This window comes from Mus caroli, unplaced genomic scaffold, assembly GCF_978045245.1.
Source record: "Mus caroli unplaced genomic scaffold, Mus_caroli_1 scaffold_6, whole genome shotgun sequence".
NCBI classification, from domain to species: Eukaryota; Metazoa; Chordata; class Mammalia; order Rodentia; family Muridae; genus Mus; species Mus caroli.
This window is the reverse complement of record NW_028227261.1, coordinates 103,431,030-103,503,118: the sequence shown is the minus strand read 5'-3', so window position 1 is coordinate 103,503,118 and position 72,089 is coordinate 103,431,030. Positions and strand designations below refer to the sequence as shown.

At 35.0% G+C, this 72,089-nt stretch overlaps 1 protein-coding gene and 1 non-coding gene across 2 annotated transcripts; both read left to right on the top strand.

Annotated features, from left to right (window-relative positions):
• The first annotated feature begins 21,682 nt into the window (after positions 1-21,682).
• Cylc2 (cylicin 2) lies at positions 21,683-49,074 on the top strand. Its single transcript, XM_085838455.1, has 7 exons — positions 21,683-21,724; positions 27,362-27,402; positions 30,141-30,262; positions 31,458-34,124; positions 35,764-35,847; positions 41,146-41,336; positions 48,933-49,074. Exons 1-4 carry the CDS (start codon positions 21,708-21,710, stop codon positions 33,411-33,413), a joined length of 2,136 nt encoding a protein of 711 aa, XP_085694581.1. The 5' UTR covers positions 21,683-21,707; the 3' UTR covers positions 33,414-34,124; positions 35,764-35,847; positions 41,146-41,336; positions 48,933-49,074.
• An 18,357-nt stretch (positions 49,075-67,431) lies between these two features.
• Positions 67,432-67,538, top strand: LOC115031067 (U6 spliceosomal RNA). The gene has a single exon (XR_003836632.1). It is a non-coding gene; the product is annotated as a U6 spliceosomal RNA (small nuclear RNA).
• The last annotated feature ends 4,551 nt before the right edge of the window (positions 67,539-72,089 follow it).

The window sequence follows — 72,089 nt, the reverse complement described above, 5'->3', positions numbered from 1 at the left end:
TGTCTGGATGGAAAGAACATTGCAACCAAGCAGTTTTATTCTACTGGGTTTTATTCTATTCAGAATTTTCCAAACTGCTTTACATTTTTTTGGAACCGCAAACATACCTATTTACTTTCTTATCCATTTACAAGAATTTGTTCAGCATCAATATTTAACATTCTGTGAGTGGCTATGACACTTTTATAAAAATATACCTTATGGATATTTAGAGCAGGTCTGGAACTGCCACACTCTCTGTTCAGAACATATGATGTTGAGACATTTACAATTCCCATTATCAGGAAGGAATTTTATGCCTATTTATAGCCACTGAAATTTTATACAAAATAAATTAGTTCTTGAGATGTATGCATGGTAGCAATATAACTTCTGTCAGAGGCAAGTGTATGTTTGGCTCCATGTATGAAATCTTTTTCTTTATAATCTCTTGTTTTCCTTTTGCTTACAAGGGTATCCTGGAATAATTGAAGAATGATTTGAATTAATATAAATGTGGGGTAGTTATAGGATTGATTAAATATGGCTTATACTTTTTTGTACCATTTGGAGGAGGTTAATAAATAAAATATTAAGACTCTGACAGTAAGAGGAACACTGAGGGATCTATGGACACAATCAAAGCTGAAGTCTGCTAAATTAAGTATTTGGCATGATGTAGATCTTGATTTTTCACAAAAATCAACATAAATGCTTGATCCTCAGCTTGGTGTTACTGCAAGATGCTATAACAGTAGTGCTTAATTGTGGGGTGTAGCTCCTTTTGGTGTCACATATCAGATATCTTGCATATTTGATATTTACAATATGATTCATAACAGTAGCAAAATCATAGTTATGAAGTATAAACAATATAATTTTATGGCTGAGATCACCACAATGTGGGGAACTGTATAAAAGGGTGGCAGCATTAGACAGTCTAAAGAACAATGTTCTAGAACCCATAAGAGGCAGGGCCCAGTGAGAGTTCTGCAGGCCACTATGATAACTTCTGCAAATACTGGAATTACTGGATAACATATTCCCATCTTTTCTCTCCCTTATATCCCCCTACTCCTCTCTCCTCTACCTCTCCTCTTTCTTTCCTACCCTCCAATCCTCCTACTATTTTCTTCTTTCTCCTCTCCCTCATTCTTCTTATTTCTCTCTCTTTGCATTACTCAGCTAAGCCCTTGCTATAGACCAGAATATGATAGATCAAAGGGCTTGTGATGCCTAAAGTACTAATACAAAGCAATTTGGAGCCATCATGTAGAAGGAATGGTCTATATGCTAGCATATGGAGTGCTGTATGGATTGGACATTTCCCACAGCATGCTGACACATACTATTAGCTTATATGCTTCTTTCATTTTTCTTTTCTTAAACAAATTAAACTATATTAATGAAAAGTATCAGAATCATGCCTCATTATGACTAGAAAGAAAACCATATTATTTAACCACATTTTGAATATTTATATTATATATTCATTGAGTGAATTGGCTCCTGGTCCAGTAGTAAATCTATTCAGAAGTTACTTTACTAGTCTTCTTGAGCTTCCACAGCCAACATATATTCTATAGAGGCATTTGGAATCTCTTGGGACATTATGGTAGTAGAAAGTTAGGAAAAATTTTATAAGTAGATAAAACAAAATTAATTGTTCCCAAATATACACAAACATGTAACTTGGCAATGGCAGTTAGAAGAAGCTAATTCATGAGCTCAGGTAAGGAAGGGATGTGAGCTTACATGTCTTTCAAATCAGACAAACCAGACATAGTAGGACCCAACTTTTTTTCTGACATAGTTTCACTTTGTACCCTAGGTGGGCTTTGAGCTCCCATTTTCCTGCCTAAATGGCCTTTACCCAAGTGTCTGGGGAGCCTAACTCTTCTTCTAAATGCATATGTGGTGTTTGTTAGTCAATGGTGAGAGATGAGAAGTCTGTCTTTGTCCTCTTATCCTGAGATTCATCGTATTCTGTACTCTGAGTTCTCAAAGCCTTTGTAACTTCAAGGAAGGTCTAGATCCCAGTAATGATCTTTCTTTACTTTCTAAAATCTTTCTTAAAATATAACTGACAAAACTGTGTAAAAATGAAGGAAAATCTAGTATTTGCCAGAAAAATGAAAAAGATTGGGCTCAACATGGTGAGGGGCAAGTCTCAGAGGTGCGAATTGTAATGGATAACCATACTGTTAAATTAGCCAGATTTGGAATTGCAAAAAGATTGAGACATACATCTGTGTATGGAGAGAGGACATTCCCAAAGAGCCAATAGAAAAATAGCCACACGGAATGTGAGCCATGCGATTCTGTGGACTGGGTACTCCATGAGAATAAAAGCAGGGAAAGAAGAACAAAAGAGCTGTGCCCCAGAATTTTTTTTACATTTTTCCTAGCTTACTATGATGTGAATTGGTTTGATTTCTAACTCAATCCATGCCTGCCATAACTCACTTAACCCTATGTCACTTTGAGTCAATTATAAATCTTCCCCCCTTTATGTTATCTGTGTTGAGTAATTTGATCACAGTGATGGCAAGGTACCTAGCACATGTGTCAGGGAAGAAATTATTATGCTTTAAAATGCCTACTCTACTATTGTCTAGGGAGATGTATAACCAATGGGCCCATGTCACACTTTTTAATACAAAACTCCACACAGACGATAGTAATATCCACTTTAGTTCTCCATGTAGACGTACTCATAGAGTAAGCATTGGTTTCTTTAACAGATAATACATTTGTAAACATCCTTAGGATAGTTCCCAGGTTTGTTCTCACTTATCTTTGAATTCAGGTTTATTTTATGCAGCTCTAGTGACATAGAATTCAAATAAAATGATGTTAAATTTGTTCAATTAAATAGGAAAAGAGAAAAGTTTGTACTGATACATGAAACATGAAGAACAAATAAACAAGACAGAAATTTTTAGTCAGTAATACCTGTTAACACTTGAACTTCAGATTTTCTCTCTGGGAACTCTCTAAGGCGGGCCCACTCAGGTGAGCACAGGCTGCAGAACCTGCAGAGCAGCTGGGACAAGGTCCTATGGAACTACATATGCAGCCAGTAGGTAGAGCTGTCCTGCAACCCTTTGTACACTGGTCTTGCATGGAGAGAACTGGTCTCCCAGAAGTGCTAACAAAGGCTTACAGACTCACAGGAGGAATAAGCTCCAGCCAGAGACAGCAAGAACATCTAACACCAGAGATTACCAGATGGCGAAAGACAAATGCAAGAATGTTACAAACAGAAACCAAGACTACTTGCCATTATCAGAAAACAGTACTCCCACCACAGTGAGTACTTGATAGCCCCAACACACCAGAAAAGCAAGATTCAGATTTAAAATCATACCCCATGGTTCTGGTAGGGGATTTTAAGAAGGAAAATCCCTTAAGAAAATAGAGGAGAACACAGATAAACAGATAGAAGCCTTTAAAGAAGAAACACAAAAACCCCTTAAAGAATTACAGGTAAACACTACCAAACAGGTGAAGGACTTGAACAAAACCATCTAGGATCTAAAAATAGAAGTAGATACAATAAAGAAATCAGAAAGAGAGAAAACTCTGGGGAAATCCTAGGAACAGAATCAGGAGCCATAGATTCAAGCATGACCAACAGAATACAAGAGATGGAAGAGAGATTTTCAGTTGCAGAAGAGTCCATAGAAAACATAGACACAATAATCAAAGAAAATATGAAATGCAGAAAGACATGAACTCAATACATCCAGGAAATCCAGGACACAATGAAAAGACCAAACCTAAGGATAATAGGTATAGTTGAGAATGAAGATTTCCAGCTTAAAGTGTCAGTAAATATCATCAAAAAAATTACAGAAGAAAACGTCCCTAACCTAAACAAAGTGATGCCCATAAACACACAGGAAACCTACAGAACTTCAAATACATCAGAACAGGAAAGATCTTCCTCCTGACACATAATAATCAAAACACCAAATGCACTAAAATGATAGATATTAAAAGCAATAATGGAAAAAGGTCAAGTAACATAAAAAGGCAGACCTATACGAATTACACTAGACTTCTCACAAGAAACTATGAAAGCCAGAAGATCCTGGACAGATATCATACAGACCCTAAGAAAACACAAATGATAGCCAGGCTTGGTGGCGCACGCCTTTAATCCCAGAACTCGGGAGGCAGAGGCAGGTGAAATCTCTGAGTTCGAGGCCAGCCTGGTCTACAGAGTGAGTTCCAGGACAGCCAGGGCTACATAGAGAAACCCTATCTTGTAAAGCAAAACAAAAACAAAACAAAACAAAGCAAAACAAACAAACAAACAAACAAACAAAAAAAAACCCACAAATGCCAGTGCAGGCTACTCTACTCAGCAAAACACTCAATTACCATAAAGGGATAAAACAAAGTATTTCATGACAAAAGCAAATTAGCACAGTATTTTTTCACAAATACACCCCTTCAAAGGATAATAAAGGAAAACTCCAAAACAAAGAGGGAAATTACACCTTAGAAAAAGCAAGCACACAATCCTTCAACAAATCTAAAGGAAGATAGCCACATGAACAGAATCCCAATTCTAACAACAAAAATAACATGAAGCAACAATTACTTTTCCTTAATAGCTCTTAATATCAATGGACTCAATTCCCCAATAAAAATACATACACTAACAGACTGAATACTTAAACAGGACCCAACATTTTGAAACTAACAAATTTATGAAACAAATGGGTTTGACAGGTATCTACAGAATAGTTTATCCTAAAACAAAAGAGTATACCTTCTTCTCAGTACCTCATGATACCTTCTCCAAAATTGACACTATAATCAGTTACAATACAGGGCACAACAGATACAAAAATATTGAAATAATCCTATGCATCCTATCAGATCACCACGGACTAAGCCTGTTCTTTAATAACAACATAAATAATAGAAAGTCCACATACATGTGGAAGCTAGACAACACTCTACTCAATGATAACTTAGTCAAGGAAGAAATAAAGAAAGAAATTAAAGGCTTTTTAGAGTTTAATGAAAATGAAGCCACAACATACCCAAACTTATGGGACACAATGAAAGTATTCCTAAGAGGAAAACGCATAGCTCTGAGTGCTGCCAAAGAGAAACTACAGAGAGCATACACTAGCAGCTTGACAGCACACCTAAAAGTTCTAGAACAAAAGGAATTAAATTCACCCAACAGGAGTAGGCTGCAGGAAATAATCAAACTCGGGGCTGAAATCAACCAAGTGGAAACAAGAACTATACAAAGAATCAACTAAACCAGAAGCTGGTTCTTTGAAAAAAAATCAACAAAATAGATAAACCCCAAGATAGACTAACTAGAGAGCACCGGGACAGTGTCCTAATTCACAAAATCAGAAATGAAAAGAAAGACATAAAAACAGAATCAGAGGAGATCCAAAAAATCATCAGTTTCTGCTATTAAAGACTATTCTCAACAAAACTGGAAAACGTGGATGAAATGGACAATTTTCTAGAAAGATACCAGGTACCAAAGTTAAATCAGGATCAGATTAATGATCTAAACAGTCCCATATTCCATAAAGAAAGAGAAACAATAAATTATAGTCTCCAAACCAAAAAACCTGAGGACAAGATAGGTTTATTCTATCAGACCTTCAAAGAAGACCTAATTGCAATACTCCTCAAACTATTCCACAACATAGAAACAGAAGGTACTCTATCCAATTCATTTTATGAAGCCACAATTACTCTGATCTGTAAACTACACAAAGACCCAACAGAGAAAGAGTACTTCTGACCATTTCACTTATAAATATCAATGCAAAAAAATCAATAAAATTCTCACAAAACTAATTCATTAACACATCAAAATGATCATCCATCATAATAAAGTTGACTTCATCACAGGGATGGTTTAATATACAGAAATCCATCAACATAATCCACTATATAAACAAACTCAAGGACAAAAACCCCATGATCATCTCAATAGTTGATGAGAAAGCATTTGAGAAAATCCAACACCAGTTAATGATAAAAATTTTGGAAAGATCAGGAATTCAAGGTCCACACCTAATTATAGTAAAAACAATATACAGCAAACCAGTAGCCAACATCAACCTAAATGGAGAGAAAGTTGAAGCACTCCCACTAAAATAAGGAACTAGACAAGGTACCCACTTTCTCCCTACCTATTCAATATAGTACTTGAAGTCCTAGCCAGAGCAATTTGACAACAAACAGATCAAAGGGATACAATTTGGAAAGGTAGAAGTAAAAATATCACTATTTGCAGATCATATGAGAGTATGCATAGTGTCCCCAAAATTCCATCAGAGAACTCTTAAACATGATAAACAACTTCAGTGAAGTAGCTGGATATAAAATTAACTCAAACAAATCAGTGGCCTTTCTCTACTCAAAGGAATAACAGGCTGAGAAAGAAATTAGGGAAACAACACCCTTCTCAATTGTCACAAGTAATATAAAATCCCTTGGTGTAACTCTAACTCTGCAAGTGAAAGATCTTGTATGATAAGATCTTCAAGTCTCTCAAGAAAGAAATCAAAAATCTCAGAAGATGGAAGGATCCCCATGCTCATGGATTGGCAGAATAAATATTGTAAAAGTGGCCATCTTATGGAAAGCGATTTCCTGATTCAAAGCAATCCCCTTCAAAATTCCAAACCAATTCTTCAGATGTAGAAAGAGCAATTTGCAAATTCATCTGGAATAACAAAAAACTTAGGAGAGCAAAAACTATTTTCAACAATAAAAGAACCTCTGGTGGAATCACTACCCTGACCTCAAGCTTTATTACAGTGCAATTGTGATGAAAATTGCATGGTACTGGTATAGTGACATTCAGGTAGATCAATGGAGTAGAATTGAAGACCCAGAGATGAATCCACACAGCTATGGTCACTTGATCTTTGACAAAGGAGCTAAAACCAACCAGTGGAAAAAAGAAAGCATTTTCCATAAATGTCCTGGTTCAACTGGCAGTTATCATGTAGAAGAATGGGAATTAATCCAATCTTATCTCCTTGTACAAAGCACAAGTCTAAGGGGATCAAGGACCTCCACATTGGACAGGCAAACTTTATATGCCTCAGTACAGGGGAACGCCATGGCCAAAAAATGGGAATAGGTGGGTAGGGGAGTGGGGGGGTGGGTATGGGGGACGTTTGGGATAGCATTGGAAATGTAATTGAGGAAAATACGTAATAAAAATATTTAAAAATATATAAAATAAAATAAAAAACAGAGACACTGAAACTTAAAGAGGAAAATGTGGGTAGAGCCTCAAACACCTGGGCACAGGGGAAAAATTCCTGGACAGAACACCAATGTCTTGTGCTGTAAGATTAAGAACTAACAAATGAGACCTCATAAAGTAGCAAAGCTTCTGTAAGGCAAAGGACACTGTTAATAAGATAAAAAGGCAGCCAACAGATTGGGGAAAGATCCTTACCAATCCTAAATCCAATAGGGGGCAAATATCCAATATATACAAAGAAGTCAAGAAGTTAGAATCCAGAAAAACAAATAGCCCTATTAAAAATGGGATACAGTGGTAAACAAAGAATTCACTACTGAAGAATACTGAATGGCTGAGAAGCACATAAAATAATGTTCAACATCCGTAGTCATCAGGGAAATGCAAATCAAAATAACCCTGAGATTCCACCTCATACAAGTCACAATAACTAAAATCAAAAAACTCCAGTGACAGCATATGCTGGCAAGGATGTGGAGAAAGAGCAACACTTCTCCATTGCTGTTGAGATTGCAAGCCGTTACAACAACTCTAGAAATCAGTTTGGCAGTTCCTCATAAAATTGGACATAGTACTACTGAAAGATTCAGCAATATCACCCTTGGGCTTATACCCAGAAGATCTTCTAACATGTAATAAGTACACATGTTACTCTATATTCATAGCAGCCATATTTATAATTGCCAGAAGCTGGAAAGAACCACGGTGTCCCTCAACAGAGGAATGAATACAGAAAATGTGGTACATTTAAACAATTGAGTACTACTCAGCTATTAAAAACAATAACTTTATGATATTCTTAGGCAAATGGATGGAACTAGAAAATATCATCCTGAGTGAGGTAACCCAATCACAAAAGAACACACATGATATGCACTCACTGATAAGTGGATATTACAGAATCCCCAAGATACAATTTGCAAAACATATGAAACTTAAGAAGTAGGAAGGCCAAAGTGTGGCTACTTAGATCCTTATTAGAAGGGGGGAAAATACCAATGGGAGGAGACACAGAAATAATGTTCGGTGCAGAAACTGAAGGAATGGCCATCCAAAGAGTGGCCCATCTGGGGATCTATTCCATAAACAACAACCAAAACCAGACACTATTGTGGATGCCAACATTAGTTTGATGATAAGAACCTGATATAGTTGTCTCCTGAGAGGCTCTGCCAGTGCCTGACAAATACAGAAGTACATGCTCACAGTCATCCATTAGACAGAGCACAGGTCCCCAATGAAGGAGCTCGAGAAAGTACCCAAGGAGCTGAAGGGTTTGCAGCCCCATAGGAGAAACAACATTATGAACTAACAAGTATCCCAGAGCTCCTAGGGACTGAACCACCAGTCAAAGAAATCACATGGTGGGACTCATGGCTTTAGCTGCATATGTAGCAGAGAATGGCCTAGTTGGTCATCAATGGGAGGAGAGGCCCTTGGTCCTGTGAATGTTCTATGCCCCAGTATCAGGGAATGCCAGGGCCAGGAAGCTTGAGTGGGAGGGTTGGTGAGCAGGAGGAGGTGGGAGGGGATTTTCAGAGGGAAAACTAGAAAAGGGGATAACATTTGAAATGTAAATAAAGAAAATATCTAATAAAATAAAAAATCTTGAACAACTAAAAAGTATGATAAAATTTAGTGGTTCTTAATACACAGAGCTTTGTAGAATAAGAACAACATCTAATCTTTAAAAAATCACTATTTAGTACAAATTATCAAACCGCAAGTGCCCTGGTCCTCTGAGTACAGGGATATGCCCCCTTCAGACTACCCAATACTAAGTATTCATTCCTAAACACTCATATATATGAACACTGAACAGATTTGGCAAATTTTGTGTTTGTGTGCTATGTAAAACAAAAGACAAAAGAGTAAAAAAATTTGGGAGAACATGAAAGAGTCTAGATGGAGGAGGTACATGGAAATGATGCAAATAAAGTAGTCATGCAAAAATTCTCAAAAAATAGTTAAAATCTTTTATCCTCTTTTCTTCCAATTGCTGAGTTTGCATGCTATCACTTTAATTTTTTCTATTCTACACACTGCCTGTGTTTAGACTCGTCCATCTTTGTGAATTTTTTCTATTTATCATCTAATTTCAGGACTGATTGATTTAACTTGCACTGTGTTTCAAATTGAATTTGAATAATTTCATAAACTATCATCCCTATTATCAAATCATGAATTTTGAAAATAACATATCTTTCCATCTATTTCTAGACCTGGGATTAAGAGAAGAAGGAACAAGTGCGGGAAGAGAATGAATTGTCTATCATAGTGTTGAAAGGATGACCTGATCTAGAGCTGCATAATATAAAATATTGCACAAACATTATGCCAGATTGTTATCTGGTGTGCTGAATGAAGAAAATATTACTCAATCAGAGAAGGCAGGCTGTTTTCCTGAATATTTGTCACATAACTTTTCAACTGAAGAGTATCATGAATAACACAATTAGTTAAACCATTCACATGAGAAACTTATAACTTCCTCTAAACAAATATTAGAGAGCTGGAAAAGTGCAACGAAACCATACACATATTAAAAAAAAACCCAAAAAACAAAAACAAACAATAAAGCCACTGGCAACAGAATTAGAAGGGCCATTGAGACATCTTTGTTGGTGCAAGCCTAACTACCTGAGCCCAGTTCAAAAGAGAGAACTGACTCTGCATTGAGGTCTACACAGAAACCTGATCTACACAGAAACCTGGAACAAAACCCCACCCATACACACGATGTACATATGCACCTGTTAATAATGAGAAAAATTTAAAAAATAAATTAAAATGAACAATTTACCTTGGTATTTAGGAAGACGCCATAAATGTTTACTGAAAAACCACAACTGAATAAATAGTCAAAAATATATCCTTTAGATTTGATGGATTTTTTTCCTCTAAACTGTTAACCCTTAATACCTGTTGAAAAGATTTGGGATAATTTAATTATTGTGCTCAATAGTCTCTAAGATTATAAGATTAAATAGTTCAACTTAAAAACATTGAAATAGTCACTAATCAGTGACCTATGATACTTGTAGAATTTCAGGAAACTTCCTAGAGGTAATCTTCCCAATTACTATATTTGGTATATAGTTTGGCACCAAGCATATTTATCAAGTGAACATATGCAATATATATATGTATATATATATATATATATATATATATATGCACACATACACACATATATATGTATATATATATACATACACACATATATGTGTATATATATATATATACATACATACACACACACACACACACACACACACACACACACACATATATATATATATATATATATATATATATATATATATATATATATGTTGGATAAAGTTTGAATGTTTGGCTTTTAGCACATCAGTATTCAGAGAATCCAAAGCCTTGACAAGCTGTTTTGCAGAATACAGAGACTATAATAAAGAGATGAACTCTTATTTACTCAACTTTTATTTCCTGCTGGTACCTGAAATGAATGACCAGGTGGAATCTTGTAAATTGAAGCAATTTCTAAGGTTCTAACACTAATATTTTTTAAAAAGAAATACAACTTCTAAAATGAATTTGAACTGGAATATTCTGTAAATGTTTTGTCTACAATACTTTAAAAATAATACTTCGAGATATACAGTGATAGCTATATGCTAACCAAACCAATGAGATAACACATTTCCAGTATGCTATTCAATATAATACCAGTCACCAAATGGTTTATTGACTGCTTATTTTTATATTAGTACTCAGAGAGCAAGTCGTGCAGAAGTTAGAGGAAAACACCTTTTCCCTTATCCTATGGAATTGTTTTATTCAACATATAATATATCTATTTGGAAAAATGTTTTTGCAATATTTTATGTTGTGTTGTTATGGGCAAGGACATTGTTTGTTTGTTTGTTTTAATCTTTATTTCTACTGTTTCCCACTGTTTCTTTTAGTAACCTCAAATCTATAAATAGATAGACTGCTATCCGTTATTTTCACAAGGCTTGTTGATATCAGGGGTTGTATTTGAATACAGTTATTCGAACTGTAGCTTGAAGCACAGTACAGAGTTGAAGAAAATCAACTTTGAAGATATTTGTTGAGTTTAGTTTTTAGTCTGTTTACATGGGTTTAAGTGTTATTGTATAAATATGATAAATTTACTATAAGTGAAAATCTCATGGTTTATGCCTACACTTTACATCTTAGGTATAACCAGAATAGAAGTATGAATAAACACCATGAACTGTTCATATGAAAGGATGTTTTCCATCTCTTTCAATTTCATCCGGCATTCCTTGAACATGGGAACTAATGTCCCTTGTCAGCAGTTGTTGCCAGAAAATGAAGCTGATTCCTTAGCACTGGTGGAAGAATAAGAAATGGTCATTTTTAATTTTGAGAAAAGAAACTCTGCATCATGTTTTAAGTAAACAAAGTGTTTCCAGGACCAGACTATTTTGATCACTGTAGCTTGTAATCAGGACAAGTGAAATTACCAGTTGTGCTTTCTTCTCAAAACGTCTGGACTTTTGAGTCCTTTGACAATCCATATGCTTTAATTAAATTTAAATAAACATTATAGTTGATAGTGCAGGAAGACACATCTTCCACTTTTTTACAACACTGTGGCTACTAAACATCCTAAGGAGATCAAAACTGCTTCAAAACTATAATGCACTGGTGAGAAATATACTTCAGTTGGTGGCATGCTTGCCAGGTATGTGCTGGGTCAATCTCTTCTGCAGAGAAACTTTGCATCCAGCTGAGACTGGAGATTCCATCTTATGAAAAGCCCCAATCCCGTTCCCACAAAAGAATCACAATGCTACTGATATGTGGTCAGCTTCACATAAGAATCTAGCTATAGATTTGATTATCATTTTTTACAGTTTACTTCATAGAAAGAGACATTTGATGCATAACATTTAGAACTCACAATTTTGACTACTACGTACACATTTTTAAACAAGTATTCCCAACTCCCTTTAAAGATACAGTGACAATAGTATATAAGTAGGCTGAGTGCTGGCTGTCCTTATTTAATATTAAAATAAAATGTGAATTGTCCTCTAGCTTTGATATGCTCTTGATATAAATCAATTACATCTCTAACAAAATCTTAACTGCTTGGTTGGAGTCCACTGTATAGCTATGTAAAAGCTAGGAAACACCTCTGCCCTTCAACTCAGCTTGCACTGAAAATTTCCAAACAAAAAATGGTGCCTGAAGCCCAGTTCTGATCTTTTGTCAGCTCATACTACCCAGCATCCCACCCAAGAGTGTCGGCCTGCCCCAGGCCTGGGCCCAGGAGCTCAGTCTTTGACCATATGTGGGCAAAACCATTGCTCCTCTTAGGTCATAATTCCTTACCCATCTAAGAGCTCTAAAACTGCTTTGCTTTTGTCCTGGCAGGTAGCTTACCTGAGGTCACAGAACCTCACTGATTAGGACCAATGCCTAATAAACCTGCATTTGCTTATGTTTAATCAGGTATAGCTTTATCACCAAGAGAGAAAATACTTAATATCAACCACCTTGGGCTTTTTGTTACTTTTTTAAAGAATACACTTATTCTTAAAACAATATAAGCATATAAAAAGAAACAGAAATATACAAACACGTATCTTATACTTGGAACTAACTAATGTGTCTTTGTAGTACATTTTTTTAACGTAAGATTCCTTTGCAAAATAAAACATAGTCAAAATTCTTCCTTTCAGAAGCAAACCTTTACTATTTTATATAGCTGTCACTATCCTACTGTAAAAAATGTGTATTTTAATAATTTTTACTTCAGATGAATATACATATATAGAATAATCACAGGCAAATACATGTAAATGCTATGTTTACCCCATGATGTTGTTACATGGCATTTAGTTTCCTAAGAAGACAATTTAGATTGTCTTATCTCTTCAGTGTTGAAATCAATTGCACAATTTTAAAAATATTTGTCTTAAAGTTATGTTTTCAAAATCTGACCACACTGAACTATGTAAAAAACTAAAAAAATATTAAAAGTAGAAATTATTGGCAGGCATCAATATTTAGCAGTGTAACCTTTAACTATGGCTGGTAAATAGCAACAGTGCATTTTATAATTTACAATGGATAAACAGGTAGGGACCTGTTGTGAATCAGGAGTAACATTATGGTCCTCTTTCTCTGAAATTAGAGTGGAGTTAAGGAGAATGTGCAGTGTTTATTTGTTGTTGTTTTGTTATTGTTTTTTGTTTTTTTTTTCTGAGTTTTTTTTTTTGCTTCTTTTCCTTGTTGCTATGAAACTTTTATGTTCAAGAAGATGTTGTCTAACTCATTGGTATGATACAATACTACAGCCTATGGTGTCAATGCAATCCACGCTAACCTCACTTATAACAGAGAGATATACCCTGTGTTTGGAAGTGTGAAAGGCAGCCAAGGACTAGGTCAGCTAATGAGCACATAATGTTAGACAAGGCCTGCGGACAGGTACCTAATGATCCATTTGATCCTGGGGAAACTGACAGTGGTTTTGTCACTGGGAAACACTGTGAATTTCTCCAGCTTTATTTATTGTGCCATTTAAGTTCAGGGCACTAAGGCCTATCATTGTTTCTATACATTGAGTTTGAAGTTTCATTGAATTTTCCACGGTGCTATTCTATTAATCACACCTATCTAAAGCATAAAAGAAGCATATGTATGTTTTCCATATTTCAGCACTTTTGTGCTTTTGACCTTTGCAGAGTGACCAGTGTTGATTGTTACTTCATTTTGTATATAATATCTTTACATAATTTTAGCGATACTTGATTCTTCTCCAACCCTCCTATAGTTTGTCTACTGGGTGTTTTATAACACTGATAATATGTAATCTTAACTAGTATCCCATGGACTCTTATTGAATTTGAAGAAGTTTTTAAATATTCTGTACTTGTTTTATCAAAACAAACTAAGCACAAATTTGTAGTGTAAAACCACATGTATAAAAATATATAAAAACTTTATTTTATAATTTTTTATATTTTATACAATAGAATTAAACTTATAAGCTCCCCTTACACACACACACTTGTACAAAGTATTTATAATACAAAACAAATCACTCAAATTTTAAGATTCTTCTCCTTACACCTCATTCAGCACCTTTCTAATCAAAGGGATTATCACTTCCCTGTCCTTCTTCCTGTCCAATAGAAAGAAAAGAGGAAGACGGGAGTCAGCAGTCTATACAGGAAGCCTTCTAAGACACCAGTTCTTCTCATCCAACCCTGAGACTCTTCCTTGAGTCAGCCAACAGAACTGGATGATATGAAGTAAATTGAACTTTTTCTTTCCATAGTTTTTATTGCTAAGCAAGTACTGCAGATAAATGCTCTGGCATGTGGCAGTGCTTAAATGTACTGCCTATAAACCTTCACCTTGGTTCATGCATTCTAGTGTCCCTCTTTCCAAAAGGATTTCCTATAACTGCCTAATTACATGACATGGGTTGGTATTTTGCATTATTCTTTTCTCATAGTGAATAATAGAGAATGTTTCTGACCATTACAATCCACTGTAACCAGATGATACTGAGACAAAATAAGATAACTTTTAATTCTAATTCTTTATTTTCATTCTGATAGATATATATTTTTAACTTGAGTAAAATTATTAGATCTGTTTAAATCTACACAGGCAAGTTATCATTCAATGATCACTCGGCACTGTGGTTAAGGAATAGAACTGATCAATAGATCAATAACATTAATCAAAGTAGGATTTTTTTCTTTTAATAACTGCTAAGGAAAATGAAAAATAAAGGATTTCTAGACATATAAAATTATTTTTCTATGTTCTTGTTTTTCTATCATATATTCTACATTTCCTATATTTGGAATTTAGTATAATAGCTCATTTCATTTTAAGTTCTTCAATAGTTTTGTGTCTCATATAATCCAAACAATGATTCTCTGTCCTCCCAGGGAATAGAAATCACTGCACATTTTATATTTAGGTAATAAATTGGTTTTGCCAGTATATATCTAAATCAGCAAAATTTTCTCTCCCTTGTTTGCAGGAAGCATGTTATAGTGGCTTCACAAAGCTGGTTCACAGCAGGACTAAACAACTTCCATTGTTATGAGGAAGACCCACAGTGACTCTGATAATATTATCCATTCATTGAACAATTCTCTCACACAATCAGACATCTTCTATTGATTATAACTATTTACATTGAACTTTTCATTGCTGTGCATCTTTACATGAGAGATAATATATCAAAATGACTGGCTTGGGGTATCTGCAACGTCTACAGGAAAAAGATGGATCCTCACCTTGTATTCTGAGAAATATAGATTATCAGATAAACCCGAGATATCCCAAAGCCTGGGAAAGGACATTTGTAATAGGTTTGTTGTTGTTGTTGTTGTTTTGTTTTGTTTTTCAAGTTAACACTTAGCGGTAAAACCCCATATGTAAATAAGGAATAAAATATTTTTACATGCACAAAGCATTCATAAGGTGTAAGATGTGTATATCTCTGTTCCTTCTCTATTCTCTTTGGAATTAATGAGATCAGCACTGGGCCTTCGTCTGCAAAGTATATGTGCAGTACCATGTTCTCTCCTGAATGTTCAGATATTGATTTGATCCATCAACCTATGTCCAGAATGCTGTCTTTTTTCCCCTTATATATTGTTACAAAATGTTATGTGAAACTTCGTATTTTGTTCTTGGGTAATTTTTATCATTTTATTCTATGTGTACATTGATTCCAGGTTTTTCTTACCTTTTTTTCATCTTTCCACTAATTTTGTCTGTTCTGGAAATCATGGAAGTGTAATTTTATCTTTACAAACTATTATTTTACTTCAAAGTGCTAGAAAAATAGAGTGAAATAAATAAATAACTCTGGACCATTTGTTGCAAACCAAGTATTACTAACTGGGTATCTTTTTATATAAATTTTATTGATTCACAACGTTCATATGTAATGGAGATAATTATACTTCTTCAAGTGTTCTGCTATTTATCAGTCATATTCAAAAGAAATATTTAAGTTATGATTGTCATAAATAGCATGTAGGTAAATTCTCAGTTATGAGCCAATTTCAAACACAGTTCTTGCTTAAAATACTTTCACACATCTATAAGCAGAGATACAGGTTCTACTGTAGACATAAGTATTTAGGTTCTAATTATGAATTTTATTCCCCCCAGGAATTAACTACTACTCAAAATACCAACTATGGGGATTTTCATTGGTATGTACCCTACCATAAATCTGGATTTAATTAATAAATGAGATTAAGTATTTCACATTTTAAAATTTCTACACAAAAGAAAAAAATCCTTTTCTTAGGCAAGTGGTAGGAAAATTTTTAAAAAAGTGATTATGTGTTAATGTGGAAGAAATAATTTAACACTAGCAAATTATACATTTTGTATATTTGGGAAAAGTTAAATAGCTTATTTCTGTCTTTCAGAAACTGTGTGGGTGTTTTTAAAAGTGCTAGGCTCTGCTATGAGTTTTACATCTTTCCAAAGTTTATTTGACTTATAGTTTTACTAACTGCAAGGTCCAAACAGTATGAAATCAATGTCCTGTGGAGGGAATTTATTGTTGTGTTACAATATGGCAAAGAAACATGCATAAAAACAGCCACCTACAGAAAGGACCAAACAGTATTTCTCTCAAGAGAACGAATTTGTTATCATAAAACACAACACACACTATGATTCAAGCTTTAATTGATTTACAATGTTGGAGCCCCAGGTCCTAATTACTTTCCACAGGGCATATCTCTTTAAGGCTTCATCAAAACAAACCCACTGGGATCAACATGTCTGTATGTGAAACTTTGAGAGGTAAATTACACCCAGACCACAGAAAATGCTAAAAATTTATTCTGCATATACTTCAGGCTTTCTGACTTTCATGGGAAAAAAGTATTTTTATATAATTACAAGGCCCTTTACACACATCTTTGCAAATGGAAAAATATAAGCCACTTACATCGAACGTAAGATAGGCAATTTTGGATTTAAAGTGTCTGGGTAAAATTACTTGATCTGAATTTAGGAATTGATCTTCCTTCACAACTTAGGTTAAAAACATAGAATAAAGGAGGAACTATATCATGTTGTGAATTATATAAATTATCTTAATTTTTTTCATCTGACTGAATTTGACTCCATATTCCCATAGATTAATATATTCAATAGAAATTTAATTAAAATTTTGCATATAACACATCATAAAACAAAAAAGAAAATTTCTTGTATAGGTGAGAATATTAACTGAACATCTGAGTTCTAAAAACTAATGATCTAGTTTAAAGGGGGCTCCTGCAAAATCGTAGATTCAAAAATGCATTATTTTGTCATTCTCATTACAACTTTATTTTTAATTTGACACTTTTATGTACTCCTAGAATAATCTTCAAACATATAAAGCACATGTATATTAATGTCAGATTTAAAAAGATTAGTTGGAAATTAATCTTGGGCACTTGTTAAATAAATTTTCCTAAAAGCAAAGTATTTTATTCTTGCATTGTCATTTCTAGCATAGCTTCCCTCTACATGGCACAGTGGGTACTGTGCATGTGCCATCCTCTCATATTCACTCTTGCAGTTACTTCAAGGGCAAATTTTATGTAATTTAAGAAAAAAATGTCGTAAGAGAAAGGGAACATTCGAATCAAATAAATCTGCTGCTAAGTGCAATGCAAAGGAAACAACAGTTCATGTACCTGATTGAGATTATCACCTTAACTAAATCATGCAATATAGTATGTAATATATAAACATGTGCAATTAATAATTAATCATCTACTTAATAACATTTACAACTTGTAGTCTGTAATAGAAGTGTAGCAAAATTGTTAAGTGAATTAAGAAACATTTTTAAAACTTTATGCTATATTCTACTAGACTGTGTCTTAGAATATGTAACCTTTATTGTGCTACAGAATAAGAAAGATTTATTCATTGTTTTCTAATATTAAGGTCTGTATCTAATATATTTTTTTCTTCTATGGTTTGTGTAAATGTTTCTTGAAAACTAAATTTGTTTTACTAAACCCCAGAGTGGTGTTATTGGTAGATGCTGTATTTTAGGAAGCTATTATTCAATTAAGATTTGTTACTGAAGTAACTTTATGACTTCTCTCTTCTCTTCTCTTCTCTTCTCTTCTCTTCTCTTCTCTTCTCTTCTCTTCTCTTCTCTTCTCTTCTCTTCTCTTCTCTTCTCTTCTCTTCTTTTCTCATCTCTTTTCGCTTCCCTTTTCTTTCCCTTCCTTCCCCTCCCGTTACCTCCACCATTACCAAAAGTAACTTATGAAACTGTATTTGGCTTATGGTTCCAAAGATAGAATATGAATACATCTTCAATTGCACTGGTCACATTTCAGTGAACACAAGAAGCAGAGGGTGTGAGCTGCAAGTGGGAAAAGGCCACAGTCTCTCAACTATCCCCTCCCTGGGGACATATATCCTCCAACAAGGCTCAAACTCCTGAAGGTTTTATACACTTCCCAAACGGCACCATCAACTGAGACAAAATGTTCAAATACCTGAGGGCCAGTCACCACATGCCACTCCCTAGCCTCCAGAGTCATAGCCGTATCATAATGCAAAATTCATTCATCTCAATTTCAAAAGTACTCAGAACCTTTAACAGAAATAACACTGTTTGAAAGTCTGAAGACAGTTTTAAGAATCAAGGCGATTGATCTTTTAGTTTTAAATCCCATTAAAGTGTAAAAGCAAACTCCATGCATGATACACACAATAAGACACAGTATATATTCAATTGTTCTGCTGTTGGTCCCCTATCTGGATGATTACATGTTTGTTTGTGTATCAATTGTTATACTGTTACATAACAAATGTATTTTTGTGCACATAAAGGAAGCAGATCAAATTAACTAGAAGAGGCATGAGGCTAAACACTGTTACCCCCACCCCCACCCACCTGACACACACACGAGTCATATATTGTCTCCAGCTAGGTTCCATTTCCTAAACTTTATGTAACTTCTTCAAACAATCTAGGGAACAAGTAGTCAAATATCCAAGTCCTTGGCAAAGACTTCTTACTTAAAATACTACCACTACCATGAGAACTATTATGGCTAGATGAGATGGCATGAGATAGAAAGACAGATAAAGGATTAAATCTTAAAACAAATCGAGATTTTGTCACAGGATGGTTGACATCAAGAAAGCACGAGGTGGTTAATGCTGTAAAGGTTGTGAGTACTGCAGAATGCTTATTCCGTGCTGGTAGAAAGGTAAAATGTTTCACCAACTATTGAAATCAATGCAGAAGCTTCATACAAAGCTCTGAGGAATGTATATCAAAGGGACTAGAAGTTCTTCTATATGCATGTTTATTAAAGCTTAGAGATGAAACAAACCTATATGCTTCTTCAAATGATTAACAGATTAAGAAAATGGGGTACACATAAAGAATTAGGATTTATTCAGTCATGAGGGAAAATTAAATTATGACATGAAGAAAGGAGTTAAGGTTAAAAAGCCAGACTCAGAAACACAAATATCACATGATTTCTATCTTTTCCCATGCCCATAGATGTTTTATTATGTTTCTTATTTTTCTTCTATTGTGTTATTTTAATATTTGTTTTTAGAATATGGGTGCATGTGGGTATGCACACTCATTTTTTTGATGTTCTGGGAAGCTAGGGGAAAGTGTAATATTTCCCAAAGCTAGAGTTCCAGGACTTTATGACAAAGGCAACTTGAGTGTTAGGAACAGAACAAATTTCTGTGCCAGAAAAGCAAGCACTCTTAAGTATGGAAACACATCTTCAGCTCCCCTCTGTCCGAAGCATTTGGACTTGTTTTACCTATAGCATTTATATTATATTAAGAGGGCAAAAAGAATTGTAAAGCTAGGCAAAATATTTAACAAAAGGTATATGAATATAAAAGATTTTGGGTTATAATAGATTGTCAGAGCTATATATTGAACTGTCTCTTTTCTTAAAACTGCTAATAAGGCCCAGTGTGGTAGCAAATGCCTTTAATGCCAGCACTTGTAAGGCAGAAGTGGGAAGATCTCTGGGAGTTTGAGGCAAACGTGGTCTGCATAGGAAGTTCATAAACTACCAGGACTACACTGAGAGACTTTATCTCAAAACCAAACCAAAGCAAACCAAACCAAGTAAAGCAAAGCAAAGCAGAGCAGAGCAGAGCAGAGCAGAGCAGAGCAGAGCAGAGCAGAGCAGAGCAGAGCAGAGCAGAGCAGAGCAGAGAAAAGAAAAAAAGAAAAGAAAAGAAAAGAAAAGAAAAGAAAAGAAAAGAAAAGAAAAGAAAAGAAAAGAAAAGAAAAAAAAGCACACAAACAATTTACCCCAAACTAATTTAGCCAGGCAAGGCTTTCAGTTGAGGGAATGGGACACTAACCCATTCAGACACAAAATCCTCTATCTACAATTTATCCTAATTGCAAGATATGCTAGTGTTAAAAGTGGCACAGAACTTAGGAGAGTGGCCAACCAATGACTGGTCCAACTTAAGACTCAAGTCATAACAGAGAACACATGCCTGATACTTCCCAGAGGGCCAGAGGCCTTAGAGGTAATATAACTTAGAGACCTAGGATAGAGCCAAACATGTCTGGAAAAACAAAAAATCAATGAACTGATTGCTAAAGATATTCTGTTGTATTTGTAGAGCAGAGCCTGAAGATTGGTCATCAGAGAAGCTTAATCCAGCAACTAATGGGAAAAGATACAGAGACCTAGGTAGAGCTCAGGGAATCCATCTAAAGAGAGGAATGATTGTAGGAGCCAAAGGCTCAAGGACATTAGAAGAAAATGACCTACAGAATCAATTACTCTGACCTGATAGTGTCTCATAGAGACTGAACCTACTACAGTTAGGGACATTGTATGGGTCTGACCTAGGTCCTCTGCATATATGCTATGGTTGTATCGTCTCTGTCTCTGACATTTTTTGCCTGCTTTCAGAACCCCTTTCTTCCATTAGAGTTGCTTTGTTTGGCCTTAACATGAGGAGATAAGCCTAGTCTTATTGCAGCTTGATATCAGCCATGTTTGGTTGATATCCTTGGGAACCAAGCCTTTTTATGAATGGAAATGAAGAAGTGTGGATTTGGGGGTGAGGGAGGGTGAGGGGGTAGAAGAAGATGGAGGGGAATAGTGGTCAGGATGTAATATGAAAGAATGAAAAAACAAAAAACAAATAAACAAACAAAAACCCAAAACATGTTTCTATCTAAAACAGAAAACAAGTATTTATTAAAATATAACTCTGATTTTTAGGCTTACTCAGTAATCATGAGTGATACTAAAGTTTATTCTTAGAATTTTAGATGACAGAAAATCCAAGCATAAGAGGCGTTCAGAATTCCTCTTAAGTCACAGGGTTCTTGTTCTCTTTATGACATCATTTTTCCACATCACCAAACTTAGGCCCTGGCACGTCACAGGTGGGAGAAATGTCTATACCAAGATTGTAAGTCTTTTTGCTTAGTTTTCTTTTTTAAAATAATGGAAATCCTCAGTTAATTGAGCAGTTATTGTCTTTACTATGAAGTGATGTTCATTATGTTGTTTTTAGGCCAGCTATAAGCATGGAAGAAGGCTTTAGTAAGAGAGCTTCATTCTTAGGAAATAGCATTAACTACCTTGATATAAGATTTATTTGCTCTATTTTAGCAAAATATGGAGATTTGGGTGTCTTTCTAAAAGTCTTGATTTCATATCATAACAAATTTAGAAATGACCATATAACATAGTGAATTATTGTTAACTAAGGGATAATCATCCCTGTCTGGGCCACGTACAAATTTATGAGAACAAGTTTTATGTTTGTCACAAAAATAATGAGAGAACCTTAAAGGCCATGAGTCAAGTTTTTAAGGCTGAAGCCCAATGTGAAATTCCTACACAAAGAAAACTAGTAGATTGTGAACTGCACTCTTCCTTGATGAATTCTGAATTGTACAGTGTTCTGACATATGAAGCAGGCTATCTAGACAGAAAAAGTAATTAGATAATAGTAGTTTTCTTACACTTAAGTTATTTCTGTCCAAATAAGTTATGAAAATCAGTGAGATGAATTAATTAATAATAAATAAATAAAACACCTTTCAATCGTGTAAACTTTGCATAGAAAGCCTGAAGGCAAGATGAAAGAATGGAATTCAGAAATATAAAGAGAAAGCTGCCTCTTTTAAACCTTTAACAATTCTTGTTAATTGTAGACGATCTAATCTGTACAAATTTGAACATCAATTAAACTTTCCTGTAGCACCCAGAGTCCACTTCTCTAGGTCATATCATCACTTAAAAAATAGTCTTGATTCTCTGAATGCATTTCCCATGAATATGTTTAGGACTTGAGGAACCTGTATATTCAAAATCACTGTTCTGAAATATAATATGTTGTCCTGGAACTCTCTGTGTAGACAGGGCTGGCCTCAAATTTGGAGACTTACCTGCCTCTCTCTCCCTAGTCTGAGTGTTTTATCACACCAATAGCAAAAGTATTTAAGACACACTCTACATTATATAGCGACTATTATTCTAATCCTAATCCTGCGTCTATAATACCAACCTTTTCTATGACATATTCTTGAGATAATATATCACTTGTATTTCTATGCTACCTTATTTTACAGACACAATACTCTTGAGCTTTATTTCTTGTTTTTTTTTTCAGTTGAAGTAGAATAAATGTATTTGTTGGAGATATTTCCAAATATTTGATATAGGAATTAATTTTGTAAACAATCCATTTAGTATAACATTTTTGGTATTCTGCACTTCCATAGTCATTCATTTAAATAAATTTAAGCTTTGCTTCTCTACTTCTCTCAACACACTGGTGGTTTAGCAGATATTTGCTCATTCATTGATAATGGCAAGGATATGGAATTAGTCTAGACATCTTTCAAAAGATTAATGGATTATGAAATTATAGTATTCACAGTGGAATCTTTACTTAGCTGTAAAGAAACGTGAAATTATAATGTTTGCAGAAATATAGATGAAATTGAAAATTTTATTAAATGAATTAACTTGGTTTTCCTGGAGGAGGAAGCTACAGGGAGAAAGAATATATGTGTGTGTCTATGTGACCATGTGTCTATGTGTCTGTCTGTGTGTGTGTCTGTGTGTGTGTGTTTGAATTGTGGGATAGTATCTAATAAACCTAAATGTATATGAAAACAGCACATGGAAATTTGTTATTTGGCATGCTAATTTAATAAGTAAAAATAAGCCATAAATTGTAGAAAACCATTTAATAATATCCAAGATACAATTTGCAAAACACATGAAAATCAAGAAGAAGGAAGACCAAAGTGTGGATACTTTGTTCCTTCTTAGAATGGGGAACAAAATACCCGTGGAAGGAGTTACAGAGACAAAGTTCGGAGCTAAGACAGAAGATAAGACCATCCAGAGACTGCCCCACCCGGGGATCCATCCCATATACAACCACCAAACCCAGACACTATTGTATATGCCAGAAAGATTTTGCTGACAGGACCCTGACATAGCTCTCTTTTTGTGAGTCTATGCCAATGCCTGGAAATACAGAAGTGGATGCTCACAGTCATCTATTGGATGGAACACAAGGCCCCTAACAAAGGAGCTAGAGAAAGTACCTAAGGAGCTAAAGGGGTCTGCAACCCTATAGGAGGAACAACAATATGAACTAACCAGTACCTTCCAGAGCTGTGTCTATAGTTGCTTATGTAGCAGAGGATGGCCTAGTCAGCCATCAATGGGAGGAAAGGCCCTTGGTCATTTTTTTTTAATGGTTTTATTGTAGAAAGGCAGGGGGAAGGAGAGAGGGTAGAGAGAGGCCAGCCATACCCATGTGGAGAGGGAGTGGGAGGGAGAGAGAGAGGAGGAGGGCTAGAGAGTAAGAAATGTGAGAGCTTAAAGAGCAAGGCCCTTGGTCTTGAAAAGATCATATGCCCTAGTACAGGGAAATGCCAGGGCCAGGAAGCAAGAGTGGGTGGGTTGGGGAGCAGGGCTGGGGAAGGGTATAGGGGGGCTTTGGGGGATAGCATTTGAAATGTAAATGAAGAAAATATCTAATAAATAAACTTAAAAAAGAATAATTTCTTTAATATCCTTGGATTTGACTTGTCTTAATGTTGCAAAATATTTTCTCATTGGCTTCAGGTTTTATTTCATTATAGTAAGAAAAGGTACTCTACAAGATTCCTATGCTGTCTTAATATGTTTAAAACTTCTATTTTTCTATTCTATTTTATCCAAGAGAATACTTCCCTGAGTTGAATGGATAATGTCTTTGTTATGTGGAGTGTTTTGTAGGCATCTAAGACCATTTGTTTTATATGTTACTTACATTAATTAACTTTAACTCTTAACTTTTTCCTTCATATGTTCATGTAATGTCATGAAATTAAATCTTACAAAAGACTTACTACCAGGATAAGAACTACTTGACAAAAGCAATTCAAGGAAGAAAGTGTTTATTCATCTTCTAGTTCCTGGTTATAATCTACCATGTCAGAAAATTATAGTGACAAGAGATTGAGGGAGCTCACTGTGTCTCCACCATGGTTTACAGCAGAGTACAGTGAACTCATGCATGCACGCTATTGGTTAGCTCACTTTCTCTTGCCAAAGAAGGTTCTGTCACAGTGGGTGGATCTTCCCACATCAGTCAATATAATTAAGATGATCCCTTCACAGACAGCCTCCACCTGATCCCACATGGTTTCTCTATATAGTTCTGGCTCTCCTAGAACGTGCTCTGTAGACCAGGCTGTCTTTGAACTCAGAAATACATCTTTCTCTGCCTTGCCAGGACTGAGATTAAAGGTATGATTCACCACCATCTAACCTTTACAGACATTCTCAAAGACACTTTTCCCCCAGTGATCCTATAATGAATCAAATCAATAATTAGAACTTAGCATCACACAGTTAAACAGTTATAATCTATAATCTTAGCATACTCACTCAACAATTATTTTTTATGAATTTTATTAGGCATTTTACTTACCTATTCAACTCCTCTGTGAATATACATAGATTGACCCTGTTAAATCCAGTCTCCATGCTTCTATTGCCATAAGACATGGAATGAATAGTAGACACAATGATCATATGAGATAATGATTTTGCTTTCAAAATAGGAGAAAGACAATCTTAAATTATTGATTTTGATGTTAACATTCATAGTTTCTAGATATATTTCATGAAAAATTGAAAAATATTTTCTATTCTCCTTTTTCAATAAATGAAATATAAGCGAATATTATTTTTATAATATGCCCTACATATAATGAGTTACTCATATTGTTTATTTATTATGATATATGTGCTATTGATTTCATTTTTATTGAATTTTATGGTGGAGTATATATTTCAGTTAATATTTATCCATCATTTCATATCTTTGGAAGAATATGTTGAAATTCAGAGTATTATGGATGTGGTAATTAATGAGTGTTTTTCTGTAATACCAATTTTTAATAATAATCTGGACGGTTTGTAATATTAATAGTATTGACCTAAAAGATGATTTGAAATTCCTTTTCTCCCCTCCCTTTTGCTTTATACTGTTTTATCATTTTTACACAGCAATTCAAAAGATTGATTTTAAGCAATTATTTGGCATAATGAGATATGAAACCTACAGATTCTGTTTTATGAACCCTTATAGTATTGAATCATATTGATACTTTTCATTGTGTATTTAATTCTTAATTTTAAAAAAATTTTGTTGCTAATAAAAGATGAGAACCATCAAATGGCTCAGTTATGTACACTGAACCACTAGAAAGTTGTTCTATAATTGAGACTAGGAGGGAGGATTCACTTTTAACTTTATATATTATTAAATAAGTAAAATATGGAGGTAAATGGATGGCTCATTGCATTCATTACTTGTTGCATAAGCCTAAGAACAGGAGCTCAGATCCCCAGAATTCAAGTAAGGGTTATTAATGAATAGATGCCTGCCTATACTTCCAGTGCATGGAGACAGGATTGTCATAGCAAACTAGTTAGACTAGCTGAATCGGTGTGCTCAGCCATCAAGTTAAATCCCATGCTTCAGCACATACTAAAGGGAACCATTGAGTTTAGCATTCTCATGCACATATATACGCATGTGCATACACTAACGTACATATGTACCAGCACATAAGATAATTATGCACACAAATACAAACACCAAATACCCATACATATACAGAAATAAATGGAAAAATGATAAATTAAGTTTACTTGAGGTTTATTTGAGTATATAGTTCATGCTCTGCTTCAGTTAGGATCAGAAATTGTTACCCCTTTGTGACATAGTAGAACTATATAGGACAATAGCACCAGTGCGTATTGCTATTGGTCATTGTTCAAAACAAATAAAAGTCAGTTAAAAAACATTCTTGATAACAAATGTTTTTCTAAGACAAGAAGCAAAGCAAGTAAGAAGGTATTAATGAAATACTTTTTGCAACATAGTTGATAGATTTTCTTAAAATATCTACACAATGAAACTCTATGTCAATACTTAGCTTGCTCACTAACACTCCAGTCAAGTACACATGCATGCTCATACATATCTCACTTAATGACCCAGATTTGGCTAAATTTTGAGAAGATATATGTGCTTCAGTTAAACATTAGTTAGAAATTGATATGTCAGCTAAAAGTTAAGAAAATCTGTGATAAGGCATTTAAAATATACCTTGATCAGTGTTTATAATTTAAATCTGAAAATCTGTAAAATTCAAATTTGACAAGAAAATAGTCTTTAAATCTCTCTCTCCCCCTCTCTCATTCTCCCTCTCTCACATACACACACAGAGAGATGATAGATAGATAGATAGATAGATAGATAGATAGATAGATAGATAGATAGATAGATAGATTGATTGATATAGATAGAATACTCGATATACCAACAGATAGACTGTAGTTTCTCTATCACAGCTTAACTTTGGTGAAGTTACAATAATGTTCACTCATTCCTACTGCCCTGTAGATGAGATTGGCTTACAATTACTGAGAAATCAATAATTACTTAGTTGGTGGTGATTGCTTATATATAATAGTGATCTTTGTATAAATTTATTAAAAATTTTCCCTTTTATTTCAATAGCCTAAAAGTAACATATGGAGCATACGATAATTACATTCCAGGTAAGGTAAAATTTAATATTTATTTATTTATTTATTTATTTATTTATTTATTTATTGGGTATTTATTTCATTTACATTTCCAATGCTATCCCAAAAGTCCCCCACACGCTCCCCCACCCACTCCCCCACCCACCCACTCCCACTTCTTGGCCCTAGTGTTTCCCTGTACTGAGGCATATAAAATTTGCACAACCAATGGGCTTCTCTTTCCACTGATGGCCGACTAGGCCATCTTCTGATTTTTATGCAGCTAGAGACACGAGCTCTTGGGGGGTGGGGGGATACTGGTTAGTTATATTGTTGTTCCACCTATAGGATTGCAGATCCCTTTAGCTCCTTGGTTACTTCTTCTAGCTCCTCCATTGGGGGCCCTGTGATCCATCCAATAGCTGACTGTGAGCATCCACTTCTGTGTTTGCTAGGCCCCGGCATAGTCTCATAAGAGAATATTTATTTTTAAAATGTTTTTTTCTAATTTTTCCCTTTTGTTGCAAATACTCTTTTATCTTATGATATATCCTGACTACAATTTTCTCTCCTTCTACTCCTTCCAATTGCTTCCCACATCTTCTCCCATCCAATTGCATTCCTGTTCTGTCTAATTAGAATAGAACAGGCTACATAGAGATAAATACAAAACATAATAAAATATCATAACAAAACAAAAGGCATCACATCAAAGTTGGATAAGGCAAACCAACACAGGAAAAAGCTCAAGAAAAGGCACAAGAATCAGAGATCCACTCATACATTCAGAAGTCCCATAAAAACTTTAAACTGAAAGTCTTCATATGTAGCAGAGGCCCTGGTGCAGACCCAGTCATACCCTGTCCTTGCTGCTTCAGTCTCTGTGAGTGCCTATGAATTTAGTGAAGCTGATTTAGAGGGGCTTGTTCTCCTGGTATCCATCTCTTCTGACTTTTGCACTTTTTCCACCTCCTTTTCCATGGAGTTTTCTGAATTCTGAGGATAGGGATTTGCTAGAGAAATCTCATTTAGAGATCAGCGTTCCAAGATGGCCCCTGTCTGGCTCTCTCTCTCAATCTCTCTCAATCTCTCTCTTTCTCTCTCTCTCTCTCTCTCTCTCTCTCTCTCTCTCTCTCTCTCTCTCTCTCTCTCTCTCTCTCTCTCTCTCTCTCTCTCTCTCTTTCTCTGCCTGTCCTTATCAGTCTGTCTTCTCTCTTGTTGTATCTCTGTCTCTATCTCTGTTTCTCTCTGTCTGTCTCTCTGTCTCTGTCTCTGTCTCTGTCTCTGTGTGTGTGTGAGTGTGTGTGTGTGTGTGTGTGTGTGTGTGTGTGTGTGTGTAAGTGTATGTTGTATGTGTGTGTGTAATGCCTGGCTGTGGCAATTTGTATTTATTCCAGTCTGCTGCAGGAGAAAGCTTCTATGATGATGGCCAAAGAAGAAACTGATCTTTGAATATAACAGAGTATAATAAGGAGTCAATATAATTAGGAGTCACTTATCCGGATTCTTTTAAAGACCAGTAGTTTTATCCTAGGCTTCTGGGCTATCTAGACTTCCGTTCTTGGTAACTAAGCAGTGTTGAGTCTAGGTCACATCTCATGCAAAAGGTCTTATGTCAAATCAGGCTCAATTGGTTGGTTGTTCCCAAAAGCCTTACAACATTAATATTAGACATAAGTTATCTTCAATTGAGTCAGAAAGATGCAATTGGATATAATTAATATGCCATGTTTATTTGCCAGAGAACATGTCTTGTGTGCAAAGTGAATACATAGGTGCGAATATAGGTATATATTATATAAACATGGTTTTAAGTTTAATGAAATAATTTTATAAATAATATAATACAGGGGTCTTGTGTTTGAAAAGCAGTGAAGACACTAAATACCTTCAACCTAGAACCTCTTACTATATTCCTAATGGTTTATGTTTAGGGTATATAATTACTAGAAAAGACAAATAAGTTTAATATTGAAAAGCTTTAAGTACCAGCTTGTTTTCTCTCTCCAATGAAACTTCAATATTACTTTCATTATGCACATTTAATTGCTAATGCTAATTCTGTCCTTTGGAGGATATTAGGAAATCATTTCTCTAAAATTTGCTATATTTCATATATTCAAAGATAGTGATGGTATCTCCTTGGCTTCAGTTGTAATTGAAATGTCTGTATTCATTGTTACTGTTATTTCTGTGAACTTCATCATCTTAGTCCCATTTTTCTATTTGTTTACCATTTTTACTTAGCAAGTTTTCAGTAACGACAGCATGTCTCTAAATATATTACATGTCATCTTATTGTTGAGAAACTGTATATTAACTGATAGGATTTTAAGTCTTCGTACTTAAATTCAAACACATACTTTCTGCATGTTTTATGTCAGGCAGTGTGCTAAGAGTTCTTTGGTAACTACAGAAGTGCTAGCTATACTATCTTTCTCTTCTCAGCAAGATTATATTCAAATCAAAGAACACATGGTAATCTAAGCTGGAAGAGAACAATATCTAAATGGAAGTAGTAATACTTTTTTTCTTCTTTTATATTATAGACCACATTGGTTTCATTATGACTATTGATCAATTGGTTATTTATTTCTGTTTAGTGTAGAAATCAAATTTTCATTTGGTTACAGAGAATTTCAAACTAATAAATAAATTAAGCTGTGATTTGCCTTATTTATTCATTCATTGTGTTGATATAACACATGCATGTCCATTTCAGTTCTGACAAAATTTTACTCATAGCAAGGCATATGTTTTCTTTCTTTTAGTCAGTGAGTTAAGCAAAAAATCATGGAATCAGCAATACTTTTCCCTGGCATTTCCCAAACCACCAAGGCCAGGAAAAAAACGGAGATCACTACCTTCCCAGTTACAGAAAAATACAGCTCCTGTAAGTATATTAAAATACCATGTATATTCTAACAATAAGTAACTACTTAATAACAGTAGTCTTGTAAAGGCATAAAATGTAAATTGTGCTTTGTGGGTAAGGGCTAACATGAGTCCTGTCATGATAGGCAAATTTTATACAATTGCCACCCAGTTTTTAATGATTACTAGGATATGCTAACATTTCATCCAGTATTATTACCTGAAATATATTTAGTGTTTATAGAGCAAAAAGTCAAGATATTTCAATTCACCTTTAATATGAATATCAAGAAAAAAATTACTGAATATAGATTGTCAGAGTAGGGTCATGGAATGACATCACACCCTTAGTGCTTCCTTAATTCAAAATAAAATTCAGAATTCAGAAATAAATGAGAACTAGAAGACAAGTATTTTCAAAATCAGTGGAATAGTTCTTGGTTAAAGAAATTTTGTCTAAAAAATGAATAATCATCTTTTTATTTTAGGAGTGAATCCCTTCAATCATGATCGACGTTTATTTTTTTTTATTTTGCTCTATCATTTATTATTCATATTTCTTTAAAATAGCAATTTGTCATTTAATTATTACAAATACCTGGATAGAAGTTGAAAATATTTATATGTAACTATAGTAGACTATGTTTTCAACTGATGATAGTCTATATCAAGTCTAGGATTTACAGGGTTGTGCCTATAACTGTAGTTAGCATTATAAAGTGCAGAAAATAACAGTATAGGTTGAGATATGCCGAAATAAAACATTTTATCTCAGAGAATAACTAGTTGTTAAATTTCATCAAGAAACAGTGTGTACCCACTTCTCAAAAAAACAAAACAAAAACAACACCAAAAAAACCCACAAAAAAAAACCTAATTAAAATTTAAAAATTAGCCTCTCCTAATCATTGGCCTGTGGACAATTCTACTAAATTTTAACATAAAATCTTAAAGAAAGATTTTGGCCCTGTTAAATTATTGTATATCACAAGCAGGGATGCAATTGTCCTTTACTCTAAATTATAATGAAATTCAAAGTTAAAATAGACCTTAAAATTCACAATTTATCCACTTTTTACAATATATATTTTAGAATATTAAAAATATATATTCAAAAGGTAGTTCCAGTTGTAATTAAAATATGTATGTGGCATCTTATTATTAAAGGCTATATAAATCCTGTTTTCCCCTTTATTATTCTTACCAATATTGAGGTAATTGTTGAAGAAAATTTAGGAGTTCACAGACCACCATTATGGATGCACCGTTCCCTGATGAGAATATCCGAGAGACCATCCGTTTATTTAGCTGCCAGGAAGGGCCTTATACCAAAAGCACCTCATTTTGGCAAGGGAGAGTCGAAAAGCGTGGGCACACACAAGTCTTTGGCTTCAGAAAAAACAAAGAAAGAAGTAAAAATGAAAAAAGATGGATTTGAAGCAAAAGAGAAGACAGTGTTAAAGACAGACAAGGAGGGAAGTCCCAAACCAGCTACAAAGAATATTTCAAGGGATTCACAAAAGGACAAGGGAAAAGTATCTTCAGATTCTGAAGGCGAAAAGGCTGGTGTGAAGAAGGGATCCAAGAAAGTTAAAGATACGCCAAAGGGTAAAGATTCAGCCTCAGAATCTGGAGGTGAAAAGGCTGGATCCAAGAAGGAAGCCAAGGTCACTAAAAAAGGCTCAACGGGTAAAGATTCAGCCTCAGAATCTGGAGGTGAAAAGGCTGGTGCGAAGAAGGAAACCAAGGTCAGTAAAAAAGGCTCAAAGGATAAAGACTCGGCCTCTGAATCTGGAGGGGAAAAGGCTGGATCCAAGAAGGAAACCAAGGTCAGTAAGAAAGGCTCAAAGGATAAAGACTCAGCCCCTGAATCTGGAGGTGAAAAGGCTGGATCCAAGAAGGAAGCCAAGGTCACAAAAAAAAATTCAAAGGGTAAAGACTCAGCCTCTGAATCTGGAGGTGAAAAGGCTGGATCCAAGAAGGAAGCCAAGGTCACAAAAAAAAATTCAAAGGGTAAAGACTCAGCCTCTGAATCTGGAGGTGAAAAGGCTGGATCCAAGAAGGAAGCCAAGGTCACAAAAAAAAATTCAAAGGGTAAAGACTCAGCCTCTGAATCTGGAGGTGAAAAGGCTGGATCCAAGAAGGAAGCCAAGGTCACAAAAAAAAATTCAAAGGGTAAAGACTCAGCCTCTGAATCTGGAGTCGAAAAGGCTGGTTCAAAGAAGGAAGCCAATGTCACTAAAAAAGGCTCAAAGGGTAAAGACTCAGCCTCTGAATCTGGAGGGGAAAAGGCTGGATCCAAGAAGGAAACCAAGGTCACAAAAAAACCCTCAAAGGGTAAAGACTCAGCCTCTGAATCTGGAGGCGAAAAGGCTGGGTCCAAGAAGGAAGCCAAGGTCACTAAAAAAAGCTCAAAGGGTAAAGACTCGGCCTCTGAATCTGGAGGGGAAAAGGCTGGATCCAAGAAGGAAACCAAGGTCAGTAAAAAAAGTTCGAAAGATAAAACTTCAGTCTCAGAATCTGGAAGTGAAAAGGCTGGTGCAAAGAAGGAAGCCAAGGCCACTAAAAAAGGCTCCAAGGATAAAACTTCAGTCTCAGAATCTGGAAGTGAAAAGACTGGTGCGAAGAAGGAAGCCAAGACCACTAAAAAAGCATCCAAGGATAAAGTGTCAGCCACAGAATCTGCAGGTGAAAAGGCTGGTTCGAAGAAGGAAGACAAGGCCACTAAGAAAGGATCCAAGGATAAAGTGTCAGCCACAGAATCTGGAGGTGAAAAGGCTGGTTCGAAGAAGGAAGCCAAGGCTGATAAAAAAGATGCAACGAGCTCACAAGACACTCTTTTAAGTACAGCAGCTGACAAAGATGGCAAAACGAAGGAAGAAAAACCTGTTAAACAGAGTTCAAAAAGCAAAGATTCGGTTATAGATTCTGCAAGTGAAAAGGGAGATGAAAAGAAAGAGGACAAGAAGGAAGGGAAAAAGGAGAAAAAAAAGAAAGATGGAGAAGGAAAAGAGGGTGGTAAGAAAGAGAAGAAAGACAAGAAGGACAAGAAGGACAAAAAGGACAAGAAGGACAAGAAAGACAAGAAAGAAAAGAAAGAAAAGAAAGACAAGAAAGACAAAAAAGACAAGAAAGACAAGAAAGACAAGAAAGCAAAGAAGGCGAAGTAGGTCTTGGTTCAAAAAGCAAACTGAAGGTAAGAACTCCAAAGCATATACAGTGAACCCATTCAGTAGCCTTAACATTCATCTGTGAGATAAAAGAAGTGTGCAAAGATTAATCAAATCATTTATTAAAGAGAAGAAAAATTACAGGGTGAAATGAAAATATACTCATGGAATTTAAAAAAAGAACTAAGGAGACTCCATAGGATTCATTGTACAATGTGGAAGGTACCTATTTTAAATTTGTAGCTATGGAGGACTAAAAGTAAAATCACTAGAGAGATTCAAAGAATATGCAAGTAAGAATTCAGAAAATAACGATTGGAAAACAGACAACCAAAAACACAATATTGCACAGGACTTTGTTAAAGAAAAAAAAAAGCTTACAAGAAGGCTTGGTGCTGTCTCTAGATTTAATGATGTGCAGCTGAGCTTGTACACTTAAGAAGCACAATAGCCAAGAAAAGAAAAACAATGCTTAGAAAATAGAGTTTGAACTGAATAAATAACAAAAATGACTTCACAAGTAGAACACATAGAAGAGAGAAAAGAAATGAGTGTAAAGGGATGAAGGCAAAGATGGGAGGAAAGATAAGAGAGAAAAGACCACCATCCATAGGAAGAAGAGAGAGGACACCTTGAGTTTGTTTACAGGACCATCTGAGTTTCAAGTGACCACAAGACTGACCCACCTGTAATCCCAGATGAACATTTTTGGTAAGTTAGTTTTGTCTTATTTTAACTCAAATTGAATTATAATAATTTAACCAATTGCTAAAAAGAACAGTGATGTCAAAGTTCTTATACTCAACTCTTTTACTTTAAAGTTACTTGTTACCATCACACAAAGCAATTGTTTAAATTGTCAATAAAAAGGTTGAGAGAAATGAAAATATTTGTGCTGTGGGAGAAATTATGACTTTTTTAAAGGTACAATTAATTACATTTTCTAAAAGAAAAAGAGTATCATCTCTCCATTTAAAGAAAAAGAATGTTCAAAACTCAATAAATAAAGACAAAATGAGTTATGAAAGATTTTGATAGTTTCTTAAAACTTATATAATAATAAATTTAAACATACTGCAACATATCATAACAGAATAAATTATTGCAATGCAACATTTAGATATAAAGACATCCTGACTTTGTAGATAAAATAACTATTGTTGTGACCCCAATTTCCTCCTAATATTGAAGGGGAAAAGCAATGTAAAACAAGATCTTTCTGTTTATTTGAGCTTTCTAATTACTACAGAAACACTCATTTGTGACTTATCACATTCTCTGTCAATTACACATTTGTGCAATTTGTTCAACAATTTCTCTCTCTCCATTATGTTTCCTGATGCAAACTCAAGATGTAGGATGAAGCTACTCATTGACATCTTAGTATGTCCCAATGGTAAGGAATTATTGTCCAACTTGCACAGGAAGCATGGCTCTCTATCACTTATGAAACAACAAGGATTCATTGCTACCTCAACAGGTCATTGTTCAGCAGACAATGACATTGTTCAACTAGCACAATCTCAGTGAACTATGACAGTGGCAGCAAATGAAGCAGATGCTTGTCTGTTTTTTCTGTCTCAGAAGACATGGGATAGCTTCAGTGGATCTATAAGTAGTTCCCAATTAAGAATACAAAAATACAGCTTTAGATTCAATTAAATATACAAATTACAGAAGAATGACCTTTTGCTTTACTAGTGTAAATCTTCAAAAAGGACAGGAAAATTCTCCATGTGGTCAAATTCAACATCTGGATGACTTTGTCTGAGAGGCTTTACTGTTTCACTAATATCATTTCTCCATTATTCTACCTACTCTTGTGATGCTATAAGCCAGTTGACCCTATAGTTTAAGCCAACTACATTCATTTCCAAAGTCATAAAAGAAAATATTTAGGCCAGCTTATTTAATTGTCATCAGGCATCTTCAAGTCAAAATGCCACAATAGAACACTTGATATGACCACCAGAGACCATTATTTCCCAAATCTCTATTCTGTAATCTAAGCCAGGGTCTCATCTAAAGCTGATAAGTAACCTTTACTATGTTTTCTCCATTCTAACTCCTACCCTGTTTCTGACTTTGCTAATTTCATATTTCTGAAGTTTACACACCCACAGTTATGGCAACTTTTATATTTCACTAAAAGACTCCAAAGTCCTAATTACAGGTAATGTTCTCTGGTTTGTATAAAGATGGTGACTCCCATTCCATCCACCAAGTAGACACCCACTGTGCTTGTTCAGTTTCTTGCCACTGTGAGAAAAATATTTTATGAAAACAACTGGAAATACAAAGTGTTTATTTTGTCTCTTGGTTTAAATGAAATATCCATCATCGTTGGCAGAGGTGTGAAGTTGCTGTTTTTACCACGTCTGCAGTGAGAAAGCAGAGAAGAGGAAGAAGTTGTACTGGGCTATAGAACATCAAGGTCAGTCCCAATGGCTCATTTTTTTCAGTGATATTCAACTCTTGAAGGTTACATAGTGTTCAAAATAATACTCAAGCATATAACCCTATGAGAGATATTTAACATTCAAACCACAATGCTACCATGTCTCTACATTGGCTCAATACTTGTAATGTGTTGATGTTACATTTAGGCGAAACCTTTGATGCCTAAACATTTGATATGATTTTCAAGGCATTTTATTTGATCTGCTTAGGACCAACTTCTATGTCTTCAGGTGGCACCATTGCTGTTTTTTTTTTTCTGTCATTCTTCTATCACATGGCTTTAGCTCTACATTTAGCAATACCCTGTCTTAGATTATAGCTTACAGACACATTTTCTGGATTGCAGTTCACTAGACCTCTACATTGTCAATTCCATTCAAATTGTCCTTCTCAGCTAAAGTTGTATATTTCCATATTAATGAATCAATTTTGTGAGCTTTAGGCTGTCCAGTAAGTTGAGCAGAAAGAGTGTTACCTTGAGCCTTCCAAACAATAGGACAGGCAGTGATTCTCCTATTTTCAGCATCTCCCTTCATAATGTTACTTTTGTGATAATTCACGGTTCTGCACAAACAAATCATTGATAACATCAGTCCATAATTTTCATTTGGATTGTCTGTATTATGTACATTCTTTGTATTTTGACAAGCTTGTAATGGCAGTTTCTTTGAGGTCAGAAATAGTTGTATAAACACTGGGTTCTACCTAGTTATCATTCCTTACAGGGATGAATCCTTGTCCTTTGATCCTGACTTTCGCAATCCTGTGTGTGTGTATGTGTGTGTGTGTGTGTGTGTGTGTGAGTGATCTTCATAAATTTGACTTTTACATATTTATTAAGTTTCTTTCATGTCTTCTTCATGAGTTGAATAGTAAGTTTCATTTTATACTGAAAATTAGTATGTCTGAACAAACAACATATTATCTAATAACCCTGAATATTTCTGTGATTTGGTAGTTCCTAATACAGCAACCATATCGCTATGAGAACTTTTTTTCCCAGCGAGTTTATTTACTCAGGCAAACACATAGCTCTATATTCATACTTGTATATACAAAAGCACTTACATTAGAAACTGCCAAACTTCCAGTGTCTATTCCATCTTGTGTTCATAGTATTCTGAATCACAATATTGCTTTTATGCACTGTTGTCACGATGCTGCATTTTGCACATTCAAATCAGTATGTAGTGCAATATCCTTGTTCTGGTTTATATTTTTCTCATTGGATATGCTACGAAAGATGTAACATATGCTGTTTTGTGTTCAAAACTATGTTAACTCAGCAAGAATATTCTCTGGCTTTATGTTTACTCAGATCTTTCTCTGTCTCTTTGTGATCAGATTATTCATTTCCTTTTAGGGAGTTTGAAGGTTTTTTTTTGTTTGTTTGTTTTAATGTATTTTGTATAACAGTCTTCTTTTTATTCACCTTTTTGTACTGGTTTCCCGGTCTATGATTTATTTTTCTATCATTCATAGCACTGCCTTTTACAAAGCAAAATAGCTTAACTTTAATGTACTTCACTTTCTGAATTCTTTTTTCTTAAAAAGGACCTTTGCTTTTGCATGTGGACAGTTATCAAATCAAAGTCAGGCATTTTCCCATTCTCTGTGGATTTTATAATTTTGTTAGAGAAAATAACTGATGCCTTTTAATTAATAAGTAAACATTAGGTACATATTAAACAGCAAGATGTTTTGTTATATTTATAGATACACGAGGAGGTGCATTAATCTATCTAAATATATGTTACCTCACATAGTTATTAGTTTTGTATGATCAGATATTTTTTAAAACTCTCAGTAATTCTAAAGCAAATAACAATACATCATTTTAAAGTCGTTCTATTCTAATTAATAGTTATTGGTATGTGCAATTTTGTATCATTTTACATCAAAGGTGATTCTCCTGACCTTTGGACACTGTGAGAACGCTCCCTCTTCCAGTGCTTTTTTATCCTTTGTTTTGTTTGGTTTGGTTTGGTTTTTTTTTCAAAACAGGGTTTCTGTGTGTAGCCCTGGCTGTCCTGGAACTCACTCTGTAGACCAAGCTGTCCTCGAACTCCGAAATCCGCCTGCCTCTGCCTCCCAAGTGCTGGGATTGAAGGTGTGCACCTCCTCACCTGGCCAGTGCATTTTATCTTAATCTTTGAATGAGATTACAAATTATGTGATGTTTCCTAGGTGGGAAAATTCATTTGATGATGAAATGTTTCACCTTCACTGGTGTTTTCCCCAGAATGTACTTCTAAGTCTACTGAGTGTTAACATTGTTCCTTTCTTTGTCCACATGTCCTTTGAAAAACACTTTTGAGAATAATTCTGCAGTAAACAGGGACTGCAGATAGCACTGGAATCGGCTGATTTTGCTAGAGTTACCCAGAAGTGGAATGGCTGGATCTCATGCGATCTCTACAGATCTTTCACAGAGTTCTGCATAGTTACTGCACTAACTCACACCCCACTGGAGAATGCAGAGAGGGTTCCCCTTCTACCAACTCCACTACTGTGCTTTCTACCATGTATCATATGTCATAAGTGTGATATATGATAGTGTGAGGAGATAACTCATGGCCCTTTGCATTTCTTAGATATTGGTGACATTGAATGCTTTTTTGTCTCATTCATTGATCGGGCATTTATTTTTAGGCATACAACTATCAGTAAGAATGGATCTACTTTGGAGAATATGTAGATCAACAGAGAACAAAAAATAATTTTCATAGTAGAACTTTTATATAGAATATATGGATCCAAACTCCAGTTATTTCCTATATTTTCTATGGAATTTTTCTCTCTGTATCTTTCTCTGTCTCTGTCTCTGTCTCTCTCTCTGTCTGTCTCTCTCTCTCGTAGAAACAGAGGCATCAAAGTGAAGGAGAGTGGAGGTGGCTGGGAATGGAAAAAGTGGAGGGAGAGAAAAACTAAAAAATAAGTTACTTATCTTAGATATTGTGATACAGAGACAAGATTAAATGATATTACAAGGATTAAGTGATATTAAAAAAAACTTCAGACTGCTGATTTGCATCCTTTCCTTTGACATATCTATTAGGGTCTTGGCTCATTATAAAATTCAATTATATGTTTTGATATTATTGAGTTGTTTGGTATTTTATATAGTTTGTTATGAAACTATAGTCTTTGGATGTATTTTCTCAAGTCATTAGGTTATTTGTTTATTCTCTTAAATGTCCTGTGTGGCACATAATATTTTTAGTATGATACTATCCAGTTTGTCTGTGCTTTGTTGCTTATGCTTTTGGGATTATGTGTAAAAGCCTTTGACAAGATCATTGTTGAGAATTCTTCCTCTACTATTTTGTTGCTGATATTGTGATTTTATGGTTTCAGACCCTAAGTTTATGTCTTTCATTGACTTTAAGTTGGTATTTGTAAATAGGATGTGATGGTTATTTTTTTCTTGTGCATATGGTTATCCAGTTTATCTAACAGTTTATCGAAAATGGTGAACTTTCATTTATTTTATCTCTATGGAATCCACATAAATAATGGTTGGCTCTGAAATTATGTTGCAAATACTGTATTCAATATTCTGATTAGTTCTGTGGTGGTTCAAATGACCATTCCCCCCAGAGATGTCTGGGACTGATTCTTATCCTCAATTGGTGGGGTTGATAGGGAGGTTTAAGAGATTTATATTTTTTGAAGGAAGTGTATCACTGGGGAATGGGTTTTGAAAGCTTAAATACTGCCTCAGCAATCCAATCTGACTTTAATATTATACCTGATATATGTCCAACATCCAATATGACTTTAATTTTATGCCTGATATATGTCCAACTTTATTGCCTAGTAGAGCAATGTGTAGTTCTCCAAGATATCTTTGTAGGAGTGATCATGCTTTATCTTTTGTACTTTCATAAACTTTCTACAAAAGCTCCTGACCATGATTATACAAGGGCTTGCTTCTGATTGCCTTATCTTGCCCTTGAGTTCGTGTTTCCATTTTAATACAAATATCATGCCAATTTTGTTATCATAGTTTTATAATCAAGTCAGAATTTGGATACTAGAGTATCCACAACTGTGATCCTTTTTCTAAAGGCTGCACTGTTTTGTATTTTGCAATTTGTTTCCTGTTTGCATTCTTATTTTAATTTGAGAGAAATTTTGCTGAAGCTTATATTGTCTTCATACCCATGACATTAATGGCTAACCCCAAGAGATTGTACTGACATGTTTGATATTAGTCATCATTTTTGAAGTTCCTTATGATATAATCTTACAATTACACTTTTGAGCTCATGCTCCAACACTTTTAAATTAGTATATCAGAACTAAAAAGATGAGCTTGAGTTTGGTTCTTAGCAACCAGTTGAAGTTCACAGCTCCCTGTAATTCTTGACCAATGAGCTCTAATAGATCCCCTTTTAGACTCTATGGGTACTTGCATTCATGTGTACACATCTACACACACATACACACTACAAAATGAATCTATTTTATTTCACTTCTCTGAGAAGGATATAAATACTCAGAGAAACAAAGAATGCAAAGACAACAAAATAACAGAGGAATAGAAACTTTAGTCAGAACATTAGAAACCAGTTTAGACTTACTTATCAGCATAAGTATATATACAAGAAATCAAATGCTTTAGTAACTTTGGCATTATTGTAACTTTTGTAGATATTTGTTAAAAATTCATCCCTCACAAATACCCTGTGTAAAGATTCTTAATTTGAAAAGTATTTTCATATCATTATGTTTATTAGTCATTGTCTTATGTTTATATATCCACTGACATTCAAATATCATGTTTGTATGGATTATATTAGATTTATGAAGCAGAATACTGTTGAGATATTTTGTATTTTAAATGCTTTGAACTTAAAATCTAAGAAATAACTTATTTCCTAAATTAAAATGTTTATTTTTCATTAAGATTAGGTAAAATTAATGTGATTATGAAGCATTAGAAAGTGGAGATAATGTCTAGAAATGTTAAACAACACTTAGAAAAATAAAATTACATCTACAAGCTTAGCTTATGTTTTTAGAATTGAACAGAACCTTTGATAGCTGATCCATCATTTTTCTAAAGGGAAACACTTGGAGCAGTGGATCTGGAAGAGAGGAGATGTATAGAAGAAGGAAAGGGAGGGAGGTGAAACTGCAGTCAGGATGTATGAAATATTTAAAAAAAATATTGCTTAACTTTTTCTTTCATTAACTGAGTCTGATCTTAGAGATTATTCCTAGCCATAACATTAAATATTTACCAATGATACTTTATCATTCAAAGAATGTGATAAGGAAAGAAGATGATGAAATCAAACTGATAACTCCAGCTCTGGAAATGAGAAGTAGAAAAAAAAAAAAAAACAAAAATCACAAAGAAAAAGAAAAAAACAACAGAACTCTACGAAGGTCATTTAAGAAGTACAGCAGAACTCTGGCAATGAAGACATTGTAAAGTTTTATTCAAAATCTATGGTATGTGCTAAATTTAAACTTTTTTTTGAGTTCTGATGGTGATGTGAATCTTCGAAATTAGCTTATTATAATTATATATTCCTGATTGTTGTTCACTGGTAGGCAAGTCTCACTAAAACATCCTACCAGTCTTTGTAAACTATGTATTGATTGTTGAGGTGGGTCAAATTATCTTTAGTAACTGTCAATTCAGTTATATTGAATTGAAATGTGAATTATTAATGCTATGGAATTGAATTTTTTTTTTTTTTTTTTTTTGGTTTTTTGAGACAGGGTTTCTCTGTATAGCCCTGGCTGTCCTGAAACTCACTTTGTAGACCAGACTGGCCTCGAACTCAGAAATCCGCCTTCCTCTGCCTCCCGAATGCTGGGATTAAAGGCGAGCACCACCACCTCCCAGCTTGGATGTATTTAATATGACGGACTTTTTTGCATTAGAGTCTTGTTTGATTACCATTAATTTATAAGACTATTGACAATGGGAAATAGTTAGGTTTTTTTTAATATAAATATATGCCCAAATATACTAGTAGGACTAAAGTAGCAGATATATACTTGAATCTAATTTTTTTAGTGCTAGCTTTCAGAATTTATACACCATTTATAAAATAGGGCTGAGTTGTTTAAGTTTTGACATTTTGAATGGTTAATATAATAATTATATTTCATAAAAGAAAATAAGTGTTGAACTATCTCTTTCACTCAAACATTCTTTAAGTTTATTTGTGCATCTTACTGGGAAATATATTACACAAAGAAAAAAACAGAAGTTACTTTATAATTATTCTATATTTTAATATTTCTATTGCTCATGTTTTGTGGTATGTACCAAATATTTAATTTACAAAGGACTACAGTTAACAACAAATTATATCTACACATCTACATTGTTAAACTAAATGTGTATTAAATTTCTGTACCAATCACTTTGAAAAATTAAAAATATCATCATTTAAAGTAAGAAAATAGTCACATTTAAAATTTGTATTTAAAATACATTAGATATTTAAGTAAAATTACTTATTTATGTATACAAATATATGATATTAACATTTATTTATTATTGTTTCCATGGGAAATTGAGTAATAATAATTGAAATACAGACATCACTGAAAAGACACGGAAAACGTGACATGTAATAGTCAATCAGTGCATGTGAGAAGCACTGAAAATGTAAAGCAATCAAAACAGAGCATATTATATTATAAGTGGTCAGCTGCCCTAAAATGTCCTTTTATGGAAAATCATATGCTTTTATAGTACTTCAGAGGAATGGTATCACATATTTCCATATTTGGTAAATTTTAAATGCCTGTGTACTGTCTATCTCTTTTGTTATATAGTATTTGAGCCCAGGAACATCAACTCAAATTTGATAATGGAATACAGCTTATCTTAAAGCATAACATTAAAAATCGTTAAAATTATCATTGAATTAGGGAAGTCTAGCAATAATCCAACTCAAAATAAATACATGTAAATATTTTCCATTAATATTTTCATTTTCAAGCACATTTTATTTTAATTTTTAAGACATTGATGTGCCTTTCATTCGCAAGTTGTACATTTGGGGCATAGGGAAAGAAACTCTTACCACCTTGGATTCTTTAGGCTAAATGAATGAATAGTTCAATAATAGTTAAAAAAGTATAGAGGGAAAATTTCTAAATCTGAGAAACAGAGTTTTAGCTGCATGATCATACTAGGAAATTTGGATTCTTCAAATTATTAATTTATTTGGTTACAAATCCAAAGCCCATTAATTGAAATGACTCTAGGACACCTGCAGCTAGTGATGCTGTACAGCTTCCTTTCATGTCCTCCTAAAGGAATTGGTGCCATTGAAACATGGTGACATCTGTCTTATTGCTTTATTGTGTGTCTTACTGAAAGAATCAGATTTTGAAGACTTGGGTACAGTTCTGGACGTGACAAATACACTGTAATGTATGGTCCACTCCAGAATGTCATTCACTACTGGTTTGTTTTGTTTTTGTTTTTGTTTTTCATAGAAACAAGGTGTAATAACCAAAAGAAGAAGGGAAAATGACAGCCTATACTCATAGTCCCAATAACTCACTAACAAGTTTCCTTCATTTCAAATATTGGACTTCAGTGAGCATAAGATCAATTTTCTAAATTTTGCTTAAAAGAATAATAAGCTATTCCACTGTGTTAACATTTGTAATGATGGTTGGTAACCATTTCTGGCACTTGGGCATCAGTTAGAGTAATATGAAAAAAAAAAAAAAAAAACTGTGCTGGTAGCCAAGGTTCTGGATCCCTCTGAGCACTCAGAGCAGGAATGGCAGAACCCAGCCAAGTCCACTTGATGTATCTATAAATCTTCAATGTCATTAACTTTTGAGCCATATATACATGTCTCTTACCATTCTGTGTGAAGAAATGGAAAATAGGATGCATATTGAATTTTGTCTATGCAATAATGTGGTGACCTGGGAAAACCACTCACAACTAAGCTGTGAGCTCACTAGCTATTATTTTCCATGGAAAATTATCTTGACTTTTGAAAAGATAACTAGCAAACTGGCTATTTATTCTGAGATGTGGAAAGTATTTTCTAGAAAGTACTCAAAGCTAACCAGGTACTTCTAGAAAAACAACTCCAAGTGAATGTGAATGTATGAGTCTGAGTTATCTAAAGAAACAAAATCAATAAACTGAATATATATGAGAGTTTCACATACAACAGCTAGATAGCTTTACAATGGCTGGCAGCCATAGAACCAGCAGCTGCCCAGACCAAGAAGCTGCAACTCACACAACAATAAGCAAATGCTCCAGCCCCATCCCAAATCTGAAAGCCTTGAAGCTCCCTAGAGTTTTGCTTTGGTGACTCATATTCAAGGCCAAGACTTAGAGACAGAAGTGGCAAAGACAGAAGCAGAAACCCCATCATACAATAAGAGTCTATTTGCAAGCACATGCAAGATTCCAGGTTTTGCCTTTCAGCTGCCACTATTTTGATGATGCCTTTCATATCCAGGCTGATTTTTTTCCCCAGCCTAGTTCACTGGCGCACACACCAAAGTCTCCAAAAATATCCTATATGCATGCAGAAGTATACTTTAAAGATATCTTAGAAGTTTCTCAATCCAGTCATCTTGACAACCAATTACAGTCATACATGATAATAGCCAAGCATTGGAGAGAATTTCAAGGTATTTTGGAATACTTGGAGCCACCACTGTGGGCCAGAGAGCTTTCCAAAGCTGTCTCCTGGAGGCTATCTAGCAATATATCATAGAAAACATGATCTCCTGATATGTAATGTAATAGATTGATCTTCAGAGTATCTGGAGAGCAGAGATGAAAGAAAGAAAGAAAGAAAGAAAGAAAGAAAGAAAGAAAGAAAGAAAGAAAGAAAGAAAGAAAGCAAGGGGGAGAGAGAGAGAGAGAAGAAAAGAGAAAGAAAAAACAAAGACAGAAAGAAAGAAAGAGGAAAGGAAAAGAAAAAAGGAAAAGGAAAGGGGGAAAGGAAAAGGAAAAAGGAGTGGAAAGAAGGAAAGGAAAGAAGGAAAGGAAAGAAGGAAAGGGAAAAGGGAAGGGAAAAGGGAAGGGAAAAGGGAAGGAAAAAGGGAAGGGGAGGGGAGGGGAGGAGAGTGGAGGGGAGGAGAGGGGAGGGGAGGGGATATGTAATTGTGTTCAATACCTGATCTTATTTCTGGACTACCTCACTCCCTCCAATATTTTATTCTTTCTGTTAACTGCTTATTGCTAGTGTTCTTTGTAGGCAAGAAAAAGAAAATTCATGGTTTTTCATTATTTTTCGAAGGCAAACAATCTTATGTATTTAATATGGGATTTTTTTTATTTACATGACAGGTCTTAAAAATGTAATTTTGAATCCTATACTTTTCCAAGTACTGATGGTTGTTATTTCCAAATAACAACATCTTGAGAGAAACAAATACTATTAAGCAGAAATACGCAAAGTGTTACCCAAATTCAAAAGCTACCAGACGATTAGCTAAAAATAAAAACTCTACGCACTTACAGATCTTTTGTAAAAACACAGTAAACAAAACAGTACAGGGGCCAATTCAAACAAAAGAGAACCCTATTTTTCTTTACAAACTCTTACAATTTTTTTTTCTGAGTCACACCCTATAAATTGTGTATTTAAGAAGAAAGAAGCAGAAAGTGAGGCTGGAGACAAACCATAAAGCACTGCATTAAGAGATAACTTCTTTGATCAGAAAGAAATTAATAAAAACTGACATGTTTTTGACATATTTACATCGCCTTCCACCACTGACATCATCTAAAATTCTCATTCTCCCAACTTTGTCTTTTTTGTTTGTTTTTTGTTTGTTTTGTTTTGTTTTGTTATAATCTATTGAGTGCAATTGGTTGTGTGTATTTGTCATAGCTGTAGGGCTACCAACAATTTCTCGTTGAATTTTCATTACAAATACAAGTTCCAGGAGAAGTAAAGTCATAGACAGTTAGCTAATAATTTCATATTTATTTTATGAAAACCACATTATAATTGGAAGTTAATGAAAAAAAAAGAAAATCACTTCTCCTGTGTTCTCAATGTATATATAAATTGCAATACTTGGATCAAGAAGATTAAAAACCGTCTAGTCTAAAATATTGACTACACATATTGGCCACGTATATTTTAATCATATAATTTTCTTTCTTAAATAAAATATTTTCATTCACTTTGGTTATCTTGCTCTATAGTACAGCTTGAGGTCAGGGATGGAGATTCCCCCAGAAGTAATTTTATTGTTGAAAATAGTTTTTGCTATCCTAGGTTTTTTGTTATTCCATGTGAATGTGCAAATGGAGCATTCCTCCATAGCCACTGGGATTGCAAGCATATAAAAACACTCTGGAAACCAGTTTGACGGCTCCTCAGAAAATTGAACATAATACTACCTGAGGATCCAGCAAAATGATTTCTGGGCATATACCCAGAATATGCTCCAACATGTAATAAGGACATATGCTCTACTATGTTTATACCAGCATTATTTATAATTGCCAGAATAGGAAAGAACCCAGATGTCCTTCAACAAAAGAATGGATGCAGAAAATGTGGTACATTTACACAATGGAGTATTACTTACCTATTAAAAACAAAGACTCCATGAAATTTATAGGCAAATGGATGGAACTAGAAGATATCATTCTGAGTGAGGTAACCCAATCACAAAATAACACACATGATATGCACTCACTCCTTAGGTACTTTCTCTAGCTCCTCCATTGGGGGCCCTGTGATCCATCCAATAGCTGACTGTGAGCATCCACTTCTGTGTTTGCTAGGCCCTGGCATAGTCTCACAAGAGACAGCTATATCAGGGTCCTTTCAGCAAAATCTTGCTAGTATATGCAATGGGACAGCAATATCCAGGGATCCATCCCATAATTAGCCTCCAAACACTGTCACCATTGCATACACTAGCAAGATTTTTCTGAGAGTAGATACTTTTTAAAATTTATGTATTTATTTTATGTATGTGTGTGAGTACACTTTCACTCTTCAGACACACCAGAAGAGGGCATCAGATCCCATTGCAAATGCCTATGAGGACCATTTGGTTGCTGGGAACTGAACTCAGGACCTTTGGAAGAGTCCTCAGTGCTCTTAACCTCTGAGCCATCTCTGGCAGGGGCCTGGTATAGCTGTTATCTGAGAGGTTCTACCAGAAATGACTATGTAACAATACCTTAGATTTAAGGCATTCACATGTGAAAATATTGGTACCAATTTGTCTACAGATAATTATTATCAAAGTTGAAAAATGGAAAATATGTATCAAAACAGAGGTGTCTTCCATTTCAAATTGTATATTTTAATACATAAAATAAATATCTCCCAAATATCCTGAAATAAACCATAACAAAGTTTGGTTTTTAATGTCATTGTAAGTCAGCTCAAGAATCAAAATCCCAAATGATTTATAGAACTACAGGATAGCAGAATTTCATTTGAAACACATGAGAGGGAATCTCTTATGGGAGGCGTAGATATAACACAAATGTAACACTATTTACATTCAACCATCAGACTGAGTCCGGGGACCCAAATGGAAGAGCAAAAGGAAGAACCAAAAGAGATGAAGGGGATTGCAATTTCATAAGAAGAACAATATCAACTAAATAGACCACCCATAGATCCCAGGCTCTAAACCACCTACCAAAGAGTATTTATGGAGGGAGCCACAACTCCAGATACATACGTAGCAGAGGATGGCCCTATCTGATGTGAAGGGAAGGAGACTTGATGACATAGTGTAGGGGGGATGCTAGAGGGATGAGGCAAGAGTGGCTGAATGGATGGAGGAGAACCCTCACAGAACCAAAGGGGAGGAGGAGTGGGAGATAGGATGAGAGTGTTGGTGGAGGAATAACCAGGAAGGGGGATATCATTTGAAATGTAAATGAGTTGATACTTTTTTCTCTGGATAAATACATGATACTGCATCATGTGCTCATGTGTGTGTGTGTATAGTTTCAAAGCTAGTAATTTTTATATTATTGTCATAAAAAGTGTTCTCAGCTTCTCTTTTTAAAAACAATGCAAATAGAAATTGTGCATTTAGTCTGGAGCCTAGCTCACAATATAATAAAACTCTCTGTGTATAACTCTAACATGCAGTGAAGTTTGATGTAGGCTTTGGAGATGAAGCAAATTTTCTTTGGGCTAAAAATATAATCACACTTCAAATGATGAATCTCTTCATGAGTTAATGCTATAAATTTCAAACTGCTAATTTTTATGTGTATTTGGTTACTGAGTATAAAAAGAAATAATTCTCACCATTATCACATTGGTATTTTACGGTGAGTCAAATGAAACAGTTTCACAGTTTATAAAGAAAGGATTGGGGTAGCAACTAAGGAAATCATGCAATTTTTCTCTTAAGCTAAATGAAGCTAAATTAGCAACAAAGGAACACTATAAAATGTTAATGTTTATTAGATAGGGAAGTAAAGTCATAACTGTTTATTATAAGATCCAGGCTCACAAAAAAAAAAAAAAACATTTGAAAGTTAAATGATGTTTGTAAGATCACAGAATTATTGATCTATGTTTAACCTTTAGAATCTTGAACATATTTCCCCTTGAGTGTTCTTTGGGCTTTCAGTAAACATACTTGATCTTACAGGATGCTTCAGCTCTCTGAATAGCTCATGTTGGGTTTAAATACTATTCACTGTTAGAAAATATTCCCCTTACATCTCATTATTAACTGGCTGATTTTCCTAAATTTCTTTTTCAATGTTTTTTAGCATGAATTGAGTCAATATATATTTATTTCAAATTAATGTGAAGCCAGGCAGAGGGAATAGAGAGACTACCCCCTAGTTGCTGGTCCAAGCGCTGATCAAGAAATTACAGGATGTACAGATGAATTTCTTGATAGACCTTTGTCTAAGTAGATTATTTGCTTACTAATAAATATAGTTATCAATGCAATCTATTATATATTTGAGATAATTGAGTTACCAAGAATGTACATATTGATACTCATTTTGTTTCTGATACAGTAGAACATCCTACATCTGGACTTATCTTTGACATTTTATGTTGCTCTTGTATGATTATATTTCAGGTATACTATGAAGAACTGTTCAAAATTCCCATTATGGAAGAGTGCAACATTTAATTCTCTTGATTATCTTCATGTCTGTGAAGTTATCAGGCTGCTCTAATTTTGAAATGAATGAATTTTAACATCAGATGAGAACATCCATTAAAACATCTCTCCATTGATAAGTCTCCGATGTTTCTATAGGTTATGGTTACAATTTAATTTAAAACCACCCATATGGCTGTAGTGGTCATGGCATTTGAATTTCCTCCCATTATATATCCATGGACTTTTCTTCATTCCCTCCCTCCACTCAACATTAGGATGTGTGTGTGTGTGTGTGTGTGTGTGTGTGTGAGAGAGAGAGAGAGAGAGAGAGAGAGAGAGAGAGAGAGAGAGAGAGAGAGAGAGAGATCTGATCTCCTTTATCACTAAACCTACTTTTCAGATACAGTGGGTACACTATTGTATAGCTAGGCCAGGAGATATTCATACTGCACTCTCAATGTCTTCCAGATTTGCAGATGAGTATATATCATTATAGGAAATAATCTAATTTCTTTCATTTATTTACTTTTGTTTTGGAAGGTAAGTTTGATTTCTATCTTGATTTATACTTAAGATAGTGTGTAAGAACTCCCTTGATTTGTATTATTTCCCTACCCAGATTCTATGAAGATCACACACATTTATTTCTTTAGAAGTTTATATATTGGGTTCATTATCTCATTTTTTAATTCATAGTTTACTTGAATGATATTTGAGTTTTGCAAATACTTATATGTTCCAGCAATTAAACTCTTCCTTAAAAGAAAATTAAATTTATAGTTGTCAATAAAATGATACAATAATTTACTCTTTAATCACTTTTGAGTTTTGAATAGACTATATCAAATACTTTAAGTTGTTATAATCTAGTCTAATTTGTGTTTTGGGTTTTGCATAATATTGCACCTTTCTCTTTTATTCAATAAAATATTTCAACATTCTCATTTTAAAATAGTAGTAAACTGTGATTTGAATTTAGAAAATTTGTTAATGAATGACCCGTCCAGCTGTCCAGTTATTCGAGGGTCTCGAAGAGACCTTCTCCTAATAACCAAATGGGGAATAGAGAGAGACGAGGGCCTTGTGCGGAAAAACGACACGGAACCGTTCTGGATTGCATCAAAGTCCCAAATGTATTAGCCAGGCCCGAGGTTTAAATGTACAAGCAAAAGGGGAAGTGCCTTTCAGCAGGAGGAATGGGGCAGAGGAAATGCACCTCAGCAGGAGGGATGGGGCAGTGGAAATTTTTCTTTTGGCAGCTACAAGAGAAAGCAGGAACTTGGCAGTATCAGGGTACATCTTGAGTTCAGGACATCTGGCGCTGACTTAGGGCTGGAACAATCTGTGGTTGTTCTCAGAGCGGTCAGTCCAGTGGCCTGCTTTTGACCCTCTTTTCTTCTAGGGGGAGGGAGAGGCCCAATTCAGAGATCAGGACAATAGTGTTGCCTTAATAGCTCCCAACAAATGAATGAATATTGATGAGAGCAGGTACTTGAAATAAGGAATATAAGGAAGGAAATAAGGAAATACGGAATATAAGGAAGGAAATATCTATAGACATCATATTCAAATTTTTGCCTCTTTATTTTGTTTTATGCTAAGTACATTTTGCAAGAAGTCTCTTTTCATGATAAAGCTTTTCATTGCCAATTGGATTCTGAAAAAGATTTGTAGACAAAATGCCTTCTATCCTTGATATAACTTTTGCCTGGTACTTGCTTTTAGTGCCAAATGCTTGCATTCATTTTCTGCATACATGGATGCTAAGAAGCCATTCTCATGTGTATTCTTCTATGTTTTTTATATTTTTGGACCTATGATTTTAATAATTTAAGTTGATGTTTGAGTGTAGTATAAGATAAAATTCTACTTTTCCTTTTTCTTTACAAAAATACTTCTTAACTTAATTTCAATAAATTTGTCAACCACTTTCTATGCTGTGCTGCTTCTATTTCTACAGATAACTTCACAGGAAGTGTCTAAACCCACTTTTGAATCTGTACCCCTGTGCTCAAAGGAGCACAATGTTTTAATTGCTGCCTTTTGATGATTTATTTCTTGTGTTTTCCTGTTTTGGTTATGTGGTAAACTTCCTTAGACAGGAGTTTTCCTCAAATCAGCACTCTCTGTACTGTTATATTTTTGATAGATATTGTTTAAATTTAATTTTATCATGGAATATCTTATTTTCTCTATGTATTGTGATCAAAAGTTTTGCTGGATATAGTAGTTTGGGTTGATATCTGTAGTCTCCTGGAGTTTGTAGAACATCTCTCTGTGGTGCTTCAGGGGTTTAGAGTCTCTATTCAAAAGTCAAGTGTTTTTGTAATAGGACTCCCTTTATATGTTATTTGCTCTTTTTCCCTTGGAGCTTTCAATATTCTTTTCTTTTTCTGTAGGATTAGTGCTCTGATCATTATGTGCCAAGATGAATTTCTTTTTTTGGTTACTCTGTTTGGTACTCTGCTAAAATGGCAACCAAGTTCACAAAAGAAATACTTCAAGTTCAATCACATATTAGCCCTCACACAGGAATCTTCATACCAAACTTACAACAATATACAGATCATCCACATAAAAATTAGAGAAATTTTAGAGGTAACCAAATGGACCTAAAGATAATTACAGCACATTTTACCCAAACACAAAAGAATATAATATTTTGTTATTACCTCATTGACCTTTTTTTATTTTTTATTTCAAAACTGATCACATAAACACATGCAAAAGAATTCCCAAAAACCACAGGATAATTGGAATACATTGCATCCTATCTGATCATCATATATTAAATCTGGATATCAAGGACAACAAGACCAGCAAAAAAAATCTAACAAACTCCTGGAAAATGAATAATTTACTATTGAATAAAAACTGTGTCAAAAAGAATTTAAGAAATTAAATACATACTAGAATTGAAGGAAAATGAATATACAAAATGCCCAAATATACAGAATAGAATGAAGGCATTTCCTAAGAGGCAAGTTTTTGCATTAAGAGCCTAGATTTAAAATAATAATAAAAAATGGAGATATCTTAACACTCCTGAAAGATCAAAATAAAAAAAAAAAATCAAGCTTAAACATGGTGGTACATGTGGGAAGTAATCAGTACTGAAATCAATAAAATAATAGAACAAAAATACAAAATAGAATAAGGAGTGAGAATATTCAGTCTTAGGTTGCTGTTTTATTGGGTGTAGAAACAGGAAATATGACAACCATTACTCATTTAGGGGCCTTTTATTTTGTTTCATTTTCCTGTGTGTGTGTGTGTGTGTGTGTGTGTGTGTACATGCATAGTCATGTGTGGACTGAGATTTGTTTGAGTATGAATACATATATGCATAAGTGCATTTGACATTCTGAAGCTATTGCCAAGAATCTTCAATGATCTTCTTTACATTCTTCTCTTAATCAAGACTTGTCCAGAGGTCTTTGAGATGACTAATCTCTCTAGCTAACATGCTCTTGGCATCATATCACTTCTTCTTAGGCTGGGATTACAGATGATTTCCTAGGTCTAACCTCAAATTATGAGGGTTTGGTATATATGAACTCTTGTCCTCACACTTGAACCCTCTCTACACACTGAAACCTATCCCAGCCACTGTAATGTTTTTGCACTTATATTTTGCAGAGGTTGTGGACACTTTTAATCCAAACACTTGGGAGGTAGAGGCAGGGGGGATTCTAAGTTCAAAACTAGCCTAGTCTTCAGAGTGACAACCAGAGCTACAGAAAGAAATCCTGTGGGAGGGGGGAGGGGCTTGAAGAATTGAAGAAGATATTAGAAGATAGAAAGATCCCGCACACTTATAGATTAGTAGGAATAACATAGTAAAAGTGACCATCCTTCCAAAAGCAATCTATAGATTGAATAAAGTCCTTAGTAAAATTCCAACACAATTAATTACAAATTTTGAAATAACAATACTCAACTTCATTTGGAAAAAAAAAAACAACAAAACCTCAGAATATCTAAAAAAAATCTGAACAATAAAAGAACTGCTAGCAGTATTACCATCTCTTATTTCATGTCGTACTATAGGGCTGTAGTAATAAAAACTGCATGGTATTGGCATAAAGATGGACCGTCATAAGCAAAATTCAATTGAAGACCCAGACAAAAATATGATCACATATGGATAACTGATTTTGATAAAAAAGACCAGAAATACACAGTAAAAAAAGCATCTTCAACAAATGGTGTTAGTCTTATTGGATGCTTATATTTGAAGGAATCCAAATAGAACCACAATTATTAGACTGCACAAAGCTCAAGTCCAAATAGAACAAAGACATGAACTTAAAACCACAATCAACTTGATAGCAGAAAAAAAAATACAAAACAGCCTTGATCACATTGGTTTAGGAAAAAATTTGCTGAACAGATTGCTGACAGAACAGTCACTAAGATCAATGATTAATAAATGGGACCTCATGAAACTTAAAAGGTACTCTAAGGCAAAGTATACTATCAAGGTTACCGAAAGCCTACAGAATAAGAAAAGATTTTTACCAAGTCCACATATGATTGAAGGCTTATATCCAACATTTAAAAAGAACTTGAGAAAATAGATAACCAAAAAAAAAAAAACCAACCCAACCAATAGTAATCTAATTTTAAAAACGTGTACAGGGTCTGCACCCAGAGCTAATCCTTTGCTATAGCTCTCCATTCCCATATACCACCAGGAGAGAGCTGGTCTCTCAGGAGTGTTGACAAAACCTGTGATAACAGGTAAGACCACCACTTCTGCTCAAATTCCTGGCCCAAGAAGGATATGCCCTGAGACATCAGGACACAGGAATCAAGGAATGGATGGGGACAAGATCCTTCAGGTATTTCTCTCCACCCCAGAGCTGACACTGTGACACAGCTCTCCAGACCAAATTCCTCCCAGAGAAAACTGGCCTCCAAGGAGTACTGCTCACAGGCTTGCAGAAGGGACAAGGCATAGTCAGAGACAGCAAGAAGAGCTAACATCAGAGATAACCAGATGGCAAGAGGCAAGGGCAAGAACATAAGCAACAGAAACCAAGGTTACTTAGCATCATCAGAAGCCAGTTTTCCTACCACAGTGAGCATTGGATACACCAACACACCAGAAAAACAAGACACTGATTTAAAAATCTCATGATGATGGTAGAGGACTTGAAGATGGACATAACTCCCTTTAAAGAAATAGAGGAGAACACAGGTAGAAGCCCTTTAAGAGTAATCATAAAAATCCCTTAAAGAATTACAGGGAAATACAACCAAACAGATCAAAGAATTGAGAACAAACACCCAGAATCTAAAAATGGAAATAGAAATGATAAAGAAATCAGAAAGGGAGAAACTATGGATATAGAAAAGCTAGGAAAGAGATGAGGAGTCATAGATACAAGCATCACCAAGAAAATACAAAACATAGAAAAATATCAGGTGCAGAAGATACCATAGAAAACATTGACACAACACTCAAAAATGCAAAATGCAAAAAGCTCCTGACCCAAAATATTCAGAAAAATCCAAGACACAATGAGAAGACAAAACTTAAGCATAATAGGTATAGAAGAGAGCAAAGATTCCCAAGTTAAAGGGTAAATAAATATCTATAACAAAATTATAGAAAATTTCCCTAACTTAAAGAGATGCCCATAAGCAAACAAGAAACCTACAGAACTCCAAATAGATTGGACCAGAAAAGAAATTCCTGCCATCACATAATAGTCAAAATACCCAGTGGACAAAACAAAGAATATAAAAAGCAGTAAGGGAAATGGTCAAGTAACATATAAAGGCAAACCTATCAGAATTACACCAGATTTCTCACCTGAGACTATGAAAGCTAGATGATCCTGGGCAGATGTCACACAGACCTTGAGAGAGAAAAAATGCCAGCCCAGGCTATTATACCCAGCAAAATTCTCAATTATTATAGATGGAGAAGCCAAGATATTCCATGACAAAAACAAATTTATACAATATCTTTCCACAATTCCAGACCTATAAAGTATAATAGATGGAAAACTCCAACACAAGGAGGGAAACTATACCCTAGAAAAGGCCAGAAAGCAATGTTCTTTCAACAAACCCAAAAGAAGATAGCCACACAAACATAATTCCTCCTCTAATAACAAAAATAACAGGAAGCAACAATCACTATTCAATAATACCTATTAACATTGATGGACTTAATTCCCCAGTATAAACACATGGACTAAAAGACTGGACACATAAACAGGACCCAATATTTTTCTGCATACAGGAATTGCACCTCAGTGAAAAAGACAGATATTACCTCAGAGTAAAGGGCTGGAAAAAAAATTTCCAAACAAACAGTCCCAAGAAACAATCTAGAGTAGACATTCTAATATGAAAGAAAATCAACTTTCAACCAAAAGTTATCAAAAATAATAAGGAAGGACATTTCATACTCTTCAAAGGAAAAATCTACCAAGAAAAACTCTCAATTCTGAACATTTATGCTCCAAATGCAAAGGCACCCATATTTATAAAAGAAACTTTACTAAAACTCAAAACACACATTACACTTAACACAAAATAGTAGGAGATTTCAACTCCACACTCTCAGCAATGGACAGATCATGGAAACAGATACTAAACAGAGACACAGTGAAACTAACAGAAGTTATGGACCAAATGGAATAATCAGATATATATAGAACATTTCATCCTAAAACAAAAAAAATATAAAAACAAAAAATATATACCTTCTTCTCAGGACCTCATGGTACCTTCTCCAAAATTGACTATATAATTGGTCACAAAAGAGATCTCAACAGATACAAGAAGTTTGAAATAATTTTATGCATCCTATCAGATCACCAAGGAGTAAGGCTGGTCTTCAATAACAACAAGATCAATACAAAGTCCCCATAAACATGAAAATTGAACATCACTCTAATCAATGATAACTTGGTCAAGGGAGAAATAAAGAAAGAAATTAAAGACTTTTTAGAACTTAATGAAAATGAAGCCAACACATAACCAAACTTATGGGATACAGTGAAAGCATTCCTAAGAGGAAAACTCATAGTTCTGAGTGCCTCCAAAAAGAGACTGAAGAGAGCATATGTAAGATTCCAGTAACCTCTTTGTACCTTGTGGGTATGTCACCCAACTTCCTTATTGTCTTCTGTATAAAAAGTTTGATGCTTGATTTGACAAAATACATTCAGATTCTACACAACCTCTCCTGTGTGCATCTGTCTGTCAATCCATCCGACACTTTGCCCACCCTAGACAAGAGACCCGTTCCACGCAGACAAAGGGGCCCAGCTGGTCTGCAGCACCCCCCTCCAAAAAGAAAAAAAACTGTCTATAGCAGAGCAGAACACAGTGAGGGAGCATGAGCAAGGAGGAGAGGAAGATTAGGGACCCTAAGGGGTTTTCCAGTCCCACAACTTCCTTACAGCTACCCTCCTTCCTGGATTCAAGACTAGGCCAAGTTCCATTCTCTACCTGCAGGGACATTCCTAAGTAAAAACTTCTCAGAATGTACTGACTGATTGTTACTGGATCCTCTAAAAAGCCCAGGTAGAATTTAAATGTATGTCATGATTGCTAGCCAATAGATTTTAAGGTCAATATGCTTAGCTAATAAGTTTGAACTGTATCTTTCCTGATGAAACCTGTGCCTATAAAAAAAAAGTATTAAAAACTCCTTTTAATAGCCATTCTGGGTTTCCTTCTTTAAAAAAAAATATTAGATATTTTCTTTATTTACATTTCAAATGTTATCCCTTTTCTTGGTTTCCCTTCAGAAAACCTCTATTCCATCCTCCCTCCCCCTGATCACCAACCCACCCAATCCTGCTTCTCTGTCATGACATTTCCCTACACTGGGGTATAGATCCTTCACAGGACCAAGGACCTCTCCTCTATTTGATGTCCCACAAGGCCATCCTTTGCTACATAAGCAGCTAGAGCCATAGGTCCCTCCATGTGTGCTCTTTGGTTGGTGGTTTAGTCCCTGGGAGCTCTGGGGGTACTGGTTGGTTCATATTGTTGTTCGTCCTATGGGTCTGCAAAATCCTTCAGCTCCTTGGATCCTTTCTCTAGCTCCTCCACTGGGGACCCTCTGCTCCATCCAATGGTTGGCTAAGTGCATCCACCTCTTTATTTGTCAGGCAATCATAGAGCCTCTTGGGAGACAGCTATATCACTTTTTTTATCTTAGCCATTCTGATTCGTATGAGGTAGAATCTCTGGGTTGTTTTGATTTGCATTTCCCTAAGGATGTTGAACATTTCTTTAGGTGCTTCTCAGCCATTTCGGATTCCTCAATTGAGAATCCTTTATTTAGCTCTGTACCCCATTTTTAATAGGGTTATTTGTTTCTCAGGAGTCTAACTTCTTGAGTTTTTTGTATATATTGGATATTAGCCCTCTATCAGATGTAGGGTTGTTTTTTTTTTTAGTAACTCGTCTTGAGGGACTAATTGAAAGTCGACTCTGACATGCAGGAAAATAAACCTCTTGCTTTTGCATGGATCTGCTTCTCAGTGTCTCACTGGGGGCATCTCCAAGTAAGCATCACTGAGTGAAGGCCTGGGTCTTACAGGAGACAGCAATCTAAAAAGCTGTCTCAAACAGACTACAGAGCCAAAAAAGAGGTTTTTTTTCTCTTTTTCCTTAAATCCAATCTTATGAAGATGATAATTACCTTTCAAGAGGAAATGAATAAATTTCTGAAGGACACATAGGAAAATGCAATTATACAGGTGAATAGAGCTGTTCAAGATATGAAAGGGAAAAAAAAACAAGAATGAAAACACACTGAGGCAATTCCGGATATGAAAAAACTAGGGAAGAGAACAGAAACTACAGACATAACCATTACTGCAACCACCACTAACAGCAACAACAATAAAAGGGACAAAAGAGAGAATTTCAGGCTTAGAACATGTGATAGAAAAAATTGATACATCAGTCAAGAAAATATTAAATATAAGATGTTTCTGACATGAAGCATTCAGGATATCTGGGATACTATACAAAGGCCAAATCTAAGAATAATAATAGGAGAAGATTCCCAGCTCAAATGCCCAGAAAATATTTTCAACATAATCATAGAAGAAAAATTTCCTAACCTAAAAAACAAATGCCTATGAATATACAAGAAACTTAGAGAACATTAAACAGATTGAATCAAAAATTTTTCCTGGCACATAATAATCAAAAAGTAAACACATAGAGCAAAGAAAGAATATTAAAAGCTGCAAGAGAGATCTTTCCATCTTCTGAGATCTTCAATTTCTTTCTTCAGAGACTTGAAGTTCTTATCATACAGATCTTTCACTTCCTTAGTTAGAGTCACACCAAGGTATTTTATATTATTAGTGAATATTTGTGAAGGGTATTTTTTCCCTAATTTCTTTCTCTGCCCGTTTATCCTTTGTGTAGAGAAAGGCCACTCATTTGTTTGAGTTAATTTTATATCCAGCTACTACACTGAAGCTATTTATCAGGTTCTGAGTTCTCTGGTGGAATTTTTAGGTTAATTTAAGCGTACTATCATGTCATCTGCAAATAGTGATATTTTGACTTCTTCCTTTCCAATTTGTATCCCCTTGATCTCCTTTGGTTGCCTAATTGCTCAGGCTAGGACTTCGAGTACTATATTGAATAGGTAGGGAGAGGGTGGACAGCCTTGTCTAGTGCCTTATTTTGGTGGGATTGCTTCAAGTTTCTCTCCATTTAGTTTGATGTTGGCTACTGGTTTGCAGTATATTGCTTTTATTATGTTTAGGTATGTGCCTTGAAATCCTGATCTTCCCAAGGCTTTTATCATAAAGAGGTGTTAGATTTTGTCAAATGCTTTCTCAAAATAACGAGATGGTCATATGGTTTTTGTCTTTGAGTTTGTTTATATAGTAGATTATGTTTATGGATTTCCATATATTAAACCATCCCTCCATCCCTGGGATGTAGCCTACTTGGTCATGATGATTGTTTTGATGTGTTCTTGGATTCGGTTTGTGAGGACACTATTGTCAAGATTTTGCTGACAGGACCCTAATATAGTTGTCTCCTGTGAGGTTATGCCAGTGCCTGGCAAATTCAGAAGTGGATGCTCACAATCATCTATTGGGTGGAGCACAGGGCCCCCCAATGGAGGAGCTAGAGAAAGTACCTAAGGAGTTGAAGGGGCCTGAAACCCTATAGGAGGAACAACAATATTAACTAACCAGTACCACCAGAGCTCATGTCTCGGCCATCATTGGGAAGATAGGCCCCTTGGTCTTGCAAACTTGATATTTTCTAGTACAGGGGAATGCCAGGGACAGGAAGAGGGAGTGGGTGGGTTGGGGAGCAGGACGGAGTGAGGGTATAGGGGACTTTTGGGATAGCATTTGAAATGCAAATGAAGAAAATATACAAAAATTGTTTTAAAAAAAGCTGCAAGAGTAAAAGTTCAAGTAACATATAAAGACAGATCTATCAGAATTACACCTGACTTCTCAACAGACTCTAAAAGCCAAAGGATCCTGGACAGACATCTTACAAACCGTAAGAGACCATAGATGTCAGCCCAGTCTACTCTACACAGCAAAATGTTCAATCATTATTGATGGAGAAAACATGATATTCCTTGACAAATTCAAATGTAACACTATCTATCCACAAATCCAACCCTACAGTTGTTACTAGAAGAAAAAGCCCAACCCAAGGGAATAAGCAACACTCAAGAAAATACAGGAAATAAATAATTTCACTCCAGTAAATTACACAGACACACACACACACACACCATAAAATAACAGTTACTAACAATTATTTTCATTAATTTCTCTCAACATCAATCAATTAAATTCCCCAAGAAAAAAAAAACAAACAGAATTAATATAAAAACAATGTCCATTAATCTTCTTTATTCAGGATATATATGATAATATTAAGACATCAACTTTACTTCAGAGGAAAGGGCTAGAAAACGATTATCTAAGCTAAGAGACACAAGACACAAGCTTGAGTAGCCATTCTAATATTGAATAAAATAAACATTCAACCAAAATTAATTAATGGAGATGAAAAACATTACTTTATACGCATCAAAGAAAAAATAGACAAAGATGACATCTCAATTCTGAATATTTATCCCCCCAATGCAAGAGCACCCACATATTTAAAAGAAACATTACTTAATTACACACTAAAGCCCACATATTAGTAGTGGAAGAGTTCAATACACCACTCTCAATGAAGGATAGGTCTAAAACTAAATAAAATAATGGAATGAATTACATCATAACTCAAATGGATATAAAAGATATCTACACAACATTTCATCCAATCCCAAAGAATATTACTCCTTCTTAGCATATTCCTGAACATTCCCCAAATCTGATTGTAAACTAAGTAGAAAAGCAAGATTCAACACATACAAGCAAATTGAAATAACACACTGTGTCTTATCAGACCACCATGTATTAAAGCTGAACAACAACAACAACACAAAGTCTACAAATTGATTGTAACAGAACAACTTTCTTCTCAGTGACTACTGGGTCAAGGAAGAAATAAAGAAATTAAAGAATACAATGAAAATGAAAGCATAATATACCCAAACTTGTGGTGCACAATGAAAGCAGCGCTAAAAGGAAAGTTCATACCACTAAGTTCCTTCTTAAAGACACTAGTGAGAGCTTATAAGTAGTGATTTTCCAGCATACCGGAAAGCTGTAGAAGAAAAAGTAGCAAACACCCAAGAAGAGTAGACAGTAGGAAGGAATAAAACTCAGGGCTAAAACTAATGAAATAGAAACAAAGAGAATAGTACAAAAAAGCAAAGTTGGATTGGTTCTTTGAGAAAATCAACAAGGTAGGCAAGCTTTTACCCAAATTAACTAAAAGGCACAGACAGTATTAAAATTAACAAAATGAGAAATAAAAATAGTGATTATATATATAAAACAAACACCGAGGAAACCAAAGGAATCATTTGATCTTACTACAAAAACCTATAGGTCACAAAATTGGAAAATCTAAACGAAATGGATAATTTTCTTGAGAGATACTACTAATCAAAGCTACGTTTTGTGGCCCTGTGCCAAATTAATTAAATGATTAATTAGTTTGCTTCTTTTTTGTTATTGTTGTTGTATAAAATAGGGCAGCAAAGGGTTAACAAGAAAAATAAACTAGGGATAAAATATTAAAAAAGTATGCATGACACAAAGCTAACTCTTAACTACTGACATTGAGAGAAGGTCCCTGACAGAGTTTGCTGCATACACTACTATGAAGATGCACAGATATGGGCAGCAGAGTGAGCCTGTTCATTCCTAAACCCTCCAAAGAACATGACCTTATCCTCCATATCATATTATCTCTTTACACTGCCTCTTGGTTCTCCAAAATCTGTGAATGTGATTTCAATAGTATTTTAAAAAATAATTATATATATAATTATTATATATATATATATGTATATTGTAGCTCTTTTCAGGCTCACCAGAACTGGGTATTGGATCCTATTTCAGATGTTTGTGAGCCACCATGTGGTTGCTGGGAAATGAATTCAAGATTTCATTTTCACAAATAATATATATATATATATATATTATTATATATATACATATTACATAATATTTTATATATACAAGCATCACATCTTATGTTTTTTTTTTTTTTTTTTTTTTTGGTTTTTCGAGACAGGGTTTCTCTGTGTAGCCTTGGCTGTCCTGGAACTCACTTTGTAGACCAGGCTGGCCTCGAACTCAGAAATCCGCCTGCCTCTGCCTCCCGAGTGCTGGGATTAAAGGCGTGCGCCACCACGCCCGGCTCACATCTTATGTTTTTTATCTGTATCTCTCAAGCACTTTGTACTGTATAATATACTAGCTATTCATGTAGCTATTGTAACATAGTTTACAGTAAAGTGTACTCTCCACATGCTTCTAGTAACAGAATTTTAAAATTTTTGTCTTTTGAGGCGCTATGAAAGTCTTTACATAGGATTGGTGAATACAATATTTTCTTTTAATTTGTGTAGCTGTTTTATATTCTGCACCAGCTCAGATATCATGCTATTTCCCATGATATTTTATTTAAAAAGAGGAAGAGTGTTTATTCAGAATGTAATTAACAATTAGGACTATATTGCTGAGTTTGATGCTGAGGGCTGGCAGAACAGCTCCCTGCTGTACACTTTTAGAAAAGCGTAGTTTATTGATGGATGGCATTTGACATGGCAGCAAAATACAGAGAACCAAAGATCACAAAATTCCCATAAGTTGATTATTTGTTTTGAGATGTGGTCTTGCTAAGTCACCTTGATGATATGACAGACACTAACTTACCTTTTTGACATCCAATGCATGGGAGTGCACCTTACCCCGCCTCCTGAGAGCTGGATTTATGAAAATCTGTTCTACAAGGCCCAGTGAGGATTCTTTTTTTTTTTAATTTCTTACTTTTAAGTTTGATTTAGATTGTGTTAGCAAGTGACATAACAAAAGGCTATTGTGTTCACTGAATGTTTGCTTAGATTTCAGTAGTATATTTACCTTGAAGCAAATGGGCCCCTTTGTCACATAACAGGCAAAGACAAGGTCACATAATCTTCATAAATTAAAAACATATGTATCTCTGAATTTAAAGAAAACCTTTTTAATGCACTTTAAAAACAATCAAAATGTATTAAAAAGCCGTTGCACATCAAGAAATGAGTATTTTATTCTGACTCATCTCATCTGCTGAAATTGTCTTTAATGTATTTTCCTTAACTATTCTTAAAATATGGTTCACCGGTTTTATGTTTATTTTCCTTGCTCTCACTTCATTAACATAGCCATCCATTCTTACTTGACATTATATTTCCATTTTAAAAAGCCATTAGTTATTTGCCCTCTTCTACCTACCTCTTAAAAAATATTTGAAAGAGCTTACTCCTTTAGGCATCCAATTTAATAAAAGTTCTCTATGATTCTCTTTGGAGGAGTGTATTAAATCTAAATCTTATTTGATGTATTGTTAGATTATATGCAAATACCCAGAAACCACTTTGGATGTTATTATGCAATGCAAGATATTGACATTTAGATACAGTCATGTACCTTTGCTTTGTAGTTCAGGAAACTCATAAGCAGCTTGTAATATCCATGCACTTTTGGATGAAACATTTCCTTTCCCTGCAAGTATGTTGATCTGCATAAATACAAAAGCCAGTTACTTGGACTTCTAGTTTTAAAATTTTAGTGACTATGCATAGGGAGCATTAGAAATGTTACCAGCAACTGTATTCAGATCCATTGTTGGAAAGGGAATGAGAAATGTTCACTTTTGATAAATTGTCTTGTCTTCAGACTTGAGAATCAGGGTCAAGCATGATCTCAAGAGGATTCCAGGTATAAATTATGTCTGAGATTCAAACACAAGTTTGGCCACAAAAAGCTAAATTTTATTAAAGAGCAAATAAAAAGAAATAGCAGCTATTATGTTGGAATTGTGGCAATTTATTAAATCAAGTTAGTGAAAATACCATGAAATTATTGCAAACCCAAAGGACACAAAAGCAATTTAAAGAGCCAGGTTGGAAGAGCTGCCTCTGGAAATTGGGTTTGCAAAGAAATCAAAACAGAACTAGAATGGATTCTGCCTTGCTGTCAGAATCAAACCAAATAAAGAAAACAAATAATTAAGCTGAAAGTGAAGGGGAGGTTTCCGAAGAGAAGTGAAGAGATATTAATGAACAGATTGGACATGTGTGAAAAAGAAAATGAGATATTGATGGTGAGAATGTATGCATAGAGAATAGAATGGACATGCCCACATTGAACTGTTTGCCAAGAGAACATAAAACAGTGTGTCTTAATTATTGATGTGTTCAGAATTAAAGATAGAGCAGCACCCCAGAAAGCTCTTTTGACACATTCACAAAGCTCATGATCTTAGACTTAAGAGTTTATTTACACCAGATTTGCTTATCCAATTTTCAGTAGAAAATTTACATGCCTGGATTCTTCCCTAGAGAATTTCAATGAAGTACCCTAACAGTACAAAGTTGAAGCCCAGTTATTTTTGGTACAAAGTTAATAATTCTAGAACATGTTATTATTTTAGTGATAAACTTTGGATTGTATTTGTATTCATAGCCTATCACTCTGGTGCCTCTGATCCTTTGATTTGGTATTTAGTTTACTAGCCCTTGTTAGGAAACTTAAATATGCCAAAGGAATGCATTTTCGGGGGGAGGGTTTTTAAAATATAATATGTAATATATGACAGTGTAGAGTTATTGTTATAATTGCTTTATTTCATATCATTTAAACAGTTCAACATTATATGTACAAGCGAGTTAGCACTGAACTTAAAGTATGATTGATGTCATAAATCTACTAACATACTATAGGGAAACCAAAAGCTTGAAGTATCTTCTTAACCCTCAGTTTTCCCTGAGTTCTTCTCAAAATTAGTTCATATCAGGAAGCACAACTTTTATCTTTTCTTTAGGTTTCAGTACACTACTCATTTAACTACAGCTTACTTCTGAGTCAGGCTGGCATCAAATTTTTTAACAGAAGATGGAGATGATTAACAATCACTGTTGTCTAAACACTATAAAATCTGAGTATTATTTTTACTTAACAGTGGAGAAGTAATATACTTATACAAATTATCTGTTCAAAACATGTTGGCTTACTAGCTGAACATTTTGCCTTGGTAAGCTAGATTGTGTAAATGTCTTTACTTCTGAGTTTGTATTACATAACAAGAAAGGCACATGGAATTAGCCAGACTGAAGAATAGGAACTGGCTTTGCTCATATATTCCTATGACACTAACTTGTCAGCAATTCTTAGGAAATAGTGCCTCTTTGGGAGCTTTATAGTCCAAACTGGATTCTGCAAAGTTCCAACAGATACCAAATGATACCAAATACTTTAAAAACAACCAGTGGGCAGTGTGGACAATCACACCCTTGGTAGTGTCTGAGGAGCAGCCAACCTTGGCAGCATTATCACTGTTGAGTGAGTGGAAGGAGAGGAACCCGAAGTTTCCATGTCTCATTTATTGGATACTTTGACTTTGGTGTTATTAGTGGACCCTGGAAATTTTGAATTGAATTTTCTTGAACAACCGAAAATTAGAAATATTATAACTAAATGTGGAGAGATTACAACTTTAAAAGCATTGAAATACAAACAAAAGACTATTATGAACAATTATAAATTGAAAATAGAGAGTGACAAAACTACTCAAAAATCCAATAAATAGAAATTGAAACACAAAAGTATAGAAACTCTAATGAAGAAAGGAATAATAAACACCCCTCAACAAATAAACCTTTAAGACCAGATGAGTGAATTTTCATATATGTTTAAAACAGTTGCATCAATCTTTAGATAATCTTCCAAATACTGAGTGGAAGGAGCAATTCCAAGCTCTTTAGGCCAACATTGCTAATAATAAATATATTAAAGTAACACCTGGACATAAATTATAGAAAATGAAGTTCTGATTCATAAACTCTGAAAAAAAAAAACACAGCAAATATTAACAAATAGAATTCACTTGGGCCTTCTTTTTTTTAACTTCTTTGGATCTGTGGGGTGTATCATCTTTCATGGTTAATATTCACTTGTCAGTAAGTACATATTATGCATGTTCTTTTGGGTCTGGATTACCTCACTCAGATGATCTTTTCTAATTCCATCCATTTCCCTGCAAAATTCTGGATGCCATTATTATTATTTTTAAACTAAAATCTTTGTGGGGGGGCTTCTTATCTAACCATCACCTCTTTTGTTAATTTTTCCTCTTATTACTAGTAATCATTCTATCCATTTACATCTCAAATGATACCCCACTTTGCAGTCACCCCCTCTGCCAACCCTCCTTCCCATATATCCCACTCCCAGGTTACCCCTCTGGCAACCTCCCATCCCACATCTGCCCTCTCCCTCCCTCTTTCCTGTATGAGATTTACTGTATCTAGTTTTACGTTGAGGTTCTTGATCCACTTGGACTTCAGTTTTGTTCAGGGTTTAAAATATGGGTATCTTTGCTTTCTTCCAAATACAGACATCCAGCTAGACCAGCACCATTTGTTGAAGAAGCTTTCTTTTTCCATTGCATGGTTTTGGCTTCATTGTAAAGAATCAAGTGTCCATAGGTGGGTGGGTTTTTTTCTGGTTCTTCACTTTGATTCCTTTGACCAAACTGTCTGTTTCCTTACCAATACCTTGAAATTTTTATCATTATTGCTCTGCAGTACTACTTTGTGAGGTCCTTAATCTCTTTTTCTTGCCTTATGGCTCTAGCTAGAACTTCAATTACTGTATGGAATAGCTTGGCAGAGAGTGGACACAAATGTCATGTCCCTGATTTTAGTGAGATTGTTCCAAGATTCTCTCGATGTAGTTTGATGTTGGCAATTGTATTGCTGTACATTGTTTTTATTATGTTTAGGTATGTGACTTGAATCTCTGATTTATCCAAGACCTTTTAAGATAAAGGGGTGCTGGAATTTTTCAAAGGCTTTACAGCATCTAATGAGATGATCATATGTTTTTATTTCAATTTCAGTTTGTTTATAAAACATTCTTAAGAAATTTGAACATGTTTGAATTTCTTACACTTCAGTTTTCAAGGCATAAGGCAAAAATCCTCAGGATCACAGCAGTGTGCTGCTAATACAAATCAAGGCAGGGATGGAACAATGGAGAGTGCTCAGAAAGAAATCCTACCACATATGGTCAATTTTATGACTTGGAAAAAGCACATAAAATGTTGAAAAAGTTAGATATTCACACTCACAGGAATGAAATTAGACTCCAACTTTGTATTCTACATGAAATTAAGTAAGAGTACACTAAAAATATAAATTCAAGACATAAAACTATTAACCTCCCCTAAAAAGGGGGAAAGTATTATTTATCATTGACTTTGGAAAAGATGGGTTTTTTTTGAAATGACACCAAAATAATTCGAAAATTAAAGTAAAATAAAAGCTCAAGTCTAAGTGGATCAAACACCTCCACATAAAACCAGAGGCACTGAAATTTATAGAGGAGAAAGTGGGGAAAAGCCTTAAAGATAATGGACACAGGGCAAAATTCCAGAACGGAACAGCAATGGCTTGTGTTGTAAGATCAAGAATTGACAAATGGGACCTCATAAAATTGCAAAGCTTCTGTCAGGCAAAAGATAATGTTAATAAGGCAAAAAGGCCACCAACAGATTGGGAAAGGATTTTTACCAATCCTAAAGCTGATAAGGGACTAATTTCCAAAATATACAAAGAACTCAAGAAGCTGGACTCCAGAAATTCAAATAACCCCATTAAAAATGGGGTAGAGAACTAAACAAATAATTCTCAACTGAGGAATAGCGAAGGGCTGAGAGCACTTCAAAAAATGTTCAATGTGATTAATTATCAGGGAAATGCAAATCAAAACAACCTTGAGATTCCCCCTCACACCAGTCAGAATGGCTAAGATCAAAAATTCAGGTGGTGCTCGCTTCGGCAGCACATATACTAAAATTGGAACGATACAGAGAAGATTAGCATGGCCCCTGCGCAAGGATGACACGCAAATTCGTGAAGCGTTCCATATTTTTACAAAATTATAGAAGAAAACTTCCCAAATCTAAAGAAAGAGATGCCCATGAACATACAAGAAGCCTACAGAACTCCAAATAGACTGGACCAGAAAAGAAATACCTCCCGACACATAATAATCAGAGCAACAAATGCTCTAAATAAAGATAGAATACTAAAAGCAGTAAGAGAAAAAGGCCAAGTAACATATAAAGGCAAGCCTATCAGAATTACACCAGATTTTTCACCAGAGACTATGAAAGCCAGAAGATCCTGGACGGATGTTATACAGACACTAAAAGAACACAAATTCCAGCCCAGGCTACTATACCCAGCCAAACTCTCAATTAACATAGATGGAGAAACCAAAGTATTCCACGACAAAACCAAATTCACACATTATCTCTCCACGAATCCAGCCCTTCAAAGGATAATAACAGAAAAAAACCAATACAAGGACAGGAACCACGCCCTAGAAACAACAAGAAGGTAATCCCTCAACAAACCTAAAAGAAGACAGCCACAAGAACAAAATGCCAACTTTAACAACAAAAATAACAGGAAACAACAATTACTTTTCCTTAATATCTCTTAATATCAATGGACTCAACTCCCCGATAAAAAGACATAGACTAACAAACTGGCTACACAAACAAGACCCAACATTTTGCTGCTTACAGGAAACTCATCTCAGAGAAAAGGATAGACACTACCTCAGAATGAAAGGCTGGAAAACAATTTTCCAAGCAAATGGCATGAAGAAACAAGCTGGAGTAGCCATTCTAATATCTGATAAGATTGACTTCCAACCCAAAGTCATTAAAAAAGACAGGGAGGGACACTTCATACTCATCAAAGGTAAAATCCTCCAAGAGGAACTATCAATCCTGAATATCTATGCTCCAAATACAAAGGCAGCCACATTCATTAAAGAAACTTTAGTAAAGCTCAAAGCACACATTGCACCTCATACAATAATAGTGGGAGACTTCAACACACCACTTTCACCAATGGACAGATCATGGAAACAGAAACTAAACAGGGACACAGTGAAACTAAGAGAAATTATGAATCAAATGGATCTGGCAGATATCTACAGAACATTCTATCCTAAAACAAAAGGATATACCTTCTTCTCAGCACCTCATGGTACCTTCTCCAAAATTGACCACATAATTGGTCACAAAGCAGGCCTCAACAGATATAAAAATATTGAAATTGTCCCATGCATCCTATTAGATCACCATGGACTAAGGCTGATCTTCAATAACAAAATAAATAATAGAAAGCCAACCTTCACGTGGAAACTGAACAACACTCTTCTCAATGATACCTTGGTCAAGGAAGGAATAAAGAAAGAAATTAAGGACTTTTTAGAGTTCAATGAAAATGAAGCCACAACATACCCAAACTTATGGGACGCAATGAAAGCATTTCTAAGAGGAAAACTCATAGCTATGAGTGCCTCCAAAAGGAAACTAGAGAGAGCACACATTAGCAGCTTGACAACACACCTAAAAGCACTAGAACAAAAGGAAGCAAATTCACCCAAGAGGAGTAGACAGCAGGAAATAATCAAACTCAGGGGTGAAATCAACCAAGTGGAAACAAGAAAAACTATTCAAAGAATCAACCAATCAAGGAGCTGGTTCTTTGAGAAAATCAACAAGATAGATAAACCCTTAGCCAGACTCACTAGAGGGCACAGGGAAAGCATCCTAATTAACAAAATCAGAAATGAAAAAGGAGACATAACAACAGATCCTGAAGACATCCAAAACACCATCAGATCCTTCTACCAAAGGCTATACTCAACAAAACTGGAGAACCTGGATGAAATGGAGAAGTTCCTAGACAGATACCAGGTACCAAAGTTGAATCAAGATCAGGTTAATGATCTAAACAGCCCTATATCCCCCAAAGAAATAGAAGCAGTCATTAATAGTCTCCCAACTAAAAAAAGCCCAGGACCAGATGGGTTTAGTGCAGAGTTCTATCAGACCTTCAAAGAAGATCTAATCCCAGTTCTTCACAAACTATTCCACAAAATAGAAACAGAAGGTACTCTACCCAACTCATTCTATGAAGCCACAATTACTCTGATACCTAAACCACAAAAAGACCCAACAAAGATAGAAAACTTCAGACCAATATCCCTTATGAATATTGATGCAAAAATCCTCAATAAAGTTCTTGCTAACCGAATCCAAGAACACATCAAAACAATCATCCATCCTGACCAAGTAGGTTTCATCCCAGGGATGCAGGGATGGTTCAATATACGGAAATCCATCAACGTAATCCAGTATATAAACAAACTCAAAGACAAAAACCACATGGTCATCTCCTTAGATGCGGAAAAAGCATTTGACAAGATCCAACACCCATTCATGATAAAAGTCTTGGAAAGATCAGGAATTCAAGGCCCATACCTAAACATGATAAAAGCAATCTACAGCAAACCAGTAGCCAACATCAAAGTAAATGGTGAGAAGCTTGAAGCAATCCCTCTAAAATCAGGGACTAGACAAGGCTGTCCACTTTCTCCATACCTATTCAACATTGTACTTGAAGTCCTAGCCAGAGCAATTCGACAACAAAAGGAGATCAAAGGGATACAAATTGGAAAAGATGAAGTCAAAATATCACTTTTTGCAGATGATATGATAGTATATATAAGTGAACCTAAAAATTCCACCAGAGAACTCCTAAGCCTGATAAACAGCTTCGGTGAAGTAGCTGGATATAAAATTAACTCAAAAAAATCAATGGCCTTTCTCTACACAAAGAATAAACAGGCTGAGAAAGAAATTAGGGAAACAACACCCTTCTCAATAGTCACAAATAATATAAAATATCTTGGCGTGACTCTAACTAAGGAAGTGAAAGATCTGTATAATAAAAACTTCAAGTCTCTGAAGAAAGAAATTATAGAAGATCTCAGAAGATGGAAATATCTCCCATGCTCATGGATTGGCAGGATCAACATTGTAAAAATGGCTATCTTGCCAAAAGCAATCTACAGATTCAATGCAATCCCCATCAAAATTCCAAATCAATTCTTCAACGAATTAGAAAGTGCAATCTGCAAATTCATCTGGAATAACAAAAAACCTAGGATAGCAAAAACTCTTCTCAAGGATAAAAGAACCTCTGGTGGAATCACCATGCCGGACCTAAAGCTCTACTACAGAGCAATTGTGATAAAAACTGCATGGTACTGGTATAGTGACAGACAAATAGACCAATGGAATAGAATTGAAGACCCAGAAATGAACCCACACTCCTATGGTCACTTGATCTTCGACAAGGGAGCTAAAAACATCCAGTGGAAGAAAGACAGCATTTTCAACAAATGGTGCTGGCACAACTGGTTGTTAACATGTAGAAGAATGCGAATCGATCCATTCCTATCTCCTTGTACTAAGGTCAAGTCTAAGTGGATCAAGGAACTTCACATAAAACCAGAGACACTGAAACTTATAGAGGAGAAAGTGGGGAAAAGCCTTGAAGATATGGGCACAGGGGAAAAATTCCTGAATAGAACAGTAATGGCTTGTGCTGTAAGATCGAGAATTGACAAGTGGGACCTCATGAAACTACAAAGCTTCTGCAAGGCTAAAGACACCATCAATAAGACAAAAAATCCACCAACAGATTGGGAAAGGATCTTCACCTATCCTAAATCAGATAAGGGACTAATATCCAATATATATAAAGAACTCAAGAAGGTGGACTCCAGAAAGTCAAATAACCCCATTAAAAAATGGGGCTCAGAACTGAACAAAGAATTCTCACCTGAGGAATACCGAATGGCAGAGAAGCACCTGAAAAAATGTTCAACATCCTTAATCATCAGGGAAATGCAAATCAAAACAACCCTGAGATTCCACCTCACACCAGTCAGAATGGCTAAGATCAAAAATTCAGGTGACAGCAGATGCTGGCGAGGATGTGGAGAAAGAGGAACACTCCTCCATTGTTGGTGGGATTGCAAGCTTGTACAACCACTCTGGAAATCAGTCTGGCGGTTCCTCAGAAAATTGGACATAGTACTACTGGAGGATCCAGCAATACCTCTCCTGGGCATATATCCAGAAGATGTCCCAACTGGTAAAAAGGACACATGCTCCACTATGTTCATAGCAGCCCTATTTATAATAGCCAGAAGCTGGAAAGAACCCAGATGTCCCTCAACAGAGGAATGGATACAGAAATTATGGTACATTTACACAATGGAGTACTACTCAGCTATTAAAAAGAATGAATTTATGAAATTCCTAGCCAAATGGATGGACCTGGAGGGCATCATCTTGAGTGAAGTAACACAATCACAAAAGAACTCACACAATATGTATTCATTGATAAGTGGATATTAGCCCAAAACTTAGGATACCCAAGATATAAGATACAATTTGCTAAACGCATGAAACTCAAGAAGAATGAAGACCAAAGTGTGGACACTGTGCACCTTCTTAGAATTGGGAACAAAACACCCAGGGAAGGAGTTACAGAGACAAAGTTCGTAGCTGTGATGAAAGGATGGACCATTTAGAGACTGCTGTATCCAG

Excerpts from the sequence above, each read along its gene's own strand:
- Cylc2 (XM_085838455.1), top strand. Across the intron at positions 27,403-30,140 it reads ATACGATAATTACATTCCAG|TCAGTGAGTTAAGCAAAAAA; the intron begins GTAAGGTAAAAT and ends TCTTTCTTTTAG. Across the intron at positions 30,263-31,457 it reads TACAGAAAAATACAGCTCCT|GTAATTGTTGAAGAAAATTT; the intron begins GTAAGTATATTA and ends ACCAATATTGAG.